Genomic DNA, 56,384 nt, shown 5'->3' on the forward strand with positions numbered 1-56,384 from the left:
TCGAGCCCCTGGGCACCGACCGCTCCTTCGGCCGCGCTCCCGTGCGCCGGCGCGCCCCCGCGCGCCCCGCCCCCTACGAGGCCACGCCCCCTCCGAGGCCACACCCCTCCGAGGACACGCCCCTCTTAGCTCACACCTCCAGCTCATTAACGGGCCACGCCTCTCGATGGCCACGCCCCCTCCAGACTACCCCGCCCCTCCTCCAGATGCCCCGCCCCTCACAGGCCCCGCCCCTCAAGGTCACGCCCCGCCCCCTCCCCGGAGGCCCCGCCCCCGAGGCTTCGCCCTCACAGGCCACGCCCCCTCACGGCCCCGCCCCCGAGGCCCCGCCCCCGGCGGAAGGCGCCGCTCCGCTTCCGGCGTGGGCGTTTTGGCGCGCGGCAGGGCCGCCATGGCCGGCGCGGAGCTGGAGCGGCTGTGCCGGGAGCTGAACCTGGACGCGGGCAGCGCCGGCACCGCGCTGCGCGACTTCACGGCGCTGCGGGGCACCTACAGCCTCGAGGTGCGGGGCGGGGCCGGGGCGGGAGGGGCGGGCGGGGCCCGGGGCCGGCCGCTCACCGCTGCGCTCCGCAGGGCGAGGCGCTGCACTGGCTGGCCTGCGCGCTCTACGTGGCCTGCCGCAAGAGCCTGGTGCCCACCGTGGGGAGCGGCCTGATGGAGGGCAACGGCGTCTCGCTGACCCGGATCCTGCGCTCCGCCCGCCTCAGGTGAGCTCGGCCCTTCGCCGCCCGTCTCGGCCCCAGCGCCGCGGCGCAAAAGCGCTAAACCCCCTTCGGTGAGCGGTGCAAAGAAGACGCAAAGGCCTAATCCGACTTTGGAAACCCGCCCGCGCCGGGCCGACAGTCGCTGCACTCGCACCCGCTGTTTCTTGTGGTTAATTGAAGCACAAACGAGGCCTCTGAGCGTTCCGTTCTCCATCCAGATAACGCCGGCATTGTGGCCAGGTCTCTCACGTTCAGTGGCCGTGCCACCGGGTCTGCTGGGCACACAGAGCAGTGCTGGCACCCTGCTGGTCCTGTCCAGCAGCCCCGTTGCCCTCCAAGCCCCAGCACCACCAGCAGGGATGGAGATGGGAACGCTTCTCCTTCCTGCTTAGAGACTTGGTCTGTCAGAGGGGGCTGACAGCAGAATTACACCTCCAGTTACAGGGCTCCTCTCTAGGCACCTTAGAAATAACTCTCATTTGGGGTTTTGTTGCCTCCTCCTTTCTGCCCCTCCCCAGCACACACAGCCATGCTCGTGGGCTGTCAGTTACCTTCGTGTTTCTGTGCCTTAAAGAGATGCAAGGAAAAAAACAAAGTGATAAAAGTTTACAAGAGATGCAGCTTGGGAGCCTGACAGAGTGAGTGTAAGCTTTTGTGTTCATCACATCAGCCCTTAAGGAGGCAGGTGCTGCATTTTGGCTTTTCAAGAACTCGGAATAAAAGAAGTTGGTTAAAGCTCAAAACAAGATTTCTTTCTTTCTTTCCTTCTTTGCTTCCTTCTTTGCTTCCTTCTTTGCTCCCTTCTTTGCTCCCTTCTTTGCTCCCTTCTTTGCTCCCTTCTTTGCTCCCTTCTTTCCTCCCTTCTTTCCTCCCTTCTTTCCTCCCTTCTTTCCTCCCTTCTTTCCTCCCTTCCTTCCTCCCTTCCTTCCTCCCTTCCTTCCTCCCTTCCTTCCTCCCTTCCTTCCTCCCTTCTTTCCTCCCTTCCTTCCTCCCTTCCTTCCTCCCTTCCTTCCTCCCTTCCTTCCTCCCTTCCTTCCTCCCTTCCTTCCTCCCTTCCTTCCTCCCTTCCTTCCTCCTTTCCTTCCTCCTTTCCTTCCTCCAGTTTGATTCAGTTTTTTAGCAAAATGAAGAAGTGGATGGACATGTCAAACCTGCCCCAGGAGTTCCGAGAGCGAGTGGAGAGGCTGGAGAGAAACTTTGAAGTGTCAACCGTGATTTTCAAGAAGTTTGAGCCGATATTTCTGGATGTTTTTCAAAACCCCTACGAGGAAACTTCCAAACCACAGCGCAGCAGGAAGCAGAGGTATTCCTGACACTTAATGTGACTTTTCCCTGGAAGGGGCTGCACCAAATGTACATTTGTGAACACTGAGATTGTTATTTGTGCTTTTAAAATGCCCTGTGAAGGCCCAAAGCGACAGGGCTCTATGGCACAAGTGCTGTTATTGGCCTCTACAGCGCTGGGTTTGAGCTGAGTGGAACCTCACACATGGCATGAAGTTACAGCTGCTGTACCTGTTCTGTAACACAAACTCAGTAATTGGTGCTGTGGTCTTTGGACACAGACCCATCTGTCCCAGGTCAGGAGCATGTCTGTGTCCCCATCTGCCCACACAGGCGGCTCCGGGGGCCGTAAGCTGGGACTGTAACTGCAACAAGGGAACTGAGCTGGGGCTGCCTGAGGTGCTTTTGGTGGTTTGTGTGTCCTCTGGATGTCCTGATGAAATCACAGAGTCATTTGGTTGTTAAAGCCCTTGAAGCTGCTGCAGTCCCAGCGCTGCCCTCACCCTGCCCAGCCCAGCACTGACCCACAGCCCTCAGCACCTCAGCTCCACGGCTTTGGGATCCCTCCAGGGCTGGGCACTGCCCCAGCTCCCTGGGCAGCCTGGCACAGGGCTGACACCCCTCTCAGGGAAACAGTTCTGCCTCAGCTCCAGCCTCAACCTCCCCTGGGGCAACGTGAGGCTGTTTCCTCTTGTCCTGTCACTGTTACTGGGGAGCAGAGCCCAACTCCCAGCTCCCTGCAGCCTCCTCTCAGAGAGAGTGCTGCTGTCTCCCCTCAGCCTCCTCTTCTCCAGGCTGAACATCTAAACAGCCATGGGCACTGCTGCCTACTGCGAGAAGTTCTTTTGATGTGACTGTTGATGTTCCTTTCTTGGAGCAGTACTGATGAGTGCAGCTGCAGCTTTGGATTCTCTGGGGCTGCCTTAAATAATGCCTTTTGTGGTCTTGCAGCTGCTGGGTTTGGATAATGTGTACTCCACACACAGATGAGTACAGGTGAGCTGGGAGACAAACTGCAGCTGCAGGTTTTGAAGGAACGGCTGATGCTTTAGTAAAATATTTAGGAGACACTGTTGCTGGGAGGTGAATGGTCCCAGTTATCCCCACAGCTACAGGAGGGTTCTGCTGGAGGTGAGACACCAGTGAGATAGTGTGTCCAGGGCCAGAGGCCAAAGGCAGCTATTGGCTTTAAAGAGGGTCAGAGGGCGAGAGGTGCTGTGCGAAAGTGAGGCAGGGGGCTGCCAGCTCACCAGAGCCGAAACAAGGACGTGTGATGTGGCTTGGGTCCTGCCTCCATGGGGTGTTCAGATGGGCCACTCTTGTTCTGGGCAAGAGAACATGTTGAAATTCTTACAGTAAAACAAGTGTCATCTCCCTGGAGCTGGCAACTGACTTGTCCCTTTTGCTCCCTGGCAGGCGGGTGCCATGCAGCGCTAAAGATCTCTTCAGCTTCTGCTGGACTCTCTTTGTGTACACGAAGGGTAGGCTTGCTCTCAGCTGCATGCTTTGTGCACATCCCCAGCTCTGAACCTCTCTTGTGTTGCTTGACCTGATGTGCTGTCTCTTCAAGGTAATTTCCGTATGATTGGAGATGATTTAGTAAATTCCTATCATTTGCTTCTGTGCTGCTTGGACCTGATTTTTGCAAATGCCCTTTTGTGTCCAAACAGAAGAGAGTTGCTAAATCCATCGTTTAAAGGTATGGTGGGGATGGGTGGCTTCAGATCAAACGTGCTCTGTCCTCTTGTTTCTCTTTAAATGGAGTCAGAGGTTGGTTGTTTTCTCCTCTCCTCGTCCTCAGGCTTGCCAGCTGACTTCCACACAACAGAGATCAAAGCCTCTGAAGATCCCCCTTGCATCATTCCCACACTGTGTGAGCTTCACGATGGCCTCCTGGTAGAGGCAAAAGGAATAAAGGAACACTACTTCAAGCCATACATTGCCAAACTGTTTGATAGGAAGGTACATGTCGCTGGTGTTAAGGACAGGTGGTGGTGCTCAGGTGAACACTTCACTCCCAGGGCTCTGCAGCAAAGTGCTGATGGAGAAATGAACTCTGGCTGGGGCAGGGCTCCTTTTCATGGAATTTAGCAGGAGCAGAATTTACTCTCACTTGAATGATGTGTGTTGCAGGCCTCTGTGTTTTGGCCTTCTCCCTCCTTTCTCCCTTCTTTCTCCCTTCTTTCTCCCTTCTTTCTCCCTTCTTTCTCCCTCCTTTCTCCCTCCTTTCTCCCTCCTTTCTCCCTCCTTTCTCCCTCCTTTCTCCCTCCTTTCTCCCTCCTTTCTCCCTCCTTTCTCCCTCCTTTCTCCCTCCTTTCTCCCTCCTTTCTCCCTCCTTTCTCCCTCCTTTCTCCCTCCTTTCTCCCTCCTTTCTCCCTCCTTTCTCCCTCCTTTCTCCCTCCTTTCTCCCTCCTTTCTCCCTCCTTTCTCCCTCCTTTCTCCCTCCTTTCTCCCTCCTTTCTCCCTCCTTTCTCCCTCCTTTCTCCCTCCTTTCTCCCTCCTTTCTCCCTCCTTTCTCCCTCCTTTCTCCCTCCTTTCTCCCTCCTTTCTCCCTCCTTTCTCCCTCCTTTCTCCCTCCTTTCTCCCTCCTTTCTCCCTCCTTTCTCCCTCCTTTCTCCCTCCTTTCTCCCTCCTTTCTCCCTCCTTTCTCCCTCCTTTCTCCCTCCTTTCTCCCTCCTTTCTCCCTCCTTTCTCCCTCCTTTCTCCCTCCTTTCTCCCTCCTTTCTCCCTCCTTTCTCCCTCCTTTCTCCCTCCTTTCTCCCTCCTTTCTCCCTCCTTTCTCCCTCCTTTCTCCCTCCTTTCTCCCTCCTTTCTCCCTCCTTTCTCCCTCCTTTCTCCCTCCTTTCTCCCTCCTTTCTCCCTCCTTTCTCCCTTTTCCCATTGACTGGGGAGCTGTAGGATAGTGTGGGTCCCACTGCTTGGCTTGGAGCCAGGAAAAATGCTTTGGAAGGCAGAGGTTGAGGTGCAGGTGTACAGATTCTTCTGTCTGCCTTTGATTCTGGAGTTTTTCCCAACCTCTGTGGAAGTTTTTATGTAGTTGTCCCTCAGGTCTGCCCCAGCTTGCCCCAGAACAGATGGCAAACAGCATAGCCCTTTCTGAAGAGGGAGTTTATCTTTAGCAAGTTGAGCACTGGGCTTTGTTCTCATCGGGTTTGTCGTGCAGATGGCATTATAGTGCTTTGATCTGGGCAAAATGAAGCTCCTGAGTCTGTTTGGGTGAAGCCATTGTGCCCTCATGCTGTTGGAACAGTTTTTGGTTTTTATCACATAGGATGTTTCTGCTTTTTATTCTCAGATCTTGAAAGGAGAATGTCTGCTGGACCTCTGCAACTTTACAGAGAACAAGTAAGTCACAGCTGATGCTTTAACAATGGGGTTTGGTTTCCTTTCTGCAGTACAGGCCTTCAAATGCTCACCCTCAGGTTTCCTTGTTGCTTTGTTTTACCATAACTAATGTCCTTTAACTAGCTGACAGGGCTGCTGTCTGTAATGCTTTCTGAGATGTCAGATGTCTGGGAGACAGCTGCAGAGTTTCCTTCTTAATGTCAGGATTCATGGGGCTTGCCCCTATTTTCTGGCACCTGCAGCCTCCAGGTAACCTAATGCATGTCAAAACCTTGGCCCTGAAATTCACATGTGTGTTTCTGTGCACACCCCAAGTGTTACACCTCCGTGGGGAAGTCCTCAGATTCCTTTGGCAGCCTCCAGTTGGGTGCATAAATCTGTGCATGCCAGGAAATGCTCAGAAGAAAAAGAAGCAACAGTTGTAAAACCACAAGAAAGGGGCAGAGTGTCTCTGTGGGAGGCAAGTGTGGCCCCTTCAGAAACTGTGAAAATTCACTTCTGAGAGCTAATTTAGATGCAAAGTATGAACAGCAGCTCCTTTGTTCTGCATCATCCCTTCAGGGGGGTTTTTGCCTTTTCCAAGAGTACCTGATAGTTTGGCTTTGCCAGGTGAGCTTTTCACTTGTTGGTTTGCCTGGAGGATTGTGGTGGAGGACTGGGTTGTTGAACACTGCAGGTAACACTCAGATTCCCATCCAGACAGGGGTTGCTGTGATCTGTTTGAAGCAGTGAACTTCTCTTGACTTAGGGATTAGCAGTAATGGTGTAGTGACACCGTGGTGTGGAAGGATGTGGTAGCTTGGCATCTCAGGGAAGGGTGGGAGCCTCACTGTTTCTTTGCTCAACCCTTTTCCTGTGATGCAGTTAATATCCTCTGGGCTCACAGAGTCACCAGCATCAGGAGCACAGTTCTGTTCCTCTATAGACCTGCTTGAATTGCTTCACAGGCACATGTACTCCATGCAACACTCGTGCATCATGAGAGACCTGCAGGCAGGGTTTATGGATGCCAGTTGCTTATGTTAGCCTCAAGTGGCATTCTGCTTCCCAAATATAAATTTAAAGCTTTGCAACCTTCATAGAATCACACAATCATTTGATTGTTAAAGCCCTTGAAGCTGCTGCAGCCCCAGCCCTGCCCTCACCCTGCCCAGCCCAGCACTGACCCACAGCCTCAGCACCTCAGCCCCACGGCTTTGGGATCCCTCCAGGGCTGGGCACTGCCCCAGCTCCCTGGGCAGCCTGGCACAGGGGCTGACACCCCTCTCAGGGAACAGTTCTGCCTCAGCTCCAACCTCAACCTCCCCTGGGGCAACGTGAGGCTGTTTCCTCTTGCTACTGGGGAGCAGAGCCTGACCCCCAGCTCCCTGCAGCCTCCTGTCAGGGAGTGTCAGAGAGGGCTCCTGTCTCCCCTCAGGCTCCTCTCCTCCAGGCTCAACCCCCCCATTCCCTCAGCCCTTCCCCAGCCCCTTGTGCTCCAGCCCCTTCCCCAGCTCTGTGCCCGGCTCTGGCCACGCTGCAGCCCCTCAGTGTCCCTGTGGCAGTGAGTGAGGGGCCCAGCACTGACACAGCCCTGGAGCTGCAGCCTCCCCAGGGCCTAGCACAGGGGACAATCTCTGCCCTGCTCCTGCTGCCACCCCAGTGCTGATCCAGGCCAGGATGCCACTGGCCTTCTTGAGGTTAAACTTCAAAATGAAAATGAGAGATTTTGTTTTGGTGTCACTTCAGTGGGGATGTTACAAACTGAATCCAAGTGCTGAACTGTTCCTTCCTCTGGGCACTATGAACATGACAGGCTGTGCAGTGGCAGAAGCAGAAGTCAGCTGTGGCTTGTTCAGTGCAGCTGCTGTTAACCTGCTCCCTGTATACAGAGATTTAACCTTTTATCAGTTGAGTCCTTCCAAATTGCCTTATTTGCAACTGGGACAGAAGCCAAGGTGCAAGACAAGTGGGGAGGAGGAGCAGTGCCTGCAGTGGGTCAGGGAGGGAATGGGGGAGCTTTGGGGCCTGGAGGAGGACAGGGGCGACCACAGGCCCATCACTTAGGGTAGGGGAGGTTGTTTGCAAGCAGCTATGGCTGCCAAAAGCACTGAGCACACCTTGGTTTGGGGTTCATGCCTCAGCTTCCCTGGCATGTTTTCCGTTTCTCTTTTGTCCTTTGGTACAAAACTTGGGCTTCTTTTTCAGCAAAGCACTGAATAAGGAGTATGAAGAGTATGTTCTGACCGTGGGTGACTTTGATGAGAGAGTTTTCCTGGGAGCTGATGCTGAAGAGGAAATCGGCACCCCCCGGAAGCTTCCTGCTGACATGCCAGGAGGGAAAACAGCAGCAAGAGCTCAAGTGGAGTGTCACCTTCAGCAGCACTTTGAAAAGGTGATCCCTTTAACATCCTGGTCTTGCTTTTTCCACCAAGAGGGGTGTCAGCCCTGTGCCAGGCTGCCCAGGGAGCTGGGGCAGTGCCCAGCCCTGGAGGGATCCCAAAGCCGTGCAGCTGAGGTGCTGAGGGGTCAGTGCTGGGCTGGGCAGGGTGAGGGCAGGGCTGGGACTGCAGCAGCTTCAAGGGCTTTAACAACCAAATGGCTCTATGATTCTATGAGTGGTTGGACTCGATGAGCTTAAAAGGCTTTTTCAACCAAAACAATTCCCTGGAGTACTCCCAGTTTTTCCATGCTGTTTGCCTCCTCTGGCTCGTTTCCAGGGGATGTGAGGTGGGATGAGGGCAGGGTGGCAGCCCATGGGTACTGTACTGCTGCTGTCATCGTAGCATGGGCAGTGCTTTCGCAGGAGGGGCATTCAGAAGGGGTTCAAAACAGTTCTCTTGGTGGGTTTTGCTGATTGTTTTTCTCTGTCTGACAGAAAAGGTCCTTTGCACCTTCAACTCCTCTGACAGGCAGACGGTACCTCCGGGAGAAGGAAGCCGTCATCACTCCCGTGGCCTCGGCCACGCAGAGCGTGAGCCGCCTGCAGAGCATGGTGGCTGGGCTCAAAAACGCCCCCAGCGAGCAGCTCCTCACTATTTTGGAGTGAGTACATCCACTGCAGCTGCTCCTGTGCAAATGGAAGCTCACCTCTTCATGCTTGTGAGATTGTTCTTGCCCAAGCCTGACTTTCTTTTGTCGGTGCAGCTCATTTTTGACAGCACTTCTGTGCCATTTGTACTTTGAAAGATCATCTCTTTGCCAGGTGATCTGGTCTTTGGCAGAAGGGCAGCTGAGCACCCCACCCCCAGCCTGCCACCACTGTTGTACCCAGTTTTCCAGTTTTTGCTGATGTTGGCTTAGCAGTTTGTCTGCTTGGAAGTCAAAGAGTGTTTTTGTCTGTAGCTTTTTGGGGGTTGGGGTGGGCTTGTTTGTTTGGTTTTTAAACTAGTATGGCTCAGATAAAAGGCCAGGTAATGCTGGAGAGGAAATGTGAGATTCAACAAGCTGCAACCTTTGCCTGAAAGAGCTGGGAAGCAGCTTGAGCTCCCCAGCTCTCCTTTGAAGTACTTTTGGATACTTGATAGCCCATGTAGAAGCCTGGCAGTCACCCTGATGCTTGTCACTGCTGGGCTGCTTAGCAACAGCCATGTTTTCTGCCTCTTGCTGTTCTAGTGGCCATTCCCTGAGCCACCAGGTCCATTCCTTCAGCTCATCAGTTTCCTCCCTGGTTCCTATCCTGGGGCTGCTGGAGCTGGGGCATTCCTGGACAGGAGCCTCTCAGCCCTTACAGCTGCTGGATGATACTGAGAGATCATAAGTGACTGTTGACACAGCCTCAGGGTTTCACCATCCCCATTTCTTCTAGGGCAGAATCCCACTTACATAAATCAACCTACATTTTTGGTTCAGGGATGCATGACTGCATGCAGCTGGAGTCATGCACAGGGAGGAGCTGGTGTATAAACAGATGGGTATAAACAAAATACCTTGTCAATAAAAGATCAACCAGTGTTCCTTCACAGCTCAAAAAGCAGCAGTTTAACACTAAAGAACTGTCAGGCTGTTTGGTGGTTGCCTAACACCCAGGTAAGTTAGGTAAATCCCTGCTGCATTATGGTGTGAGGTCTCCAGGTTTATTTTTTTGTTAATCAGAACAAATCTTTTACTAAACTTGGTATTTTAATCTTACTTAACACTTAATATTTGAAGTGGAAGAGTAATGGCTTTTTAAAGCAACCTTCATAAATAGGTGAAGGGTGTTACTTCAGTTCTCCTCTTTGGGATCCCACATGGTTTGACAGTTTTCCTAGCACTTGTTCTTGAAAGTTCTCAGGGATGGCCAGTGACAGGACAAGGGGCAATGGGCACAAGCTGGGACAGAAGAGGTTCCAAGGAGACACAGGGACAAACTTGTTCCCTGTTGAGGTGAGGGAGCCCTGGCAGGGGCTGCCCAGATGGGCTGTGGAGTCTCCTTCGCTGGAGACATTCAACCCCAGCTGGATGAGTTCCTGTGTGCCCTGCTCTAGGTGCTCCTGCTCTGGCAGGGGGCTGCACTGGATGAGCTTTGCAGATCCCTTCCAGCCCTTGAGACTCTGTGATTCTGTTTTGTTCTAGTTTGAATATTTTCTCTTTCAAGTGAAGATACCTTGGAAACAGAGCTTTGAAGTTCCTGAAGGCTTTGTCTCAGTGAAACCCAGGTTTATTTCATTGCTAGCCTTTCAAAGGAGTTTAGTGTCTTAGTTTGGTGCTAGTCACGAGCCACTGGGAAGGAAAACAGTATTTCTGTGTGCTTGATGTTTCCCTCTGTTCTCTGTGGCAATACTAGTTGCTGCCTGGTGAGGAAAGCTCAGTATCACCAAAGTGTTTTAATTTGGCTGGGGTTTTTTATTGGGGTTTTTTTCAGGGTTTTTGGAAACTGGCTGTTCATTTGTTTATACACCCCAGGCTTTCTGTTTGCATCCTGCTCCAGGTCTTGTGCTCGCAGCCCTCTGGAAAGCATTACGAGCAGAGTGAGAGAAATAGGCGAGACCTTCTGTCGCAGCTACACTCAGCCAACAGATGAACAGCCAGGATCTCACATAGGTATGGATGTGGTGGGCATGGCAAGCTTCAAAACAGGGTCAGTGAGATGCATAGGGATGGTGTTGCCTAGGTCTTTAGTACAGTGGAGCTGGTGTTAACCTGGAACGTATCCAGAGACCCGTTGCTCATCAAACAGAACACTGCAGAGAATAGTTAGAGTGAAGGCGAGGTGGCAGCTCAAAAGGGCACAGCCAAGGGAGCGTGGCAGCTGGAGCAGCTCTGAGCAGGAGCTGGAAAGCTGATTGAAAATTCAAATGGGAAAATGATTAGTGCAACAGTGTGCAAAGCTGCATCACCAGAAATGGTGAAGTGCATAATTCCACAAGTGTTTCCATGCCCCTGTGACTGGTGGGTTTCTGACCGTGGCGTTTGGATTTGCACAGTCTGTACCTGCACACACACAGGGACTGTTTCCTTAGAGAAGGACAAGTACTGGTCACTTTGGCTTGAGACCATTTGTGCAAATGACATTGGGCTTCAATCTATGACTTTTACATTTCAGATTTTGCTGTGAACAGACTAAAACTGGCAGAGATCTTGTACTATAAAATCTTGGAGACTATAATGGTGCAAGAGACACGGAGGCTGCATGGGAAGGATCTGACTGTAAGTAAAGGGCTGGCGAAAGAGGAGAACAGATTAGAGGAAGACAACTCTGAGGGGTTGTCTTTGTGTGGATCCAGGACACAGCAGCCTGCAGGAAAGCAGTCTGTGTGTTGGCAATATTAAAAAAAGGGGGAGAAATATATGGGAGGTGCCCAAGTGCTGGTTTTGCTGCTATTAAAGATGGTATAATTCTGGCATCTTAATTTGTGTTGCCTTCTAGAACCACAACTTTATGGACAGATCATTTGTAATCTCTTTATGATCTCATTAATTAACAGTATTTGGTCAGACAGTGATGCCTTGGCTCTGTGACTCACAAGGAGCCTGATTCATGTGGCCATGGTGTGAAAGACATTGCTGGTTTGGGTGCCATTAGTCTGTTCAGAGACTTGACCATTCAAAACTTGCCTGTAAAAACAGGAGATTGTGGAAGGCTGAAGCAGCAGTGGTTCTCTCCATCGATAAGCTATGTCCTGTTAGTGCCACAGAGTTCAAACATGGGTCAGTGAGGTCCTCTGTAATGCCCCCAGGCTCTCCTGGAACAGGATGTCTTCCACCGCTCGCTCCTGGCCTGCTGCTTGGAGATCGTGCTCTTCGCATACAGCTCCCCTCGAACCTTCCCCTGGATCATCGAGGTGCTTGACCTCAGGCCATTCTATTTCTATAAGGTAAATAAATGCTCTCCTACAATGGACCAGTATAAAAATCAGCACGTGGCTGGGCTGTCAGTCTGAGAGGCTGCTGCTTCTCCTGCCTGGGCAGTTATACAGGAGGACTGATGTTAATGTGTAGTATCCCTGCTGTAAATCTTGGCTGTCCTTAAATGTGTAATGCTGGAGTTGAAGCTGAGACTTAAAGCAAGAAAACCATTTTGTAACAGCAATGTGCTGCTGATCAGCTTTTAGCTTCATCTGTCTGCTCTTGCAGTAGACTAAAGCACTGCAGCATGGGTTTTGATGACACTCCTATTCATTGACTATAAGCTGTAGGTCTTCTAATAGTGATAAAATAGCAATAGTGTTCTTTGTTGCCTTGGGCTGCTACTTACCACAGGCTTCTTTGTTACATTTTATTGTCTTCTGTGATTTTTTTTATGTAATGGAGCATAAAATCTCATTTCCTGGGTGATCCCTGGTTTTGCTCCTTTCTTACCCTCATTCCCCTCTGTCATTTCTGTTGTTTGTCTTATCCTTTTATCACCTATGCTTGTGCCTCCTGTTTTCACCAGATACCAAACAGCTCTCTCTAGTTACTCCTCAATAAATCAGACACAGATTTTTTAGACCATAACAACCAGAACAAATGGAACCGTTTGGAAGAGCTGTTCCAAGTTCCATTCTTCCCTCTTTAATTCTCTGGGGTGGAACAGTAGTGAAACTGAAACTAATCTGTCAGTGTTGCTGAGCCAGCAATGTGCCCTCTAGGGTGAGGCCAACGTCATCCATGGGGACATGATGAAGAGTGTGGGCAGCAGATGGAGGAAAACTCCCAGGGGAGGGACCTGGCTGATGGGCAGCAAATCAATGTGAGCAGCAACGTGCCCTTGTGGACAAGAGCCAATGGCAGCCTGGGGGCATCCAGCAGAGTGTGGGCAGCCGGTCAAGGGACGTTCTCCTTCCCCTCTGCTCTGCCCTGCTGAGGCCTCATCTGGAGTCCTGTGTCCAGTTCTGGGCTCCCCAGCTCCAGAGGGACAGGGAACTGCTGGAGAGAGGCCAGTGCAGGGACACCAAGATGATCAGGGGATGGAACATGTGTGTGAGGAGGAGAGGCTGCAGCCCTGGGGCTGTTCAGCCTGGAGAAGAGAAGCCTGAGCTCAGGGGCACCTCAGCAACACTTACAAGTACCTAAAGAGCAGGTGTTGAGAGGATGGGGCCAGTGTTTGTTCTGTGGTTCCCGCTGACAGGACAAGGGGTAAGAGGCACAAGCTGGAACACAAAAAGTTCCACTGAAACACAAGGAGAAACTCCTTTGGTGCTGAGGTGGGGGAGCCCTGGCCCAGGCTGCCCAGGGAGCGTGTGGAGGCTCCTTCTGGGAGGTTTCCAACCCACCTGGACACGTTCCTGTGCCCCTGAGTGAGAGGAACCTGCTTTAGCATGGGGTTGGGCTGGAGCAGCTCTGCAGGGCCCTTCCAGCCCCCAGCATTTGGAGAGTCTGTGGCTGTCAGCAGCCTGCATCGATGCCAGATGGTGCAGGCCCAGCTCTGTGGGACAGAGGTCTGAGCATTCTTTGCCATTCAGTGCACATTCTTGCAGCACTCTTACTTAAAAAAACAAAAGGCCATCCCAAAGACTTCACAGCAGAGAAACAGTACTTATGCTTCCACTTGTGCCATTTGATGCTCTTTTCCTCTGGGTGTTTAGTTTTTGTAGTGCAGGTAAACACATCCATGTGTCCTCCAGGGAAGTTCTATGGCATTTCCATCTCTGCAAACCAGTCTGAATGTCTCTCTATCAGCAGTAACACAAAATGCATCCTGCATTGGAGCACAGGGGTGGACTGTGGTGTTCGAAAGGCCCTTTCAGTTCTCTTCAGCCCTGATTTGTAGACATTAAGGGTTCTGACCTTCTGTTGAACAAAACTTCAGAGTGGTGGTTTTCAGCCCTTCTGGTTCCGGGCCGCTCACATCTCCCCAGGCACTGCGTGGGGGTCTGTATCAGGGGGTATCTGCTGTCCCTTCACATCTCCTGGCTTGCATTTGGGAAAGGGGTTTAAAAAAGAGGGACCAGGAGAGGGTTGGAGAAGATGAAGGTGTGAGGAGGAGGCTTGGAGCATCCTCCATTGAAGAGGATCGTGACCCGAAGAGCGATTGCATGGTGTTGAGTGTGAGTGATGTGACTCTGCTGCTGCCCCTGTGCCTTGTTGCCACCAGGTGATTGAGGTGCTGATCCGCTCTGAGGAAGGGCTCTCCAGGGACATGGTGAAGCACCTCAACAGCATCGAGGAGCAAATTCTGGAGAGCCTGGCGTGGACGCGGAACTCAGCGCTCTGGAGCGCCCTCCAGGCCTCCGACAACAAGGTCCCCACCTGTGAGGAGGTGTGTTGCCTGTTTTCCTTTCACTATGGAATACACATTCTTCTTCTGACTGTTGTTTGATACAGAAAACCATTCCAATGAGGTAGTTACTGCAGTGGGTTGACTCTGTGCCCACCACAGCCACTCTCCCTGCCAAGCTGGACAGGGAAGAGAAAATGCAATGAAAGGCACCCAGGTCAGGAGAAGGACAGGGACATCACTCAGCAGTTACTGTCATGGGAAAAAACAGAGTCAACTTAGGGAGAATTAGTTTAGTTTAGTACCAATAAGAACAGAGAAGAGGAATGATAAATGAAATCTTAAAACAACTTCTCCCAAGCCATCCCCTCCTGGGTCTCCACATCCTCCCCTCCAGTGGTGCAGGGCACGGGGCTCAGTTCACTACAGATGGACTTTGCTGCTCCTGCCTCTCAGGGGGAGGCCTCCTCACACTTCCCACTGCTACACTGTGGGGTCCCTCCCACAGGAGACAGTCCTCCACAAACTTCTCCATCGTGGGTCCTTCCCACAAACTGCCCCAATGTCCTTCACAATCTGCTGCAATGTGGGTCTCGCCCACGGGGTCCTTCAGAACAGGCTGCTCCATAGGGGTCACAAGTCCTGACAGCCATCCTGCTCCAGCACAGGCTGCTCCCTGCATGGCTTCCCAGGTCCTGCCAGGAACCTGCTCCAATGTGGGCTTCCCATGAGGTCACGAACATCAACTTGCTCTGGCATGAGGTCCTCCACAGGCTGTGGGTGGTTCTCTGCTCCCTCGTGGGCTGCACCACAGGCTGCAGGGGAGCCTCAGCTCTGGGCCTGGAGCACCTCTTTCCCCCATCCTTCACTGCTCTGGATGTCTGCAGAGATGTTGCTCTCTCATTCTGCTCCCTCCTGCCACAGTTGGCACCTGTGCAGGAATCTGTTCCACTTCTCCAGTATGTCAATTACAGCGGTGTTGCCTCCATTGCTAATTGTCTCAGCCTTGGCCAGTGGTGGCTGTGTTGAAGCTTCTGATATTGGCTTTATTTGTTATAGGGGAAGCTTCCAGCAGCATGTCACAGCAGCCACCCCTGTAGCTCCTCCTCTTCCCCTGCTACCAAAACCCACCCACACAAACTCACCACAGGCACAAAGAAGGGAAAACTTTGTCCTCTTACTCTGACCATTTCTTGTTCCTCAGGTAATATTTCCCAGTAATTTTGAAGCCAGCACTGGAGGAGGTGGGCTTGGGCACTTGCCCATGATGCCAATATCCCCTATCATTCATCCTCGAGTCAAAGAGGTTCGGACAGACCTTGGTGGGAGTTTAAGACGAGGTGTGTTCCAGATCTCTGGTACGATTTGAGTGTGTGAGTAGTTTGGGGAGACGTGGTTGAGACTTCTTTGTAATTGCAAAAAGCAACCTTGGATCTGAATTAAGCATCCAGAGATATGAAACCTCAGATTTGACCAAGGGAAAGTCTAGATCGTCACCTGGTCAAACCAGCGCTGTGTCGTACTGGCAGCAGATGCTGGGATAACACTTCCCTTTGGAACTGGAGTGGGTTTTACTGCTGTGTTGATGCAAGGGTTGAAACAAGCAACAGAACAAGAGGAAACGGCTTCAAGCTGCACCAAGGGAGGTTCAAGCTGGATGTGAGGAGGAATTTCTCTGCTGCCAGGGCTGTCAGGCATTGGAAGGGGCTGCCCAGGGAGCTGCTGGAGTCACCGTCCCTCGAGGGGTTTCAGAGCCGGGTGGGTGTTGCACTGAGGGCAGTGGGCTGGTGGCTGATGGGGCTGGGACAGAGGCTGCACCCCATGGGCTTAAAGGACTCTCCCAGCTGAAACTACTCTGTGATTCTAAGGGTGACCTTCCTGGCAGGTGAGCTCTTGCCTGGTAGCTTACTGTCTTTTGCTGTTCAGATTTGTCCAGTTTGTGCTCCAGTGTTGTTGTTTGAGGGTGAGCCTTTCCCCCTCCTCTTCAGCTGCTCCTCTTATGGTGGTTTTCCCTTTGCACCTCAGACATGCAGCCGTTGTCACCCATCTCTGTCCACGAGCGCTACAGCTCTCCCACAGCTGGCAGTGCCAAGAGGAGGCTCTTTGGAGATGACAGCCCAAAAAAAACACAGATGGAGCAAATGTTAACTGAAGGAACTAAGCTGACAATTGCTCCAGCATCAAGCATTGCTGCTGAAAACACATCAGCTTCTGCTGGCCACACAGTGCTGACCATGACCACAGCCACAGCGCCGGGCAGGATGGGGCAGAAGGTCACAATCCCACTGCACGGTACCACTCCTCTCTTTTCAGTTCCCTGACTGAAGTTTTTCTTGTGCTAAAGAGAAATCATTATTGTATCAAGTGGCAGGACAAGGGCTGATGGGATGAAGCTGGAACACAAACAGTTCCATCTAAAAATGAAGAAAAGCTGTTTCAGTGTTTGAGTGAGGGAGCCCTGGCCCAGGCTGCCCAGGGAGGGTGTGGAGGCTCCTTCCTTGGAGGGCTTCAGGACCCACCTGGACACGTTCCTGTGTGACCTGATCTAGGTGGGAGCTGCTTCTGCAGGGGGGTTGGGCTGGATGAGCTCTACAGGTCCCTTCTAACCCCACCATGGTGTGATTCTCTAAGGACCTTAGCCTGACCTTGTGTCTTGAACATGTGTCACTCTTTCTTTATTAAAATAACAACTTGAGCTTTTCTGTTACCAAGGTTTTACTGACATCTCCTTCCATGGAGACGTCCTGCAGCTGACAGGCACCCTGAGGATTCCTCCTAGCAGCAGAGTTGTAGAGTTCTTGCTCTTTCAAGTTACACCTCACCACAGATGAAACTTGTCAGCTCCAGTAATGTTTTACTACTGTTTGTCTGAACTTTCATCTGTTGTAATCTTGAAAGGCTCTGGACCTTCTGGAGAAGAGCTTATATGTTATGTGAGCAAAGTAGTGGGGGATTTCTGTGGTGTTAAAGTTGGATGATACCCTGGAGTGAGTTTTTATAGCCTCTTTTCATTTAAAAACTGGGTCTATAGGTAAAGATGAAAAGGGAAATGTTCTCCCTTTGGAGCTTAAGGAGATTTTCAGCCGGAGATTTTGGGTGCTGAGGAGATGCCGAGGGCTGTGTATGATGTCCTCTCAGATTTGCAGAATAATATGGACAATAAAAGAAAGGGAATGCCCATTTGCCCTCAGAGAGTCAAACACTGGCTACAGAAAGTGGCTGTTTCTACACCTTGTACTTCAGCCAGTTTCAGAAATCCATCCATATTCACCTTTGTTACTTCAAGCACTACCAGGAGTGTGGCTCAATCCTCTCTGAGGACTGAGGGACAAAGCCTTTGTGGCATCCAGATAGATGAGATGTACTGAGAGCAAAGTGCTGATGAATGAATCTGTGCTTTGCCATTTAACTGCAGCCTGAGGAGGGCAAATGGTTGATGCTGGATGTGTGTATCCTCTGCAGGTGTTGCAAATGAAATGGGGGAGATCATGTTGATCCCCATTTCGATGAATTTAGGTCAGCCGTGTAAAACAGAGGCTCAGGCTTCCTGCCACGCTCAGGTGAATCAAGCACAAGAAGCACATCTGTCCTCAAGCAAACCAAAGAAGACAGGATCCTTGGCACTCTTCTACAGAAAGGTAAGCATCTTCCTCACGAGGTCATGCTCTGCTCCTGCCCTTGGCTATGCTGGAACTTGCCTCCTGCCGCTTGTACCTCTCCTTGGGCATGAGCAGCTCTTGCTTCACCCCTGGGAGGAGAAGGGAAGAGATGTTGACAAGCGTTGCAGAGAATCCAGTTTTCCCCCATCCCCTCCCTGTGAGCTGTCTCATAGTTGTTGGGGTTTTCTTCTTTGAATGACCAGCTTCTGTAACTAACTGCCTGAGAGGTGTCAGTAGTTTCTCCTTGTCTCTTTTCACTGCTTCCCACATTTGCAGGGGTGAGACATAACCAGGAGCTGGATTCTCCTCCTGAGTCCTGCTCACTCAAAGCTCTGCACTGTTTGCATCCTGCATCTGGAGGTTCTCAGTTGCAGTTTCCTGAGGGCTGCCCAGCAGCACTGATGGTGCTGCTGCAGGACCTTAAAGCAGTGGTGGGTAACACACTACCTGAGTGTGTCTAGAAAGAGGGAAATAACGATCTAAGGGGTAAGTTAAGAACTGGGTGTGCTTCAGAGAAGCTTCACATTACTAGTTTCCAGTTGCTTTTGTTTCCAGTGTGGATTGTGTGAGGGATCTCTGGAGGAGGCAGGAGAGACTTGCCTATATGCCTGCAAAGAGTACACACCTCAGTGAACCTCGCCAGTGTCAGGTGGTTTGGCTGTTGTTTTCTTATTAGAGAAGTTGTTTTCAAAGGTTTTCCTCTTTTAAGGTATCTGTATTGCAAACCTGGAGAATTCTACATTGAACAAGCTTTAAGGGAAATCTCTGTATGGAAACTAATTCCTGGAAGTACTTGTAAGCCACATCCTGTGTCAGAGCTGATGGCTCTTTGATTTCAGTAGCAACACCATCTCTCTCTGCAAATGGGTTAAGAGGTGATTAGCTGGGTGTCAGATGTGAGCTTGGGCTGCAGTTTGGAAGCTTTCAGCTCTTTAGCTGTAGCCATGTGTTTGGCAAACCACGTGGTAGGCAACACTTGGTTATGAAAGAGAGCTAAAATCCTCCCTTAACTCTGTCTTTAAACGTTGACCTTCTGTTTACAGTCAAAATGATGATATTCCCCAACTGTCCTCCCTTGGTCCTGTTCAGGAGAGCAAGTGAAAATGAAATCTGCTTTCTAATGTAAAGAATGTACCTAATCAATGTCCCTGAGGCAGGAACTTCTGCAATGAAGGCTGACATTGCACTGGAGAGTTGCTGCAGGTTCTGAGACAGATTTTTGGGGGTGGAAAGAGGGGAAAAAAAAGAAAAGCATCATTGTGCTAACGTGAGATTATACTTTATCCTAATTCAAGTGTGTCCCTTCTCTGTGCCTGTCAGAAGTGTGCCCTTAGGGTGAGTGAGTGGTGTGGTATGGTAGAGAAGCTGTGGTCATGATGGTTTCAAGTGGATTCCTGTGGGCATTGGAGACCCAACACCTGCAGAGAGCTGATGCTTTAGCCTTTGTAGGCATTGTCTTGGGCAGAAGGGGAAAACTTTCGCAGAAACAAAGTGTTTGAATGTAGAACAGCTCTACTTTGAGGACATTTTGTTTTTGCAGACCAGGTTAAGCTCATTTGCCTTGACTCTTCAGTGTGTGTGTGTTGGCTCCAGGTTTATCATCTGGCGAGCGTGCGCTTGCGCGACCTGTGCTTAAAGCTGGACGTTTCCAATGACTTGCGCAGGAAGATCTGGACATGCTTTGAGTTCACCTTGGTTCATTGTGCTGATCTGATGAAGGACAGGCATTTGGACCAGCTCCTCCTCTGTGCCTTTTATATCATGGCAAAGGTAATGTGCAGTTTTCAGAAGCTCGAGGTATTTAATGTCAGTTGGAAGTGTGAATTGTGTTTACAGCTTCCAGCGCTGCCTTCGTCCATGTCCTGTTGCAGGAGGAATGAGAAAAGCTCTTCCAAGATGTGGATGCAGGCCCAGTGCATGATTTCCTTATTTGATGTAATATGAACAGTTCCCATCAGGCAGTCAGCTGGTTAAGGGAGGGTTTCTCTCCTCTTCCTCAGCATGTTCCCAGTGAGCGCTGCTCAGCATAGACAAAGCAGTGTGTGGTCTCAGTCCCCCATACTTGTGTCACACAGTCCCTGAATGGTGGGTGCTGGAAGGGCCCTGCAGGGTTCCTGCAGCCCCAGCCCCTGCTCAAGCAGGTTCCCCTCCCTCAGGGGACACAGGAACACATCCAGATGGGCTTGGAAACATCCTGAGAAGGAGCCTCCACACCCTCCCTGGGCAGCCTGGGCCAGGGCTCCCTCACCTCAGCACCAAAGGACTTGCTCCTTGTGTACCAGTAGAATGTTTTATGTTCCAGCCTGTGCCCATCACGCCTTGTCCTGTCAGAGGGAACCACAGAACAAACACTGGCCCCATCCTCTCAACATCTGCCCTCTTTAGGTTCTTAGAAGTGTTGTTGAGATCCCCCTTCAGTCTCCTCCAGACTGAACAGCCCCAGCTCCCGCAGCCTTTCCTCACAAGGAAGATGCTCCAGTCCCCTGATCATCTTGGTGTCCCTGCACTGGCCTCTCTCCAGCAGTTCCCTGTCCCTCTGCAGCTGGGGAGCCCAGAACTGGACACAGGGCTCCAGATGAGGCCTCAGCAGGGCAGAGCAGAGGGGGAGCAGAACCTCCCTTGACCTGCTGCCCACACTCTGCTTGCCAGTGGCATCCTGGGGGCAGCTTCTTGCCCACAAAGGCACGTTGCTGCTCGTGTTTAATTTGCTGCCCATCATGTTAGGTAGCAAGTACATTTTCTCATGAAGGACTCTGCAGTAAGCACTTTATCTTGTACATTGTTGCCCAAGTGTGTGTCCTAGCCAGTGAGCACATTCCTGAGGAGTCTTTTTATTCCCTGTTCCCATCTACAAAGTCCCTCCCTTGTTTCCTTACTGGTTAGGAACCCCAAGGTTTACAGGTTATCAGAGACACCTTAAGTGTCCAGGAGATGTCTCACTCCTATTTACATCTCCTACAACTCTTACCTTACCCCCACAACTCCCCTTGGTTTATTTGTCCCCTTCTATGATAAGGTTTCAAGGCTCTTTGGCAGTGACTCAACAGCACATCCTAATCCTTGACTGAAAAACTGATTCTCACTGGTTTTAACTTTGAGGTTCTGTGTCCTGATTCTTGCCACATCAGCTCTATACTGCAGAAAACAAGCTGTGTGCTGCAAAACACAAACTCTACACTGCAAAACCAACACTGACATTTTCTACAACTCCCCCATTTTACTGGACAACTCTTGTTTTTTGCATTTTTAGGGTATTGGCTTATCTGAGGCTTCCAGTTCAGACAACATTCCTTCACACTGTGCTTCTGGTGATAATTCTTCCTGCTTCTTACCTTGTTCTTTGAGAAGGAGCATTTTTTTCCATGATAGAGTGGTGGTTCCAAAGGCATTTGTTTAGACAGCACAGTGTCTGTCAGCCATTGTGCTAACACATGGGATTATACAGCATCCAGCAGCAGTTTATATCCTGCAGCTGCTGTCAGAGATGTCAAAATGGGTACTCCCATTCCTCTCCATTTTCCAGACCATGATTCTAACCATCTAGTAAGAGAGCAATTCCCAACCAATTCTGCTAATGCTGTGAGACCTGTAATGCCTCATTTATGGTTCCCTCTTGGGCTGTGTTGTTTTGGATAAAGGTTCAACATTTGTGGCTGAAGATTACACAAACTTCTCCTTTTCCTGCTCATGCCATGTCTAAAGCTGCTCTGTTCTCCCCTGTTGTTCTCCTAGTGGAATCTAGTTTGCCTGTGGTCCCTTTGATGGCATCCCTTGTGTAATTTGATTGTAATAAATGGAATTTCTTCAATCCATATTTTAGTTTGCTGTAACCCACCAAATTAGAAAAGGTTCAAAACCTGCAGCTACTTGATTTCTTGCTTCGTGTTCATCAGGAGCCCCTCTAGAGACTCCAGTTGAATCAATATAGATTGGGTCATCAAGTGACACTCCCAGACTCCTCTTGTTAGTTTTCCTGTGATGTGTTCCTTTTGCTTTCCTGTTCTTATCTTAAATTTTGGATGCATCCAGAAGAGTGTGGGCAGCAGGGCAAGGGAGGTTCTGCTCTCCCTCTGCTCTGCCCTGGTGAGGCCTCATCTGGAGCCCTGTGTTCAGTTCTGGGCTCCCCAGCTCCAGAGGGACAGGGAACTGCTGGAGAGAGGCCAGTGCAGGGACACCAAGATGATCAGGGCACTGGGACATCTTTCATATGAGGAAAGGCTGCGGGAGCTGGGGCTGTTCAGTCTGGAGAAGACTGAGAGGGGATCTTATTCACATTTATAAATATCTAAGGGGTGGCTGTCAGGAGGTTGGGACATCCCTCTTTTCTATAGTAGCCAGCAACAGGACAAGGGGTGATGGGATGAAGCTGGAACAAACAGTTCCATTTAAACATAAGGAAAAGCTGTTTCCCTGTTTCAGTGAGGGAGCCCTGGCCCAGGCTGCCCAGGGAGGGGGTGGAGGCTCCTTCCTTGGAGGGCTTCAAGACCCACCTGGACACGTTCCTGTGTGACCTGATCTAGGTGGGAGCTGCTTCTGCAGGGGGTTGGGCTGGGTGATCTCAACAGATCCCTTCCAACCCCTCCCATTCTATGATTCTATATGTGGTTTGTTGTCAAGTGCCAGGATGAATGGGAAGGCTGATTGAATGAGGGCACATGTGCCTGTCCAATTTTGAGGGAGTACAGATCCCACCCACAGTCAGAATTCCCAGGTCTCTGTCCTGGAGCTGCTCTCCAGCAGATCACCCCCAGCCTGTCCTGGTGCATGGTTCCTGTTTGTCCTTTTCATGAGCTGTGTGATCTGAATGGGAAACACAGAAGCACAGTTTTTGGTTTGACTCAGACACAGGGACTGGTGGTTACAGTGCTTGTTGTCTCAGACACAAAGTCAGGAAACCGAAACTAAGCCAGGGCTCCTCTAAAACCTGAGGGTGCATTACCTTTGCTTTTTGAGGAGGAACATGAAGAAAAGCCCTCTCTGTGGAGGCAAACTAATGTGCAGGTTGTGACTACCTGTGCTTTCAGTAACTGGAGCTTAGCTGGGGCTCGCTGGACATCGATGCTCAGCTGTAGGAGAGCAAAACCATTGAACAGTCAGTGCTCTCTGTTTTGTCACAGTCTGTCACTTTGGGGTGTCTTGAGCTTTGGGGTTTATTTCAAGTACGGTCTTCTAAGGTGTTGTTTCCAGTGCAGTGTGAGACCTGATCATGTAGCCAGAGACCTTGACACGTTCTCTTCTGCCTAACCATGTACAAATTGTGGCTCATCTGCTATTAAAACTGCAGCTGCATGGTTAAACTCCTCTAGCAAATGAGCTGATTGCATGAAAGCAATCTGAAATGGCATGTGTGTGTGTGTACCTGCCTAGTATCTGACTCGGGATTTCCCCCCTTTCTGTTTAGGGTCTGATTCTCACATTAACAGATACATTTGTGGCTTAATGGTATTTCCCTTCTTTGATTTTTAGCATCACTAGAAGAATAGTTGGAGTAATTCCTAAGCATCATAAGCAACAAAAGGTTTTACTTGCTAAGGAAGAGGAAAGCTTGAACACAACTAATGCTTTTCACACCCTCATCACCAGAACTGAGGGTTTAAGCTCAGTGATCATAGTAGCACTCAGAAAAAAGCTGTAGAGGGGGATGCTAAATGAGTGGGTTGGGCTGCTCACACTTGGTCTTCAATAGACTTTTCTTTTCCAGGTAACCAAAGAGGAAAGAACTTTTCAGGACATAATGAAGAGCTACAGAAATCAGCCACAAGCAAACAGCCACGTGAGTTGCCTTTCCAAGCTTCCTGTGCTTCAGCTAGAGGCAACTTCTCAGCTGCTGAGGCAAAAGTCAAATCCTCTGCAGTGTTGCAGTGTTCAAATGGATTTCACACAGCCTTCTGACTTCCTGGCTTTCCTTGACAAGAGTTTTTGCCTTGTGTCCTGTAGGTTTATAGAAGTGTCTTGCTGAGAAATACTTCTGCTGATGTCCTGTCAGACAAAACCACAAACCAGGACGGGGAGATGATGGAAGGTAGGTACAGTAAAGCCATCTGCTGGGGTTCAAAGTGTGCTTTGTGAGCTTTTAAAGAGCTGAACTGTCAAGTAATAGGAAAAAATTTAGCACATTTTTTACCATTGAAAGTGTGTTAAAGTGAGTGAGAGAGAAACCACCTCGTTCCCTCCTGTGTGCCGGAGACAGAAGGTACACTCCTAGCTGGGAAAATGGTTGTTTCCTTAAATGTGATTGCTTGAGGTTGAAGTGTTTCCTTGCTCTGTCAGGGATGTTGGTGTTCCTCTTGGACAATAACATTGGTCAACAAAGGAAGATAAAGAGTACCTGCAATCTTACAACAGGGATTTTTGTCTGTGTCACCCATCCTGAAGGCTTGAACAGGGAGAGTTTGTTCCAGGCAATGAAAGCGGTGACTCTGTGACACCACCATTTCCTTACATTCAGGTTTCTTCTAGGGAGTTGATATTTTCCCTGCTTCAGATTAGAGGAGAAAAGGGAAGGAGTAATATTTGAGAAGAGCATGAAAATTGAGCCCTGCTGGTTTCTGGTGATGTGTTGGGAAACTGAGAGGTCACAAGCCCATGTGTGAACCTGTGAGCAGAGCAGATCTGCAGCCAGGACAGAAGCCTATTCATGTGGTGAATTCCCCCTGTGGGTGGGATTGAAGTGTGAAGGAGCACTGGAGCCATTTTCTGCATGCCTTTGGAGGGTTCCACCAGGGCCCAGGAAAGTGCTGATCTGCAGGCCCCACGTCCTGTCTGTAGCAGCTCCTCAGCTCTTGGTTGTCACAGAGCATCAGGAGCAGCACTGGGCACTGCCATGGTGGCAAACAAATGTACCTGGTTACAAAGTTCTTCAGTTGCTTTCCATGCCAAGCTTTTTCTTCAGTTAATAGGCTCGTGTCTCTTCTAGCATTCACTCTTCCTCCTTTGACAGCAGCTGGCAGGAACACACACTTGTGTGGTGGCATGAGGCAGACGCTCAGGAGCCGCAGCTACGGGTGCCAGCTGAAGCTTTCCATGTTGTCTCACAGTGCACTGGTTGCAGGAGGCTTTGTTCCACGTGCCCCTGTGTTGCCTGGCAGTAAGCAGCTGGGAGGATGACATGTAGGTGACTGTGTTCAGTGGTGGTCCAGCTTAATTAGGGAAGAGAGGACATGAACAGAAATACACTTGCTGTCTGGCTGCAGCTTCTCCCACTGATCAGCTGTTCACAGATGCCTGCACAAACGGTGGCCCAGCTTCCTTGTAGCAGGCAAGAGCTGAGTCTGAAGCTGCACTTTGCCAGCTGGTCACTCAAAACTTACAGCATGGAAAAGCTGGCAGTTGTCAGACTGCTTAAAACTTAGTTTTAAGAGCAACAAATGGCTTTGTACCAGTCCCTAGAATAAGCATGGGAGAAAAGAGGCTACAGCTCTAAGTTTAGAAAGAAGACTTATGTTGGCTTTTTACCAGAATCCACTGGCCTGCCAGCAGCAGTTTGTAGCTGCTGATACCCATAACCACCTCCAGCACAGCTGCTCCTGCCTGGAGCACGTTTCTTTAATTCATCTCAGTAACTACTCGATTTGTCAGCGATCTCTTGTCAGTCAGATACTCCAAGTTTGCCTCTGAAGCTCCCAGCTTGCTGCTGCTGTTTCTAAAGTCTGAAGCTGTCTCTCACTTAGACTCGTCTGGGAGAACTGGCAGATCCTCAGGACAACCCACAGCAGAGAGCTCCAGTGAGTCAGGAACGGAGGAGAGGGGAGACCTCATTAAATTCTACAACGCAGTGTATGTAGGAAGAGTGAAATCCTTTGTGCTGAAGTACGATATCACAAACCAGGATCATGTAGTAAGTAAAGTATTTGGGGATTTCACTCTGTCTAATAAGCAGAGTCATTTTTCCTTACAGTTAAGCATATGTCAGTGAATCAGTTCTGTTATTCACCTGGTGTGGTTACAGAAGTCAAACAGTTGCAGGTCATGGTATGAGGACTTGCTGGAACAGCCTTGCAGGAGGACAGATGCAGGTGCAGTTCAGCTCACAGCTCTGATTTCAGCTTATTGCTGTCAATGCAACCCCATGTGCTCTGTGTAAGGTATCTGTGGGTTAGAAAGCTATTGGAAAGCTCATGTCTCGAAAACTGGCTGGTGTAAAAAGACCTGGGGATGTTGATCAACAACAACTGAACAGGAGCCAGCAGCATGTGGGCAAGAAGGCCAGTGGCATCCTGGCCTGGATCAGCAGTGGGGTGGCAGCAGGAGCAGGGCAGGGATTGTCCCCTGGGGAGGCTGCAGCTCCAGGGCTGTGCTCAGTGCTGGGCCCCTCGCTCACTGCCACAGGGACACTGAGGGGCTGCAGCGTGGCCAGAGCCGGGCACAGAGCTGGGGAAGGGGCTGGAGCACAGGGGTGCTGGGGAGGGGCTGAGGGAATGGGGGTGTGGAGGCTGAGGGGAGACAGCAGCACTCTCTGACACTCCCTGACAGGAGGCTGCAGGGAGCTGGGGGTTGGGCTCTGCTCCCCAGTGACAGTGACAGGACAAGAGGAAACAGCCTCAAGTTGCCCCAGAGGAGGTTGAGGTTGGAGCTGAGGCACAACTGTTTCCCTGAGAGGGGTGTCACCCCTGTGCCAGGCTGCCCAGGGAGCTGGGGCAGTGCCCAGCCCTGGAGGGATCCCAAAGCTGTGGGGCTGAGGTGCTGAGGGCTGTGGGTCAGTGCTGGGCTGGGCAGGGTGAGGGCAGGGCTGGGACTGCAGCAGCTTCAAGGGCTTTAACAACCAAATGGTTGTGTGATTCTGTTCTATAAGATACATTTTCTGTTTGGTGGATTCTTAATAGTAATCTTCCCCTCTGTGAAACGACTGCTCCTAATGATGTCCTGATCCAGCTGCTGTGTCATGTCCTCTCTGGCAGGTGGAAGCCCCTCCACTGTCCCCCTTCCCCAGCATTAAGCAGCAGCCCGTGTCGCCCAGGCGCATCTCTCAGCAACACTCCGTTTACGTCTCGCCTCACAAGAACGGTGCCTGCCTGACCCCCAGGACAGCCCTGCTCTACAAGTTCAGTGGGAGCCCTTCCAAGGTAGGAAGCAGGAAGGGAGGGAGGGGTGGGTTTGAGAGAGTGTTGGTCTCAGAGCTAGGATAAGCACATCCTAGTGCACGAAGTGCAGGGAGGTTTCGTGGCAAAGGGCAGAGTTCTTGGTGTAGAATCCTCAGCAGAAAGAGTCAGGAAAACTTTTTCTCCCCAGATGATGGAAAACCAGAGCAAAGTTTGAAATGGGGCTGTAAGAACCCGTGATCTTTTCTTATCTCAATTGCAGAGTTTGAAGGACATCAACAACATGATAAAACAAGGTGAACACAGGAGTAAGAAGCGAGTGATTGCAATTGACGGTGACACCGAGTCCCCTGCAAAGCGACTCTGCCAGGAAAATGATGATGTTCTACTGAAACGTCTCCAGGATGTTGTCAGTGAAAGAGCAAATCACTAAAACTGCCCCTTTCCTGTGGGACCTGGAAGCCACGGGCTCCAGTCCTGCCGCTGCACTCTTTATCTCTTGCTTTTGTGTGCAGACAGCTGCCAAGTTGCCTTAACGTTGAACCCAACTTCCACGGGATGCAAAAAGCAAGGGGCAAGTAGCAACTGCCAGAGAGTGAGAGGTGGGGATGTTCTTCGTTCCCTGTGCGATAAGTTACGCTGGCTGAGCTGTTTTAGTGAGAGAGGCGTGTAGAAAGCCATGTGGGATGTTCTCAAGCCTACTGTAGAGCATCGTTGGGTTCTGAGTGTAACTCAGCTTCTAGTAATACCGGTTGTACTGCTGGGGTAAGGAAGTGGGTGAAGTCTGTTCAGTTTCTTCAGCCTTTTGGTACTTGGGGAAGAAACTTTAAAAGTGCCTTATTTTAAAAGAATGGGGGATTTTTACATTGTTTTACTGTGGAGGAACCGGAGTGGAGAAGTGTAGCCTCAGGAAGAGCTGAGTAGTTTTGAACTGGATGATTTGTGCCACATTCCATCTCTGATCAGAGCTTCAGCAGCCTTACATTGCACTGCAGGGCAGCGTTGGCAGGAACCACAAAATACAAGTAGCAGTGGCTCAAACTGCACAGCAGCATCTGGACCAGCACTGGGATGCGGGTCAGGGAGTGAGCTGCCCCCCTGGAGACAGTGAATGCTACCAGGGGAGCTGCTGCTCCTCTGTGGGAGCCCTGGCAGCAGCCCCTGTACTGCGACATTGGACTGGTTGCAGCTGAAACCCAGCTGGGACTTCGGCCCTCTGACAGCTCCTCAAATGCTCAGACTCATTTAACAAACTCTTAGCTCTTAGTCTTATTTTTTTCCTGAAGATCTTGGCCTCTTGTGTAGTATCTACACTGAATGTAAGCCCAGCAGATAAGGCATGTTTGTATATACAGGGTTTTATAGCTGTTGAAGGCTGGAAGTGTGTAAAGTCCAGCACCCAGCTCATGTAACTGAGTTTTTAACACTGAGAGATTGGTAGGTTTTATTTTACCAAAAGGGAGGAAAGTCAAGGTTTATTCATTCCTGTAAATCAGTAGCTTGATCTTAGCCCATAATTGCATTTGAGATTAGAGCTGTGCAGAAGCTTCTCAACACTGTTTTTCGGTTTGTGTGTCTATTGAACTGGAAGAACAAACCCCTGAACGATGACATAGGATGTGTTCAAGGAGCTCTGTTCACTTCATTTGGCTCGATTAGTATGTGCTGCACCAGGGTCGCAGGGAAGGACAGGACACTGACAGGACCTGCAGCAGTCTCAGCTCACAACCCTGGCCAGCAATGATGGAGGAAGAATGCATTCAGAAGGTCCATGTGCAGGGACCCTACTCAGCAGGGAGCAGAAAGTTTACCAACTGTACTTTGGGTTTGAGTCACTAACTGCTTAAAGCATGGATTTGGTTTTAACTTCCCAGAAAAGAAACTCTTTGTGCTCCTTTCTGAAAGGTTTGGCCGTAGGGGGGTGCAGGGGAGGAAATGGCCGTGTGCTGACTCTTCCCTTCAGTTCCTTTCATTTCAGTCGATTGTTAGTATTTGCCTTTGGATCTTGAGATAAAAAGTGCAAGAGACACGACCTTTGTGCCTTAATGTGCTCGTTGGTGCTGTTCCCTCCGTGGGCGCTCAGTGTGTGTGCTGGGGACCCCAAAGCCCTCCCCGTGCTGGGGGGTGGGAATGGTGACCTGCTCCATTGCCTGGAGGCCAGCAGCCTTTGGGGATGGGAGGAGCTACCTTACAGCCTGAGGCTTTCAGCAGATGTATGACAGGAATTTAGCTGATTTTTTACTCAGCATCTCTGCAGATCCCTCCCCACACTGTGGCTGACAGCAGGGAGCTGATGGTGAGTTTTCATTAGGAAAGTGAAGGTGCCACCACTGGATGCAGTTCACAGGTTTTTTTCCACCTTTTCAGGTGGTGATAGAAAAGAATGCTTTTGGATTTGTTGAAGAGCTAAAACAAGAGCAAAATGCTTAACAGTCTCACAGTCAGTGCCTTCCTGTGTAAAAATTAAACATGTCCAAGGATTTTAACCTGGGCTGCTCTGATTTGCTGTGGTGCTTTATTAAGCAATGCCTTCTGTCTGCCTTTCGTGGAATGTCAAAGACCTCAATAATTCTCATGCTCCTCAGATTTCCTTGGGGTTTTCCAGTTTAAACTCCTCATCCTTCATGTGACCTGTCTGAAGTTTCTTGCTGAGGTTTCTATTGTTTGTGCTTCAGTCTGATACAGTTTCTGGGAGGAGAAGGTGACACGTTACATGAAGTAATCAAAAGGAGAAAGTCCTGCAGCGATACGCTGAGGGAGGGGTGATGCTCAGCACAGGCGAGATGTTGGACTCACTCTGGATGCCAGTCCCTGACCTCCTGTGGCTAAGGACAGGAGCTGCAGAGCACTGCTCCGGGGGTGCAGCTGGACTCACCCCTGCTCTGGACAGGCTCTAGTTGGCACCAGCTGCCTTCGTGCTGGGTATGTCACTAGAGAAGCATAAAGCTGGCACGAACTCAGAGCTCTTCAGCTCTTGTACCTCTTCTCTAGCGGCAAAACAACCCCAAGCACGCCAGTTTGTGCAGGTTCAGTTGTAAATGACTTTATTGACACCAGAGCTTTTCTTTTAAGATACTTAAACTGTGGGTCCTGACCCCAGGGGATGCTGAGGGGCATAGCTGTGGCAGTGTGCCTGGCTGTTCCCTTTGAACGCTCCCTTTTGCAGGCAAGGCTGGCAGGGAGCAGAAGGCATAGTGGGCAGCATGAGGGGGGAAAGCAGGCTGTGGTGTCAGAATCCTGCAAACTGCACACTCTGCTAAGACAATGCCTTTCCCAGCCAGGAGAACAGCATAAACCTGTGAGCACTACGTGTGAGCAGCGTGGTAACGTGAGGTTGCCGTATCCCAAGTGTTCTACTAAGACATGGCCTGAAGGAAAAGTGTGGTTAGACTGCAATTAAGCTGTGTGGGGAATGGAAGCTGATTTTCTCTTTCGTTTCCTGTTAGGAAATACTCTTCTGTGATTCATGGAGGGGGTTTTGTTATTTGGCACCCGAGGAGCAGTAGGGCCTGAAGATGAGTTTACAGTAAGACAAAACTCATCTCCCAGGCAGCAGTTCTCGAAAAACAAGTGTCAGATGAACATGATGCCAAAGTCATCAAACTTGAGTGTGTTTGCAGGTGAGTGAGTCAGAGGGAAAGTAGGTGTGCAGTTCTCACCCTGCCTGCACCCAAGGGTCATGACTGCCCCTCTCCATCTGAGCTAGAGAGCGGGGCCGGGCTGCTGGGCACAGGCTCAACAGGGCCTCATCTCAAAATTCAGTACACCTGTATCATAGCAATCTTGGGTTGAAGTGTACCCTGTGCACCCAGCTGACGGCACTGCTCCCCAGCCTGGGCTGTCCCAGCTGAGGCACAGGGAGCTTGAGCTGCAGCAGCTTTACTGCAGTCACAGTGGCTGGAAAGCAGCCTCGAGGGAGAGGACTTTGAGGGGGGGTTGATCGACAGCAGCTGTGACCAGGAGCCAGCAGCGTGCCCAGGGGGGCAAGAAGGGCAGTGGCATCCTGGCCTGGATCAGCAGTGGTGTGACAGCAGCAGCAGGGCAGGGATTGTCCCTGTGCTGGGCCCTGGGGAGGCTGCAGCTCCAGGGCTGTGTCAGTGCTGGGCCCCTCACTCACTGCCACAGGGACACTGAGGGGCTGCAGCGTGGCCAGAGCCGGGCACTGAGCTGGGGAAGGGGCTGGAGCACAAGGGGCTGGGGAGGGGCTGAGGGAATGGGGGTGTTGAGCCTGGAGAAGAGGAGGCTGAGGGCAGAGGGCCTCCTCTCTGACACTCCCTGACAGGAGGCTGCAGGGAGCAGGGGGTCGGGCTCTGCTTCCCAGTGACAGTGACAGGACAAGAGGAAACAGCCTCACATTGCCCCAGGGGAGGCTGAGGCTGGAGCTGAGGCACAACTGTTCCCTGAGAGGGGTGTCAGCCCTGTGCCAGGCTGCCCAGGGAGCTGGGGCAGTGCCCAGCCCTGGAGGGGTCCCAGAGCCGTGGAGCTGAGGTGCTGAGGGCTGTGGGTCAGTGCTGGGCTGGGCAGGGTGAGGGCAGGGCTGGGGCTGCAGCAGCTTCACGCACTCTTGCACCCGGAACGACTCCCCGGGGCGGCCGCGCTGAGGGGCCACGCGGCGCTTCCCGCCTTCCGGCGCGGGCGGGGCGGGGCGGCGGCGTCACGGCGCCGGTGTGAGCCGAGCCCAGCCCCTGTGAGCCGAGCCCAGCCCGGCGGAGCGGAGCCGAGCCCCTGTGAGCCGAGCCCAGCCCGGCGGAGCGGAGCCCCTGTGAGCCCAGCCCCTGTGAGCCGAGCCCAGCCCGGCGGAGCGGAGCCCCTGTGAGCCCAGCCCCTGTGAGCCGAGCCCAGCCCGGCGGCGCGATGGGGAGTCCGGCCGCAGCGGCTCCGGCCAAGCGCGCGCGGCGCGACGCCTCCCCTGAGGGGCTCCGCGGACCCGCGGCCGAGCCGGGGAGCGACGGCGACGACCCGCGGCTGTGGGACACGGAGCGGCTGTGCCGGCACCTCTCGCGTTGCGGCGTGGGCGAGCCCAGCCTGCTGCGCCGCTTCCGAGGTAACCGGGGCCTGGGGGCCGGGCGGCTCCTCGGCGCCGCCGGGCCCCGCCGCCTGACGCCGCGCTTTGTCCCCCGCAGAGAGCGGAGTCACCGGGAGCATGCTGCTGGACCTGCCGGCCTGCGCCTTCCACGTCACCCGCGTCTGGTGAGAGCCGCGGCCGCCGCAGGCCCGGGGCGGGGGAAGGGCGGCGCGGGGCGGCCTCCGGAGGCGGCCCGCGCCGTGTCCGGGGCTCCGGCCGCCGCGGTGGCCGCTGCCGGGCAGCTCCCCGCCCGCCCTCGGCAACAGTTCGGCCTTGAGGACCGGAGCAGGCCGTTTGTAGCGCGGGGCTTGTCCGCGGCGAGGTCCCTGCGGAGCGGGAGCGCGGGCTCTGCCGCCCGGCCGCCAGCGAGCCCCGCACGGCCGGTTTGGGGTCCCACGGGCTCTGCGCCGCTGGGCTCGGATCCTCTGCAGCTGGTGGCCGGCTCCCCGCCGATCCCAGCACAGCCAGCGCCATCCAGAGCGTGCAGCCTAGTTGCCAAGTAACCGTGAGAAGCACAAAAATCCTCGGGAAAGCTTGAGTTCCGGCGGTAGCTCAGTCGCGTTTGAAGCACCGATGAGAACAGCAGGGTGAACTGCAGGGCTTTGGCGAGAGGTGTTTTCAGCCTAAAGGTAACGCTGCTCTGCTTCTAGCAACAACAGCAGTAGTGATGTTTAGCAAGTAGGCAGGTGCTGAGGAGGCTGCGTTTTTCTGTCTCCCCGAGGCAAATCCCAGGCGCTGGCATTCTACTCTTGCTGGGACTTTGCTCGTTGTTGCACCTGCTGCAATTTGTAGTGTCCTGGCTGTTACTGAGGAAGGGATTCTGTTGTGAATCCCTGGGCTGCGCTGTGAGTGAGTGGCAGAGTTCAGAGCTGCGGGGTGCAGGCAGTGTGCTCGCTCGCAGCTCGGCAGCAGTCACCTGCCACAGGCACGGGAAAGCCCAAGGCTGCCATAAAGCAATAAGGGACTGTCCCCAGGAGTGAGAGAAATGACTGGTCCCAAAGCCCTTGTAACTTTTTTTAGTGGTGGGTGTACTTCCTTATTTTTCTGGGACAGAAGAGAGTGTGAATGTGCTCTGTTGCCCTGTGTGTCCAGAGCGCCCTGCTGCCTCTTCTGCCCCACTGGCCTTGGTTTCCCTCACCTCTCCTGGGATGTGGGCCTGCTTACTAACCACGTGCTTCCTGACACTTTCTAACCTTTAACTGTCTTTCCTTTACTCCTTTGCCAACCTTGTTCATGCTGCTTCCTCCAGATTTCTCTCAAAACCCAACTGTTCCGCTCGGGCTGCTTGGTGCTGCTGTGGTTAGCGGCCGCAGGGCGGTTGGGAGCGTGGTTGTGTGGTAGCACAGTGCAGAGCTGTGCTTTTCTGCTGGGGGCTTTGGGGTGTGTGCTGCAAGCATGTCAGGGCCAACGTGTCAGAGGGCATTGAGACATCCCAGCTGCACGCACAGCTTGTGAAAGGGGAAGGGAGGGGACACCTGGTTGTGCCTGGCAGCGCTTAAAGAGGAGACAGGGTGACTGGAGAGGATGAGGCAGAAGAGCTGCGTGTCGGAGGAGGTGAGGTGTGACAGGAGTCACCAAGGTATTTTGAGGGGTTTTTTGGAAGAAGGTTTTCAACTGCAGCTGTTTGAAGCATGCAGGTGGAAATGAGGTGGTATCATGAGGAAGGCAGGTAATGGCTTTATTTGGCTCTGAAGTACAAGGTAACAGCGTAATTGAACTAACAAGTGGATGTACAGTCTGTGTTTAAGACTGCCACGGGGCTGGTTGCTTCTAGTACCTCGCTGTTGTCTGAGCCTCAGGCACCCATATGGACACTTAGACGTGCTGGATGTCTTCAGGCAGCTGTAGGCTGGGCTCTGTCAGTGCTGGATGCAGACAGGCAGGACCAGGGAGGCCAGGAAATCCCTCCCAGGCCTGTGGCGCAGGCACTGCAGCCAAGCAACTGGGAAGGGCTCTCAGCTGGTATAGAGTGTGAAGGTGCTGGGGGTGTGGAATGACCTCCTCATAGGTTTTCCTTTACAAGATATTTTCTTTGATGAGATCTGACATCTTGTTTCTGTTTAGCTGAAAACATGAACTGGTCGAGAAATTGCTAAAGCCTTCTTCTTATTTTTAAACATCTCCACTCTGCACTGAAGACTCACCCCTGTGCACTTGTCTCTCCCCTGCACCCTTCATCCAGGGTAACTTGCATTGTTTCCATCTTGTATTCCTGGAAATGGATGGGGTTTTGTGGCATGCTGCATGCTAAATGTCCAGCTGGCCTCTGGAATAGTTCACTTCTTAACAGATGCAAGAAAGGGGTGTTTTGGCCCTTGTTGCCTGTGGCATGAGGGAGGGTGTGGGCGAAGCAGCGAGGTGGGGAGGGGGCTGGATGGGGAAGTGCTGGTTCTCACCAGCAGTGTTGCTGCTTTGCCTGGTGGAGTGACTATGCCTGCTAGGTACTAGGCCATGAGTTGTCTGATCTCGTTTGAGGTGGCCGTTACTGTGTAGACACCAGGTGAAAATTTCCCTGCTACAGTTTTCTGTCCAAAGAAGGGTAAAGGGAGAGCTCTGTGACCTGAGAGACAGGTGATCAGTCACAGCAGGACTGCACAGGCATCATGCTTTGTCATCTGGAGCCCAAAACCAAAGCAGGGGTTCATGTTCCTGGAGTCAGGGCCAAAGGACAGCTCAGGCTGCTGCAGGGGACTCCCTGCTCAGGCCTGTTCCTTCCATGCTCTGAGCATGTGCAGCCCTGCTGGAGGGGAGTCTGTGGAGCAAAGCCCAGCATTAAGCTGCGTGATCTGTGGACAACGTTTGTGTAGGTAGTTGCACAGCAATCTGTGGTGTCTGTAGTGCAGAGCTGTCCTTCTGCTCTTGCTGTAGTTGCAGTCACCGGTGATTTCTCAAGATGGTAGATGCCCACATGCTGTCCTCCTGATGCCCCTGACTGCTTTCCAGTTAACCACCTGCTTACTCCTCAACTTTTGTGGCATTTCAGAGTATAATCATGTGCTTCAAACCAACGGGCTGTGCCCTGTACTCAGCAGTGCCGTCCCTCCCTTGGTGCTGGGTGCTGCTGTGCACTGCCTTGCCTTCTCTAAAACCCCATCAGGTCCTGCCTCCTCGGATGGCCTGAGTGCCTGCTTGGGCAGCTGAGGTCTGTTGTATGACTATATGATGGTGCTGCTGCACCTCTTGCAGGTTATAGTTCATTCAGAGCAGACTGAGCTGCTTGCCATGTCAAGGAGCATTGTGGGCTGAGCATTGCTACGAGTGGCTGAAGGCTTCTGACACTCATGGGCTGCAGAGGCTGCATGAGATCCCTGTGAGGGAAAAGGATACTGAGGGGTTGAGACATAAACTGCTCATCAGCAGCTCAGACAACATGTGCAGTTGCTATTTTATGCAGCTGTGAGTTACTAAATGATGTGGATGAACACGTGTAGTGCATCAAGCAGTATTTTTTGCTGATGATTGAGATGTTACAGTATTGCTTTCTATTCAAGTTTTCAGCTGAAGGACTGATGTAAAACTGCTCTCAGCATAGTTATCTGTGGAGGAGTGCAAAAGGCAACAGATCCTGCTTCATTGTCTTAAAGCCTTTGCTGTCAGAGTGAGACTGCAACAAGGCTTGCAGGCAGAGTTGATAAAAGTGGGTGCAAGAGAATGTATTATCTCTCCCTCCAGACTTGTCCTGCCTGTGCTCTCAGACTGCTGTGGCTGCAGAGGAGCTGATGTGAAGGGGTCTGGAATAATTTAATACAAATGACAGCAAGATACCTTCACGAAAGAGAAGAATTGATTCTCCTCAAAATTAGAGCATCATTTGACTCCAGGGCTTCTGCTGCTGGAGCTGAAGTTCATTTCTGTCAAATTCAAGTTAATTTGGCAACATTGAACTTGAGTACTCACTTGACTAACTGGGAGAAGTTTTTGTAAAACTCTTTTTTTGACCTTGACATTTCAGCTGAAACAATTTCTCAGCCTTAAGATGGTGTCAGTTGTTCAGGCACTGCATGTTGTCTTCCCCATAAATTGGAAGGGCTTGTCTCCACATCAGACTTTCCCTAAAAGAAATTGATGAGAAAGTTGTGTGTTTCCTGGTGTTTGTGTCTCTGGGAGAATCACTCACACTGCTTCCCAGACACCTTCTGTGGTTGGTTGTTCTCTTCTGCACTTGGCTTCAGAAGGACAAATGCTTTCAGTGTTCTTCTGGAAAAGATGCAGAAATATGTATTTCCCTAAAAGGGTCAACAAATACCAGAGTAATATCATCTTGCACAAGTAATTCCAGATGCACAGCAGATTGTAAAGGGAAATCACAGAACCTTAAGGGTTGGAACAGGCCCTGAAAGATCATTGCTCGCAATGTGTTTTTTCCCTTCTAGCCTGCCAGAAGAGAGACTGAAAGTGCTGGCCTGCCTGAACAGCCTGAGACAGCAGCACATGGATGTCATGAAGGTACCCCTAGTCTCCTCCCCTGTCCCACCTCTCTGCCTCCCATTCTTTTGGTGCTGCCTTCCCTTTGCAGAGCAGCAAGCCCAGAGCCCTCCTCCTTGGTAGTGGGCGGGCTTTGGCAAACCACATCAACCAGGGGAATTGGTAACATTGTCAGCTTTATGTGGTTGAGGGATTGAATGAGCAGATGAGCTCTTGGAGATGTGTGGAGACACTCCCTTTTCACAGCTTTGTGTAGGGCTCCCCTTGGGGTTTGTTTAGCCCCAGGCCCATGTCAAGGGACTCCTCACTTCCACTGTTTGCATGTCCCAGCTGTGCATGTTGGTTTAGCTGAGGCCAGGGCTGCAACACTCTCCTTAGTAGCCTGCAGATCTGGTAGAGCCCTGTCAGCTCAGTGACACAGAGTAGAGACAACACAGGAAACCCATATTTGCTGCAGTGTTTTACCAAGGTGTGTGTATGACGAGATTACATCTGCTGTTTTGAGGAAAAGGTCAAATGTCTGTGTAGTTACTCAGATGTCTCTTGAAGGTGTGCTCAGGGATGATCAGGGAGTACTTCTCTCATATTTCAGTTATCTTGAGGTTTTGAATGTTGTTTTAATTAAAAAAACCCCAAGAATCTTAATTTCCACTCTGCAAAGTTCCACTTGATTTTAGAACACAGGAACAGCCAGTGTCAATGGACTGACTGGAGATCTCAGGCATGGGCTGCAGCATCCTGCTTCGACTGCAGCAACAGGTTAACAAAGAAGCTTTCTCAAGTGCTGAGTTTTGGAGTTGCCTGGTGCAGATAATATTTTTAGAGATTTTCACTTGAATTCCCTTGCCCTCTGAAGGGCAGCTTTGTCTTTTTTGATGTCATGCTTAAGTAGCTCATCAGGGTAAATCTGGATACAGGACAGGCAGGATACAGCCTTTTTACAGGAGAAAACAACCCATTGCCCTCTCCCATTGCAGAAATCCTTTCCCTTGGTGCCTGTTTCTTTTCAAAGTCAAATCCTAAATGTTAATTAGAGTATTGTCTGGCTTTTGCAGGTTTTTAACGATCCAGTGCATGGCCACATTGAATTACATCCCCTTCTTGTGAAGATCATCGACACCCCTCAGTTTCAGCGCCTCAGATACATTAAGCAGCTGGGGGGCACTTACTTTGTCTTTCCAGGAGCCTCTCACAACCGCTTTGAACACTCCTTGGGGTAAGGTGATGCTGTCATGCATGCAGGTCTCTTGCATTTGGATTTCCCCCAGTTTGGTTCCCCTGTGGTGCAGTGCCAGCCACGGGGCATCGCTGCCTCTGAGCAGCGGTTGGTGAGAACTGTGCTGGCAGTTTGGGTCTCAGATGTTCCAGGATATCCTCTGTGATTCTGGGCTGAAGTGTTTTGTGGCCCTTGCACTTCATTTAATAAACAGGTACAGGATACAAAATGAATCAATGTTGAGAATAATGTTAATTAAAGGCTCTGAGTGCTTTATGTTCTCCCTGGCTGGGGGTAACTGCAATGAGGTGTAATCCTCTTACACTCTCCAGCACAGCAAAACCCCATTTTTCTCTGTAACATCTGCATTTGTACATTTTGCATTGCATAATGTAATGTTTTCTCTGCAGTGTTTGCATTTGGGTTGCTTTGTGCAGTGGCTGGCACATTGTCAGGCTGTTAGCTGTAATAGAGGTTCAATGGGAACATGATGGAACATGATCACGCTCCACAAAGAAACCGATTAATGGCAAATTTAAGGATGTTTTAAAGTTCTGTCCCACAGTGCAGAGAAATTAAACTAGTCAGTGGCTTTTATTCAGGTGATTTGGCAAGTGAAGTAAGTCTGGCTCCTGCCCCTGTTCCTTGACACTCAAAATATGCTCAAAAAAGGGTCAAATCAGTGAGGCAAGCTGAAATTCATGGCCTCTGGTAAACCCAGAAGGACCAAAGTGTGGGGATATAAGCAAAGCTTTCACAACAAGAGCCTGAAAATTCCAGTGGTATACACAACCTTTTATTTCAAGCAGTTTAATTAGTCTATTTAGTTAAACTTAGGACAGTTCTAACTTGTGTATCCTTTCAAAATGCTAAAATAGAAGAAACAAGGTTTATGGACTTATTGGTGTAGTGAAAAAGCACCAAACAGTACAATAAAAAGAGACTGCCTCATCATAGAAAACATTGTCTTGGATTCTGCAAGGGGCATTGCTGAGGCAAGGAGAAAAGGACATTGGTGTAGAGTTTGTAACCAGTTTATAGGGGTTTGTGACTGTTCATTCCTGCTGCTTTCATGTCATGACGACAGAGGGTGCAGGGGAATTAAGCACCAGGTCTAGAAGAGGTCAAAAGGAAGAGAAGTAATTGTCATAAGGCATTGTTAAACAGCCATTTGAAAGAAGACCAGAATGATTTGGTGAGTGTTGTGGACCTTTGGGGTTGTGCTGAGTGTAGGTCACAGGGTGATGTGTAAGCTGTGGTGCTTCAAGGTGCACACTGGCAGCAGGGCACTGCACACTGGCAGCAGGGCACTGCACACTGGCAGCAGGGCACTGTGCTTCACCTCTGCGGTTATTCCATGGTTGTGCATTGCCAAGCACTGCAGAATGCTGTTGTCCCTGGGTTTTGGGCATGATGTCTCAATGGTTTTTGCTTTCCAGTGTGTTCCTGATGACTAAAACTCAGTTGCAGGAACTAAATGGTTTCTGTGATGTCCTGCAGGCCAGGCTTTCAGTATTTGTTATGTGCTGCCTCTCAGACAAGGGATGTGACTTAATGGAGCAGAATAGAATGAGTGAACTGCTCTTTCCTCTGCTCAGCCTGAAACACTCTTTGCTTTCTTCATCTCCCCCCTGCCCCAGGGTGGGCTACCTTGCAGGCTGTCTGGTTCGGGCACTGAAGGAGAGACAACCAGAACTGGATATAACCCAGCGAGACATCCTCTGTGTCGAAATCGCTGGGCTCTGCCATGATTTGGGTAAGCAACATTGGAGGTGGCTTGTTGCTCTTTGAAAGCTCACCTGGATGAAAAACTATCTGTGAGATCAGGTTGTGGTTTGGGCTGTTCAGTGCACGACTGTGTTCTGAGAGGGGATTTATCTGCTCCTCGTCAGCCCAGAGGCAACTCTTCCTGGAGAATCTGTGGCCACTCTCAACTGCTTTCTGTCTCGTTTCCTTGTGGTGTTTAGAGTTCTGCCCTCAGTGGCTTCCTTTTGTGATGTCCTCAGGTCTCTTGTAACATTTCAGAGTGTTTCCCCACTAGTTATGAATGTTTTATAACTACTTACCTTCCTCAGAGCTGGCACGCAGTGACTAAGCTTCTCAGGGTTGCTGCAAGACTTGCCTTTGATGTGGGTAATGGCACTACTTCAGGTGTCTTAGGGAAGTGGACTCAACTGTGGCTGAATCCTCCTCATAGATAATGTCAAGATCAAGTCAAATACACGAGAATCCACATCTTTATCTTGCTCAGAGTGTTTTTCCTGACAGCATTAAACCCTGTAACCTTTATCCTTAAGGTCACGGGCCATTTTCACACATGTTTGATGGAAGATTTATTCCACTCACTCGCCCAGGATTCAAGTGGAAGGTAGGCTTTTTACTGTTGAAGTGAAAATAAACAACTCAAGTTTTTACCTGTAAGGACTGCCAGTGCTGATGAGACTCTACTGATCATCCAGCCTTTCCTTACTGCATCATTTTGGAGCCACTGTTAAAAACCAGAATGTTGTCTTCTAATCTTGGGATGGTTTCCTTGTTGTTCTCTTTAACTGTCTGGGGAAGGTCAGCAGCAAAAGCAACTTCACTAGCAAAGCAGAGGGAGGTGTGGGGAGAAGCAGGTGAGGGCAGATGCTTGACACCAGCATCTCTCCCATGAAGGTGCAAATGCTGTTGAGCTCCTGTGTCCCTTTGTGAGATCTGCATTCGTGTGTCCTCTCCTGCACACGTCACACTGGGTGACAGGAGCAATGAGGTGGCACAGTGATGGTTTTCAGCCAGCCTTGTGCCTTGAAGTGTGTATTGTGAACTTCCTTCAGAGTGTTCTACAGATACAAAATATCGTCTGGGAGCTTCCCTTCCAGTTTCAGTCCAGTGCCAGGGTATTTAATACAGTGTTTAGGATTCAAGCTTTTGGAAACTTTGAGTTTCAACAAGGGGCATTTGCTGTCAATGAGATGTGACATGGTCCTTTCAGGCCTCCACCAGGCAAAATCAGCTGAGTGAACTCACTGACCTTCTGCACAGGAGAGTTGGTTGTTTTAGCGTTGTAACTGTCTTGCTACTGCTTGTTTAAGTATGAAATTACCAGCTCTCTTCCTGGACTCGGGTGGTTTCCTGTTTGGTTGTATACAAAAGGAGTAAAAAAGTCACCCAAGGGCTGCATTTTCCTACCACCTTGCCCAGGTGCCCTGCCAGGCAGTGCTGCTGACCTAAGCTGCTGCAGGAAAGATCCTTAAACTTCAGAATGCAGCAATTAGGTGGTTTGTGTGGGGTCTTTCTTTTCACAGCATGAAACTGCTTCTGTTAAAATGTTTGAGCACCTGATCGCCTCCAATAAACTGGAAGGAGTGATGGAGTCATATAATCTTGTGCTGGAGGAAGACATGAACTTCATCAAAGAGCAGATAGGAGGGCCTATAGATGAAGCTGCCTGTGAGCAATCGGTGAGTCAGTGCTCCTGTGGTCATCCCCATTAATGTCTTTAGGTTTACAGAGTAGATCATTTTTGCTCCTGCTCTGTTTCACTGGTTGTATTTAGCTCCATGAAATTCTGAGTATCCTGGCACAAGAGATGCTAGAGAAGTGTAGTGTTTGTTTCTTAACAGTGCTGTCTCACTGTGGTGGTAGCTTCACTGTGTTATGTGCTTACATCTTCCTCAGAAGTCCTTACCTGCAAGTCTTCAGGTTAGCATCAAGCTTAAGAGTGTCATTTGTGCTTAGTGAACCTGACTCACTGTAACTAGGCTGAGAGAGCTGAATTGTCAGTGGAAGCCTTCCAGGAGCAGGTTAGGGTCACAGCCTGTTCACTGGATGCCTGAAGGAGTGGTGATGGGAGGTTGTGTTCTCAGGTGGCTGTGTGGAGATAGTTTAGGGTGAAGAGCTGATAATGAGCAACAAAAGTAAGAGGTGGCAGAGATGAGGCAGTGAGCAGTGCCAGAGCCATCATGGCAGGGATGCAGTACCAAGATGCTTGGGTTTATGGCAGTAACAAACAGAGAGGCTGAGGGGAAAGGGAAAGAAATGTGTTACTATGAGAGACAAGGAAGACATTGTGTTTATTAATCCTTGCAACTCTGGAAGAATTAACTTGTCATCTCTTCAAGGACCCTCAGTGGGAGATCTGTCATGACAGTCTGGTCCTAATTAGAGTTTGTGTGTTGTCCCAGACAAATCACCCACAAGCAGTAGCACTTACCTGCTATTTTCTTCTGTAGCAGTGTGTCATTGTACCAGGGTGACACACACAGGGAACTTAGCATAAGAAAAGTCAGTCTGAGATCCTGGAGGAAGGGGATGTTCACTTCCAAAGCCTGCAGACTGATCTGCTCCTTTGCACACACACCTTGCAGCTTGTCACTTCTGTTGTTCTTGTGCTAGGTTCTTAACTCTGTGTGCAAGTCCCTGTCTGCTCTCAGTGCCTGTTTTCCAGCAAGATAACAGGAAAGGGAGTGTCATCCATGATATGTGGCTACCTCCTTGCCAGGACTTGTCCCCCTCCTGGTATGAGGATCTTCTTGTCGTGTTGCACCAGCTCCTCTGTGCCAAGGCATCTGGGCTGTGTTGCTGCTGGGTCCTGTCATGAACACGCTCAGCACGAGCTGTGTCCTGAGCACTGTCCCTCCAGGAGCTCTTTGTGATCAGCACAGGGTGTTTCTGTCCAGGATGTGGTCTCTTCCCACAGCTTACACGTGTTTCTGTGCTCACACCCATTTCAGGGTGTGTAAAGCAGAGGATGTGAAAGCCTTTCATCTGTTTGGATACAGTGTTTTCCACCTTCAGAATTTCAAGGCCATTTTACAGCTTTTTTGTTTCTTTGTTTAGCTGAAGAATCATAAAATTTGCAAGAAAATAACATTTGTGTGCAACTTGTGTTTGGGGCTGGTCCCTGATGGGCTCCTGCCTGTCATCCCCTGTGGGTAGGAAGTTGAGTAGCTGGCAGTTTCTGTTTCAAACAGCTAACTAATTGGTTTTAAACTGTTGTATAAAGTTGTGCAGTTGACTGCAGAAGACTACAGTGACATGCTTGTGGGCATCACAGCTCCCCTGAGGGTTAAATACATCCACCCTTTTCCTCCCTTTGGGGCTATGCTTTTTTTACTTGGCCTTTCGAAGTTGCAGGCTTTGCTTTAGGAGAAAGGGCTGTGAAGTACTTGTGCATGGTTTGTGTCCTTCCTGCTGTTGTGGGAAATCAGCTGCCTACACCCTGGTTCTGCATTTCTTGTGCCTGACAGCTTTGTCAGCGCTTTCCTTGTCCCTGTGTTCCTCACTGAAGCTGTTCTGATGTTGTGTGCACACTTGAATTCCTCGTTTCTGATGTGTTTTCTTCTTGGCCTCCCCTGTTGTTAGTGGCCCTACCGAGGACGACAGAAGGAGAAAAGCTTCCTGTATGAGATAGTAGCTAACAGGAAGAATGGCATTGATGTTGACAAATGGGATTATTTTGCAAGGTACAAATCTTACAGTCTCTGTTTTTATTATGAATTGCTGCTGAAACAGTGCTGCTGTGTGTACAAGTATGAGCTCACTGCTGAACGCTCTGGGATGTTTTTAGGGACTGCCACCACCTTGGAATCCAGAATAACTTTGACTATAAGCGACTACTGAAGTTCACTCGGGTCTGTGAAGTGAATAACCAGAAGCACATCTGCACCCGTGACAAGGTGAGCAGTGGCTGTGCACGAGGGGACAGGCAGGGGCAGCTTCCTCAGCCCAGCAGAGGAGGGAGTCATTGCTGCTCTGAGAGCTCTTCTCAGAAGCAACCTGTGTAAGGGAGGGAGGGGCAGAGCGAGCCTCAGATTGAAAGGGCTTGTGGCACCTCCTTCTAGGGGAGACTCTGCTAAACCATTACTGAATCACAGACTCTTAAGGGTTGGAAGGGACCTCGAAAGATCCTCCAGTCCAACTCCCCTGCCACCTAGAGTAGGGCACACAGGGACTCGTCCAGGTGGGTTTTGAATGTCGCCAGAGAAAGAGACTCAACAACTCACCTGGGCAGCCCCTTCCAGTGCTCCCTGGAATTCTAAACCATCACCTGGGTGTGATCCTGCTCAAGGCTTCTGAGCAGGAGGAGCTTTGGCCAGGGGCTGCTAAAGGAGCAGGAGTTCTCTGCCTAAGCTGCCGGGGGTCACCAACAGGTCTCTGCTCTCCCACAGCAGCCTGAGTCTGCTCCAAAACGTGTCAGTTGTGAGAGAGAACCATTTTGCTCTGTGCTGCCCATAGAAGGAGGCCACTCATTTCATTCCTTGGTTGTTTTAGCTTTGCAATTAAAACAATGTCAAAAGCAAAAGCTGACTGGTTTCTTTTGATTCAGGAGGTTGGGAACTTGTACGATATGTTCCACACCCGGAACTGCCTGCACCGGCGAGCATACCAGCACAAGATTGGCAACATCATTGAAATCATGCAAGTATCACCCCTTCCTTTCCCTGCAAGGTGTGAATAAGGTGTGGTGTGAGAATAAAAGCTACTGGGCTATTCTCGTGGGAAGGGCCAGTGCTTGGGGTATCACAGGGGCTGTGATTGACCCCAAACGAAAAAGAGGACAACAACAGCCTTCCCCCTGCAATTCAGTTGGAGGGCAGTGGTTAAAGCCTTGAAGAAGCAGGGACTGGATGTGCTTAGGCTGTTTGAACTGCTGAAATGAAGTCTTTATCTGCAAGTTAGAGACCACTTAGCTCAGGCTAGTTAATAGAGCAGGGTTACTACCAGAGTAAGTCATGAGCAAGTTTAGCCTAGCTCAGCTGAGGCATGATCATGTGTCTGTGTAATGCCACAGCAGTTGCTCAGGACTAGTGCAGGTGTGTACTTGCATTTGTACCTCTTTTCTGTAGGTCTAGAGAAGCTTCCCTAGAGTGTTACTCTTTTTGCTTTTCTTGAGAAGCAGAAATACTAGCATTCCCAGATATTTTTTCATGGGGATCTTGTCTGCTGAGTATCCAGAGCCTGGAAGAAAGGAACGTGGAGGATTACACAGCACAAGGGTGATTCATGGCTGCTTCCATTCATAAGCTTCAGTTCCTGGTGCAGTGGTCCTCTAAAAATGGTGAGGTTTGGCAGTTACTGTGTGTGAAGAGCAAAACAGCCAAGAAGTCTAGTTCTTAGCTTACCATGATTATAGACATATCCAAATGAGTGTAGGAGCTGGAAGTGACAACAAGACACAGGGAATGCTGGAAGATCTTGATCTTTAGCACATTGGTTTTTCCCTGCCTACAAATGCCTCATGTTCATGTTTGCAGTGCTTGGTGTTCTCTGGTAACTCCTGGAGCTAGAAGGATGTGTGAGGCAGCCTCCTTGCAGCAGAGTGACCGTGTCACTGGCTCGTAGGGTTCTGCAATCATCTAAGCAGTGTTCAACTCCAAAGCAGAACAAAGTGCACTTGCTCATTCATTGAAAGAAGGTTGAGGTCTGATCTGAGCTTATTTTCAGTGAATGGAAAGGCTGCTGAAGTGTGCAGTGACAGCACAGAGACGGGACAAGCTGCAGCACCCTCGGGGGCTGCCATGGGCTTGGGATGCAGTTTTATCCATCCCCTTCTGTTTATAACACACCCATGCATTTGCTTTTTTAACTCCTGAGCAATGAAGTGCTTCAGAATACTGTTCCTAAGTGTCCATGTTGTCTCAAACCAGGATAACAGAAGCCTTTCAAAAAGCAGACAAATTCTTTAAGATAGAAGGTTCTGGGGGAAAGCTGTTCCAGATCTCTACAGCCATGGAGGACATGGAAGCCTACACCAAGCTGACAGGTATGAGCCCTCAGGGCTTTTATTTCAGTAGAAGAACATGAGCACCTGTTACAACACTGGTAACACAGAGTGAGGCCCTACCCATGACTAGGATTCTCAACACCTTCTAATTTAAATTGCTTTTATGTTGAGAGAAAGGCACCAACTTCTTACATTTCAGACCCATTCCAATTCAGGTTATGGCAAGGAGTGCTGTCAGGAGTGCTACCTGTGCCCTGAGTTTATTGTACTTGCCACAGGTGGGATCTAAGTCAGTTCTGACAACACTACATCTCAAGCAAGTTAAGTCAGACCCCACCAGCATCCTCTGAAACCTGCCTTGGGGTTGGTTTCATACTGCAACACACACATAGGAATTCTCTACCTGGTGTTACAGTGTGAAACCCTAAGGCAGGTTTCGGAGGACTCTGGTGGGGTCTGATTTGATTGGCTTGAGACATTGCTACCCTGCTTGCAGCTGTAACAGAGGAGAGCAGAACCTATGAGCAACTTGATTTATTGCTGAAAGTTTCTGGCTGCTCAGACAAGAGCTTGTGAGACTGGTTGTTGTGGGGTGAGTGCCCAGGGCAGCACTGTGCCTCCTGCTTGGACACACGTGGGGCAGCCTCAGCCTGATCGTGGAGTGAAATTTGGGCTGTTTTCTTGAGTTTCTCAAGGTCTGGCTCAGTGCTGTGAAGAGAACCAGAGGAGGTGCTGAATTCACAGAAACTGCCCTGAGCTCTCTTGGGTTCTCTGTTATGTAGTTTCATGGCTTCTCACCACTGTGGGCTCTTGCTTTTGTCTGGTCTTTGCCACAGGGCACACCAGTGTTCCTGTGGTTGGTGCTGGGTGCTGTGACATGCCCTCACCAGCTTCATGCAGCGTGGGGATGGGGCCAGTGTGGGCAGGGCAGACTCTGCTGCACTGAGGGGTTTGTGGTTGGCTGCAGGGCCCTACAGATGCTGCAGACCCTGATGAAGGGAGCTCCCAACTGTTGGCAGCTCTTGCAGCACCTGTGGGCTACAGCTCATGAGGACTCTCAAGGCGTCTTTCCTGAGGGGCAAGGCAATTTTCCTGAGCTTCCACTACCTGCAGGGAGTGCTGAGGAGCTGCCTGGCCCCTCTGACACTGCAGCCCCTTCCCTTGAGGCAGGATAAGGGACTGGCTTTGAGGGCAGCAGCCTCTGGAGAGCATGAACTGCAGTGTTGGGCTGTGGAAGGCTGGACAGAAAGGCAGGAACTGAGATGGGCTAGGATGTGTTTCCTGGAGGCTGCGGGGTCTGTGAGATGGATTGTGCTTGGCCAGTTGGCACCAGGGGCCTGGTGTATCTGCCTGATGACCCATACAGAGGAACACAGCTCAGGGCAAGGAGACCAGCACTGTCCCCTGCCTCTTACAGGGAGCTGCTTGCTGGGGCTATGCTGTTTGACAAGGAGTTCAACAGCAAGGAGAATGGTGGCAGGAATAGGTACAGCAGAGGTGACAAGGAACCATGAAGGACAAGTATCTTCTCTTAAACCAAGGCACTTCCCTGCCTCCAGTGGTTGCAGCCTGGGGGCTTCTGAGAGGACAGTGGGCTTGTCTTCAATAGTCTGTGATGAGTGATCATCCAGTGGCTCATGGATCTCTGCAGATGATAAACCTCTAGGTTCTGCAGCAGAAGGTTCCCTAGTTTTCTTCCATGATGGGTGAAGAACCAACATTAGTTGTTCATTTGTTGCCTCCTAGAAGCAAAGCTTCTAGTTCTAGTAAAGGATGAGACAGCAAACCACACCTTGTCACTACTGCTTTTACACAGTGGATGTCTTCATGGGCTGCTTATTTTCCCCTGCATTATCCCTCCTCTCAGTCTGAGGATACCTAGGCAGTTTTTCCTTGGGGAGAGGTTTCTTGTCCATAGCAACACCCCTCAGTTAAAGGTGTTTGGTACGTGACAGAGCTTCCCTGAGGACTCTGCTGCAGCTGCTGGGGTGTCTCTGGCCACAACATGCAACTGGACTGGTTGTGACAGATGGGAGCATCCTCAGAGCCCACAGGAACCTTGTGCTCTGATGCCACAGCAAAGGAAACCTGTGTCACACCCGCTGGTACTGGTGGTGGGAAGCAGCCTGTGTACTTTGCTCTCATGTGGAGACAGGAGGAGGGGCTTTGATGCTGGCATCCATCTGGGGATTTAACACAAGTAGAATCCCAGAATGATGAGGGTTGGCAGGGCCCTGCAGAGCTGCTCCAGCCCCAGCCCCTGCCAAAGCAGGTTCCTCTCGCTCAGGGGCACAGGGACGTGTCCAGGTGGGTTTGGAAACCTCCCAGAAGGAGCCTCCACACGTTCCCTGGGCAGCCTGGGCCAGGGCTCCCTCACCTCAGCACCAAAGGACTTGCTCCCTGGATTTCAGTGGAACTTTTTGTGTTCCAGCCTGTGCCTGTTACCCCCAGTCCTGTTGCAGGACACTATAGAAAAGAGTGTCGCCCCCATCCTGCTGACACCCACCCTTTAGGTATTTATCAGCACTGCTGAGATCCCCCTGAGCTCAGGCTTCTCTTCTCCAGGCTGAACAGCCCCAGGGCTGCAGCCTTTCTTATGAGGGAAAATGTTCCAGTCCCCTGATCATCTTTGTAGCCTTCAGAAGAAGTTTTTCGTGCTTCCACAAGACGTAACACCCTTGTCCCTGGGACAGTTAGTGCTGGGCTGTGGGATATTCTGCTGAACAAGGTGGGCTAAGTGAGGAAGGAGTTTCCAGTGAAATGGTACAGCTTGTTGCAAGGGTGGTAACTGAGCTGTTTTTTTCTGCCAACAGCTGTAAGGAACCTGTTGGTATCTGGGATGATGCTGTGACTTCTCAGTTGTCAGACTTGGTGTGTTCAGCCATTCTCTGAAAGTGGCTTTCCCGAAGCAGCAGTTGCTCTCGTTGCTTTAACCTTTGTCCCTGAGTGTGCATTTTGCTGTGATGCTGAACTGTGACATACTTAAAAATCAATGCAACTTTGGCAGATAATATCTACCTGGAAATTCTGCACTCCACTTGTCCAGAGCTGAAGGAAGCTCGAGAGATTTTGCACAAAATAGAGCGACGTGAGCTGTACAAGTTTTTAGGAGAGACTCAACCCGAAACAAGGATGGAAATTGTAAAGGTAATTTCCACTGGTGAAGATCTTGACTTCTGTTCCTGTAAAAATGTGCCCTAAGCTGCTGAGCATCCTTTTTTCCTCTTACCTCTGTGTGGGTTTTATTTGGTTTGGGCTTTTAGAGGGTGAGGGGGGTGGGATTTTTTTGCTCAACTGCTATTCTAAAAGTAGTGTCAAAAGTTCTTGCTCTTTATGTAGCTGAGCCATGAAACATCAAATCATCGGTTAACTGCCTCCAAACTTCAGCCAGGATGGTTGAAATCTCCTATGCCAAGTTCCCAGCAGTGGCTGAATGTGTCCAGAAAGCTTTTTCATGACAATAATCCAGCTTTTTGAAGCTGTGTGGAGAGAGGCTTTGCTGGGCTTTTGTCTGAGGAAAAAGTGTGTTAAAGAAGTAGGAGGAAACAGGAGGAAGGAAAACAATAAGTGGTTGTACATTGACTGTCTAGTCTGTGCCCTTCAGAGGAGGAGTTCAAGATAAGGCAGCCTGATACTCTCTGGGCAAGAGAGTGAGTTTCATGAGTTGCACCTTTAAACAGTTCCTTGGTTAATGGAAGGAATAGCTCTGCCTTTGAAAATCCAGCCACAGGTGTTGAGCTGTGGGGTTTCCAGCGTGCTGTTTCAAAAGGAGACTGGATCACTCTTGATGCCATAATTCTATCTGAGGCTCAGATGAGGATTGGGGGAGAACTTTTCCTCCTGTGGTGCAGCAGTTGCCTGTTGCAGGGGATGTGGGGAGGCTCAACTTCCTCTGAAGTGCTGGAAGCGAGCAATGGCCAGACAAGACAGCTCTGTCTGTCCTCCTCAGGAAACCACAGTGCTGTTGTTTGGAATCCCAGGATGGTTTGGGTTTAAGGGTCATCTCTTCCAGCCCTCCTGCAACGAGCAGGGACATCTTCATCTAGACCAGGTTGCTCAAAAGCCCTGTCCAGCTTTGTGATCCTCACTCTGGCCAGAGCCAGAGGAATATCCCACATAGGTGCAGAGTTCTTATGTGGAAACTTTGGTTTGAATTTAATGCAAACTGGAAAAAAGAAAAGGCAAGCAAACAACAGCAAAGAAAAGGAGAGAGTTAGTGGCAGAACAGAAACAGAGTCACCACAGGCAGCATCCTGGCCAGTCTTTCCTCTAGGTTTGCTTTCACTTTCCTTGAGTCACAACAAACCACACACATGCCTCAGCCTGGCAAGGTGTGGTTTCCTGCTCTCCTCAGCAGCCTTCCCCTGTTTGCAGTGGACAAATCATCAGAAATGCTGCCAGTTGAATTCCTTCCCTTGCTCTCTCCTGGATCCTCTCAGGCTTTTCTCCCAGGAGCCTCAGCTGCTCCCAGGGAATCTTGCTTCGTCAGATCTTGCACCTTCCCCAGAAAAGAACGATCCCAGACAAAGGTAAACAGGCACCTTCTCTCTCCTGCCAGCCCCAGCCTTGGAATGAGAACCTGCACATTCCCATGAGCAGCTACTCTGTCACTCCAGGCCCCTCTGCTTGGCTTTGGCCCTGCTGTCAGCAGGTTGCTCCAAGACTGGGAAAAGCCTCCACTGTGGGTTTCAGCTTGTGAAGTGGGCCACCAGCCCCTCCAAAGGTTGCCTAGGAGCTTGCTGCATCTGCTTCTGTTCACAGTGCTCAGGGATGTTAGTGATCTTGCCTGAGTGTTGGGGCTTGATCCATAGTGCTCAGGGATGTTACTGGTCTTGCCTGTGTGATTTGTAATGGTTCCATGTGTAGCAGCTTGGTTGGAGGGATGAGATCCTGCAGCCTTTTGTTTAAAGGGGAAAAAAGAGGTTCAGTAAAAGTGTTTAGTGTTCAATACTCAGCTTTGGGGAACTTCATTGCCAATCATTTGGGTTAGGAGAACAGTACTTGGAGGTGCTCATTTTGTGCTTCCATGTGGTTCAGCATTCTGGACTCTCTCCACCCCCCATCTCCTTCCTCCTGTCAGCAAGCATAGAGCCCTCCACAAACTGGAACTATTTGGGTCTTCCCAGTTACATGAGCATGGCTTGTTTCTAAAAACTATTAGGGGAGGTCTGGCTAAGGTCTGCAAAGATCCACCCAGCCAGGTGCCTGCAAGCAGAGCCTGTCAGGCTGTGAAACGTGAGAGCTTCAGTTCGGTGACAGCATCTGTTGTGCTGCCCTGGTGTAAACCTGATGGTGCATAAATGTAACGTGGGTTGCTGTCTGTTTTCAGAACAACAGCCTGGCAGAAAGCATTGCTCGTTGCAAGCCAGAGAAGGATCCTCCAGATGTGGAACTGAAGGCTGAAGATTTCATCATTGATGTAAATATCCCTCAGAGCAGGTTCAGAGTAGAAACCTCTCCATCCTTGGGTGTACCATAGTGGAATCTGGAGACAGGTTTCAGTACGTTTGCAAAGTGTAAAACCAAACCCATGAGGTTACCTAGTCACAGCTGTTCAGCTCCAGGCTCTGAGAGCTTCCCCCTTGGGAAGTTTGCTGTGGTGGGAGGGCCTGAGCCTCATTGGACTGGCCTTTGGGCACCTCTGCTCCCACTTGTGTGTTCTCCCATGACTGTCCTCGCTCTGAGAAGGAGCAGCAGGGAGACCTGTGGGTTTTAGCACATGGGCATTAAAGTCCACAGTCCAGGAACTGCTGCTGCAGATTGCAAAGGGAAGTAACCTGTGAGCCCCAGTGAGGACAATGGGCACAGTGACCTCCTGGCTCCTGGTGTGGCTTGTCTGATGCGTGACAGGCACTGCTGGGTTGTGGCTTGTGCGTCAAGCACCTTGCTGCAGCCTCCAGCCTGCACTGGTGGGAAGGAGAGAGCTTGAGCAGCTTAATCCCTGATTATGTTAATTCTGGAAGAGCTGAGGACTGTCTCTCCACAGAGAGCATCCCAGGTCACTGCTGGAGCTCCTCTGCCTTGCAGGTGCCCTCCAGGCCAAAGGAAACCATAGCAGCTTCTTTAGCTTGAAAGCAGTTGACTGTGCTCTCCTTGTCCCACAGACTGAGGTGATGGGGGATTGGGCTCCTTCCTGCTGAGCTCAGAGCTGTTGGATACCAAGCAGGTGTAAGGACCAGTGTCCAAACATCCTGTTGAGGCCTGTGAGCTGTGCTGCTGCCTGGCCACGGTGTGGAGGCTGACAGGGACCAGTGCAGTGGCAATATTGTGCCTTCAGAGCAGAAAGTGGTGGAAGAAAAGATACAAAATAAAAATGCCAGATTGTTTTAATGAGTAATCACTTGCTAATTACTGTTCTGTCTAATTAGTGTCATGTAGAGAGTGAACCCCTTTGTGTGTGTTGTGGGAAAACTAAGGACAAATATTAACAGATACCATTGTCTTTGTGTTACCTGTAAGGTTATCAACATGGATTATGGAATGAAGGAGAAGAATCCTGTGGATAATGTTCACTTCTATTGCAAGGCAGATCCTTACAAGACAGTCAAGATCAGTAAAAAGCAGGTAGGCTTGTCTTTACCTCAGCTGGCTCTGAAGGGCAGCATCCTCCCTGCTTGCCAGGGAGGTGGTTGCAGTCCCTGGGGGTGGTTCCTGCAGGAGCTGTGGAGAGCTGGTGGGCTCCATGTCCTTGCAGGACTGTGACAGCCTGGAGCCCTTTTACACGTGAACGGTGTTGAACACACTGGGGGTCTCGGCTGAGGTTTGGATGGAGCTGAAGGGCTGCAGTGGGATGTGTTTAATGCTTTCCATTTGTATTCAGATGAGAAAACTGAAGTTCAGTGGACTCTAAGTTCCAAGACAGGCTGAAGCTGGTGTGTTTTTCATTCCAAAGGTTTCCAAGCTGCTGCCCATGACGTTTGCAGAGCAGGTTATCCGTGTGTACTGCACGAGTCAGGATCCCGGCGTCGTTTCAGCTGCAAAACAGTACTTTATTCAGTGGTGTATAAAGAAGGATTTCACCAAGCCACAGGTAATGAATTGTTCTCTGAGCTCTTCACCTTTGTCTCGGAGCTGACTCTTCCATGAAACAGCTGGGCATCTGGGCCTTGTGGCAGAGCCACTCCTCTGGCTTTCCTGCAGCTCGGCCTGGCTGCGCTGGGCTCTCCCGTGGGGATGGGTTGGCACTGATTGAACTTTGTGTCATGTGAAAAGTCATGTTGGTGTGACAAAGTGTCTAAACAGACAACTTGGTGCAACATGAGGCTGTTTCCTCTTGTCCTGTCACTGTTACTGGGGAGCAGAGCCCGACCCCCAGCTCCCTGCAGCCTCCTGTCAGGGAGTGTCAGAGAGTGCTGCTGTCTCCCCTCAGCCTCCTCTTCTCCAGGCTCAACACCCCCATCCTTCAGCCCCTCCCCAGCCCCTTGTGCTCCAGCCCCTTCCCTCTGCCCCTGCTTTAGGATAACAAGCAGAAGTGAAGGTGCCATCACTAACATCCCTGCCTTCTCCCCAGGACAGCGACGTGGTTGCTCCCCACCTGACTCCCATGAAGCAGAGCTGGCAGGACGAGGGCAGCGACCCGCGCCGGCGGGCGTCAGAGCCCGGCTGCAAGCAGAGACTGACCTTTGGCCAGTGAGCACGGGGCTGGCAGCTCCTGCAGCCCCACAGGAGTGTGTTTTACATGGCACTGTGTTTTAATGTGGGCACTCAAGCAAAGTGTATATTCCAAATGGACTTGTGAAGCAATGAGCAGCCTCCTCCAGCACAGCAAACTCCGTCCGTGTGGGCACTGTGCGGCCAGAGCAGCCGCAGCTCTGCGCTGCCTCCCGAGGGCAGGAGCTGCTGAGGACACTGGTGCTGTTCTTTCTGCTCCTCATCCCTCCTCCAGATCTCGTGTTACTGCAGAGCTGCCAGGAAAGCTTCCAGCTCAAGGCTTTTTGGTTGCTTTCTGGTTTTTTCCCCAGTACCTGAGGCAGGGAGGAGTTGAGCACTCTCTGAAGCCAGGGTAAGGTGCTAGAGCCTCGCTGTAACCACAGGCAGCAGCAGCAGGAGAACAGATTTCATTTAAAAGCCACAGAGGGGTTGAGAGAGGAGTCTTTGGTAACCAAAGATGACTTTCCTGGTACTCAGAAAGCTGATGAAGGTGCAGGCCTCTTGCTGTAAGTGCAACCACAGTTTTTATTGAAGTCCCAGTGCATGGCAGCCACATGCAGCCTTTGGGGCTTTGCACTGTATTTTTGATACTTTGAATGTTGTGTTTTTACTGTTACACTGAATTGCAAAACCTGCTCACAGTGTCCCTTGGCTGGGGGGCTGGCTGGGGGCTGGCCAGGCCGAGTGGGTGCAGCCCTGAGTGCCTCTGGTGCCTGTGCTGTGGAAGGGAGCAGCTCTCCAGAGCTCTGCCGTGCCTCCAGCCCTCCCCCGCTGCTCCTGCATCTCCCAGTGCAGCTCCTGTGCCGTCCCTTCCCCCCTGTGCAGCTGCCGAGGGCTGGGGGCTGTTCCCCTGCTGGCAGCTCTCCCGGGGAGTGTCCAGCTGCAAAGGTGAGCGAGGGAAGCCCCTTTTCCTCTCATCTTTTACTCAGGTCTAAGGGGAAGGCTGCTTTTGTTAAATAAAACCTAGAAGCTTGGAAATTCCTGCCCTCAATGCTCAAAATGCAAAGGAAAAGGTTCAGTAAAGCTCAGAAGCTGAAATGAGCTTTGGATTTCTCTCTCTGGAGTGGGGAAGGAAGAGCTGGGGCTGGGAGCAGAGTGGGCAGCTGCTGAGAGCTGTGGGGCTGTGCCTCTGCCTGCTCCTCCTGCCCTTTGCCAGGGGAACTGGCAGCCCTTGGGCAGAAAGAGGAGGAGGCTGGTGGGAGCTCACTCACGCTTTGTTGCTGAAGTAACCAGGAGGTGTTTGGCTGCATTCTCTGGGCCTGAGCTGTGTGTGCAGCCCTGGGTGCAGCCTCTGCTCTGTGGGGGGAGCAGCAGCTCTGAGGAGGGGTGAGCACCTCTGGCAAAGCTTTTAAAGAACCTCTCATTGTGCTTCAAGAAGCAGCCTCGTCCTGTGAAGGCCTTTATCTGCCTTATCTGTGTACAATCAGGGATTGTAAGAGTGGTGCAATTCTGTTCCTGATGCTGGAGTTTGCTTTGGGTCTGTTGTCAAAGGTGCACTTTATACTGGGAAATGCCTTCTTGTTGGAGCAAAGCTGTGTTCTAAGTGTTCAGTTCTCAGACAGAGCATCTGTTTTTTCCAGACTTGTTGAGCCTCTCTCCAAGAATCCCTTTATAAAGAGTGATTTTGCTATTCTTTTAAGGAATTGCAGCATGTGCACTTCATTGCAAAGAACTTTCCTGCAGAGATGGGGAGGGAAGGCCAAGGTGCTCTCGGGACCAGGAGCTGCTCTGGGGAAGGACCTCGAGGAGATGGGCCCTTAATTTGTGTGTGCTGGGGGCAGGGGGAGTGGGGCCAGGCAGGAGCCCCCTGGGGCTGTGCTGAGTTGGGGCTGGATAGAGGGGTGGGACTGAGGGGCTGAGCCCAGAGTGGGGCTGGGCCAGGGCACAAAGTGTAGTTAGAGGCCAGTGCCCAGGGGTGTGTTGCTCTTCATGCCTGAGCTGCACCCCAGGACAGGGCCAACCCTCAGCCCCTTTGCAGATGCCACCACACAGGGCTGGCAGAGGAGAGTCTGGAGAAACACCCACAGGAACCTCCTGAAGCTCTGCTGGAAGGGCAGAGTCCTGCCCCTGGGGAGGAGCAGTCCCAGGCAGCAGCACAGGGCAAGGATGGGCCTGGGGACCAGTACCCTGGGCTGGGGACACAGGACCACGGGGTCCTGCCTCTGCCCAGCACCGAGGGCACCCTGCAGCACAGGGCTCCCCAGCACAGCAACTGGGACAGACTGGGGAGAGCCCAGCGAGGGGCTGTGGGGGGGATGAGGGGCTGGAGCAGCTCTGCTACAGAGAGAGGCTGAGAGAGGAGCTGGTTGAGCCCGAAGCAGGGGCAGAGCCGGCTCAGGGGGGCTCAGCAGGGGGGGGAGAGGCCCGGGCCAGGCTCTGCTCAGGGGGCACACAGGGGAGAATCCCTCTGGGCATCAGGAAACACCGTGTGACCCGGCCCAAGGCAGCCCAGGGGCTGGCAGAGACTCAAAGCTGCTGGGACAGGGTCCTGGGCACCTGCTGCTGGGGGTCCTGATGGAGCCAGGACTGGACAAGGTGACCTCCAGGGTCTCCAAACTGCACCAGCTGGGACCCTATCCCTGGGCAGAGGGGCAGCTCCCCTCGGGCATCCAGCTGCGAGGGGCTGGCAGCTGCCCGGGCAGGGGCTGAGGGAGGGCCGCTGCCACGGCCTGGCCAGGGGATGGGGAGCAGGAGAACCTTCTGTTGCAGAAGGGAAGGAGCCAAATCTGAGCCCCACTGACCCTTTGGGTGCTCCAGAGCTGCTGGAGCTCTGCAGCTGAGACACAGCCCTGGGGGTCGGGGACAGCGGAGGGGGGTCAGTGGGACGCTGCACACAGAGAGGGGAGGAATGAAGGGGAGGGGAGCCTGGACACCCCTGAGCAGTGTCCTGAGGAGGGGAGAGGGTGGACAGGGGGTGGGGACTCTGCTGGGGTGGGGATAAGTCCCTGCAGCCCCGGAGAAGCGTCCTGGGCTGACCCCCCTGGGCAGGGCACAGCCCACGCTGGGTCCCCCCAGCTCACCCCCCCTTCCTCACACAGCTTCAGGGCACCATTTGTTGTTTGCAGGGCCAGGATGGGGCTGGAGGTCCAGCTCTGCCCCTTTATGGAGGAGTGGTTGCCATCCTGCCAGCCCTGGGGCCACGGCTGCTGGGGCAGAGGCTGCCTGTGCTTGCTGGGTGCTGCTGGCGTCCTGCAGCTCTCGAAGCTTCCTCCTCCATCACACCCTCCCTAGGGGCTGAGATCCCACCACAGCCTCGTCCTGACCCCTCCTGGCTGCTGGCACATCCAGGGGGCCGGTGGTGGGGCTCGGAGGGAGGAGGCAGAGCCAAGGCTGAGCTCCCTCCCAGGAGCTGCTGGCAGGGAACAGCCTGAGACCATCCCAGAGCATCCTCCAAGGCTGCCTGTGTCCCCAGGTGTGAGTGGCAGGGTCAGGCCTGGCCCCACACTTCCAGGTCCTGGATGCAGAACTCCTCTTGGGATGAGAGGGTGTCATTGAAGGTCTCACAGTGGTGGCTGCCCCCGTGGTGCAGGTCTCCATCCAGCCACAGCCCAAACCTGCCACTGACGAGGTCCCAAGCTCAGCTGAGGGTCCCCTGTCCTCCCTCCTCTGAGCCTGGAGACCTCCCCAGCCAGGAACCAGCCACATCCCCAGCCCTGCTCCACTCCTGCTGAGGGTTCCAGGCACAAGG

General features: G+C 51.4%; 2 protein-coding genes across 5 annotated transcripts; both read left to right on the forward strand.

Moving 5' to 3' along the window:
* The first annotated feature begins 372 nt into the window (after nt 1-372).
* Nucleotides 373-29,133, forward strand: RBL1 (RB transcriptional corepressor like 1). 3 transcript variants are annotated; one of them, XM_062008929.1, is made up of 22 exons: nt 373-502; nt 574-707; nt 1,807-2,007; nt 3,405-3,469; nt 3,559-3,687; nt 3,790-3,950; nt 5,284-5,333; nt 7,521-7,707; nt 8,191-8,357; nt 10,225-10,337; nt 10,840-10,943; nt 11,474-11,611; nt 13,813-13,977; nt 15,140-15,275; nt 15,961-16,227; nt 17,398-17,573; nt 19,188-19,364; nt 23,296-23,367; nt 23,532-23,616; nt 25,265-25,431; nt 26,492-26,656; nt 26,895-29,133. In XM_062008929.1, exons 1-22 carry the CDS (start codon nt 392-394, stop codon nt 27,063-27,065), a joined length of 3,141 nt encoding a protein of 1,046 aa, XP_061864913.1. In that variant the 5' UTR covers nt 373-391; the 3' UTR covers nt 27,066-29,133. The 3 variants fall into 3 exon arrangements, with proteins under 3 accessions (XP_061864913.1, XP_061864914.1, XP_061864915.1); XM_062008930.1 differs by lacking the exon at nt 19,188-19,364; XM_062008931.1 differs by lacking the exon at nt 574-707 and having other exon boundaries at nt 450-502.
* Nucleotides 29,134-31,315: 2,182 nt separating this feature from the next.
* On the forward strand, nt 31,316-54,335 carry SAMHD1 (SAM and HD domain containing deoxynucleoside triphosphate triphosphohydrolase 1). 2 transcript variants are annotated; one of them, XM_062008914.1, is made up of 16 exons: nt 31,316-31,676; nt 31,756-31,822; nt 36,071-36,143; nt 37,178-37,338; nt 38,979-39,094; nt 39,636-39,706; nt 40,626-40,781; nt 42,685-42,785; nt 42,890-42,998; nt 43,649-43,740; nt 44,970-45,085; nt 48,054-48,193; nt 50,376-50,465; nt 51,506-51,610; nt 51,939-52,076; nt 52,557-54,335. In XM_062008914.1, the coding sequence occupies exons 1-16, from the start codon at nt 31,487-31,489 to the stop codon at nt 52,677-52,679; spliced, it is 1,848 nt and encodes a 615-aa protein (XP_061864898.1). In that variant the 5' UTR covers nt 31,316-31,486; the 3' UTR covers nt 52,680-54,335. The 2 variants fall into 2 exon arrangements, with proteins under 2 accessions (XP_061864898.1, XP_061864899.1); XM_062008915.1 differs by lacking the exons at nt 31,316-31,676; nt 31,756-31,822 and adding an exon at nt 32,097-32,326.
* The last annotated feature ends 2,049 nt before the right edge of the window (nt 54,336-56,384 follow it).

Source organism: Colius striatus, chromosome 16 (genome assembly GCF_028858725.1).
Source record: "Colius striatus isolate bColStr4 chromosome 16, bColStr4.1.hap1, whole genome shotgun sequence".
NCBI lineage: Eukaryota > Metazoa > Chordata > Aves > Coliiformes > Coliidae > Colius > Colius striatus.

Excerpts from the sequence above, each read along its gene's own strand:
- RBL1 (XM_062008929.1), top strand. The coding sequence starts at position 392 with ATGGCCGGCGCGGAGCTGGAGCGGCTGTGCCGGGAGCTGAACCTGGAC. Across the intron at positions 3,688-3,789 it reads GCTAAATCCATCGTTTAAAG|GCTTGCCAGCTGACTTCCAC; the intron begins GTATGGTGGGGA and ends CCTCGTCCTCAG. Across the intron at positions 13,978-15,139 it reads AGGTCCCCACCTGTGAGGAG|GTAATATTTCCCAGTAATTT; the intron begins GTGTGTTGCCTG and ends CTTGTTCCTCAG.
- SAMHD1 (XM_062008914.1), top strand. The coding sequence starts at position 31,487 with ATGGGGAGTCCGGCCGCAGCGGCTCCGGCCAAGCGCGCGCGGCGCGAC. Across the intron at positions 42,786-42,889 it reads AAATGGGATTATTTTGCAAG|GGACTGCCACCACCTTGGAA; the intron begins GTACAAATCTTA and ends GGATGTTTTTAG. Across the intron at positions 50,466-51,505 it reads CTGAAGATTTCATCATTGAT|GTTATCAACATGGATTATGG; the intron begins GTAAATATCCCT and ends GTTACCTGTAAG.